The sequence below is a fragment of the Hyperolius riggenbachi genome, chromosome 10 (assembly GCF_040937935.1).
Source record: "Hyperolius riggenbachi isolate aHypRig1 chromosome 10, aHypRig1.pri, whole genome shotgun sequence".
Lineage (NCBI taxonomy): Eukaryota > Metazoa > Chordata > Amphibia > Anura > Hyperoliidae > Hyperolius > Hyperolius riggenbachi.
Genome location: NC_090655.1, coordinates 202,733,447 through 202,805,535, shown reverse-complemented (window position 1 = coordinate 202,805,535; position 72,089 = coordinate 202,733,447).

Sequence of the window (72,089 nt, the reverse complement as noted above, 5' to 3'; positions counted from 1 at the left end):
AATGTCCATTGATGATTATCCATTGTTGATTGTTCATTGACCATTGGCGATTGTCCATTGTCCTTTGATGATTGTCTATTGTCCATTGATGATTGTCCGCTGTCCATTTATGATTATCCATTATCCATTGATGATTATCCCTTGATGATTGTCCATTGATGATTGTTCATTGTCCATTGATGATTGTACATTGTCTATTGATTATTGTCCATTGATGATTGTCCATTGATCATTTCCCATTGTCCATTGATTATTGTCCATTGTCTATTGATGATTGATTGACCATTGTCCATAGCAAAGCCCCAAAACATTGAGGGAGCGATGTACAGGGGAGGGGCGTGGTTTTGAAAAATTGGGGCATGGTTAAATGTATGGCAGGAGCATGTCTTAGTGTCCCTTTTTCCTGGCTCCAAAAGTTGGGAGGTATGTCAGTCTATTAATGTATAACCATTGGGAAACTTTTAGGCCTCTTTTCCACGGACTGTTAATAGGCAGTGAAATGCCTCTCAAACTCCCACAACTGCTTGCTGTTGCCTGATAACTGCTCACTGCTGCCTGGTAACTGCTTGCTGAGCACACAGTTCAACTGTCCATGGAAAAGAGATCTCAGGCCTCAGGCCTCTTTGTTGAACTGTGCTCAGCAAGCAGTGACTAGGCAGCAGTGAGCAGTTACCAGGCAACAGCAAGCAGTTTCCAGGCAGCAGCAAGCAGTTGTGAGAGTTTTAGAGGCATTTTACTGCCTATCAACAGTCCATGGAAAAGAGGCCTTAGTGAGTTCTTCATTGTTCTCATTGTAGGTTCATGCACACAGCTGCAGTTTAATTGCTGATTTATTAATCTTTCAGGAACACTAAGGGCTGATTCACACTACAAGAGCTTTTTAAACACTAGAGATTTTAAAAGCGCTTGCTAATGCAATCCTATGGGAGATTTTACAAAATCACATCGCTCTAGTGTGAACACACATACGGTAACATTAGCCGGAGCTTTTGGCCTCTTTTCCACGAACTGTTTACAGGCAGTGAAATGCCTCTCAAACTCTCACAACTGCTTGCTGCTGCCTGGTAACTGCTTGCTGCTGCCTGGTAACTGCTCAGTGCGCTCACTGCTGCCTGGCAACTGCTTGCTGAGCATACAGCTCAACAGTTCGTGGAAAAGAGGCCTTTAAAATCACAAAACTCTTAGAAAAGCGCTTGTAGTGTGAATTAGCCCTTAGGCCTCTTTTCCACAAACTGTTGAGCTGTGTGCTCAGCAAGCAGTTACCATGCAGAAGTAAGCAGCTATCATGCAGCAACAAGCAGTTACCAGGCAGCAGTGAGCAGTTGAGAGAGTTTTAGAGGCATTTCACTGCCTATAAACAGTCCATGGAAAGGAGGCCTTAGGCTTCTTTTCCACGGGCAGTTGATAGGCAGTGAAATTACTCTCAAACTCTCACAACTGCTTGCTGCTGCCTGATAACTGCTCACTGCTGCCTGGTAACTGCTCACTGCTGCCTGGTAACTGCTTGCTGAGCACACAGTTAAACTGCCCGTGGAAAAGAGGCCTAACTTAGACCTATTGTGAAAATTTGGAAAATAATGTTACAGCTAACAAATATATGTATTTTTTAACTGTATATGTGCTGAGCACACAGTTAAACTGCCCGTGGAAAAGAGGCCTAACTTAGACCTATTGTGAAAATTTGGAAAATAATGTTACAGCTAACAAATATATGTATTTTTTAACAGTATATCAATGCTGGATCCTTGTCAATTTGTGGCCATAAAACTCCTAACATCTGTAAGGTGAGTTAATCCAGAAAATGGCTTTATGTTTGCAGGAAATTGATTGATCTTTAAAATGTATTGGACTGAGGCTGGGGCGATTGTGTTTTCTGCATAATTTTTTGTTTTTGAGTTTACAGTAAAATACATTGTTATTTGAAAAGTGTGCAATGTGCAAAATGTATCTCCTTACAAGATAGACAACTTTCTGAGCTTACCTACTGTATATACTCGCATATAAGCCTAAATTTTGGTTTATATATGAGTCATGTGGGGTGATAGTTAGCTCTCCTCGTTCCTTGCAGCATCTCCTGTGCAGCTCTCCTTGCTAGATGTCCAGGTTTCAGTTTCTTCTCGTCCCTGGGAGCCACTTCCTGTTTCCCTTCCTGTTCTGTACTCAGCCAATAGATGTCAATGGCAAGTACAAAGCTGCAAGGAAGATGAGAAGATGGCTGCCCAGAGACTAGAAGACACCGAAGCCTGGGTCTGTAGCAAGTACAGAGCTGCAAGGGAGACGGGAAGATGGCAGGTGAGAAGAGGTAGCTTTATGTACACTTCCGAGCACTCTACATCGCATACACTCTGCTGAACATACATACACATACATATCATCAGATGCATACACTGGGCATCACATACATAAATTGGTGGACACTATAATGACTGATGAACAGAGGTGCCAGCTGTAATAATGTGGTGTTTTGGTGTATACACTCAGAGTTTTCTGATTATTAGTGATCCGCAGTATCACCAGTAATACAGATATATTTGATTATATGGTGATCTGCGGCATCACCAATAATACAAATATTTATGCGTACTCTGGAAAACACAAGGTACAGATGAAATAACTTGTGGAAAACCCACCACACTGACGTTAACTCAGAGGGATGGTGACCTCTGGAAGGAAGGGCAGTGTGTGCGATTCTGCGACTAGGATAAGAACGCAGAATCGCGTTCCTCAACAGCAATGATATGGTGAGGAGTTACTGAGTTCCCCGCAAGGAGAACTCAGCTGAGTTAACCCTTTAGTGGACGAACCACTAAAGGGGGCGAAGTCAAACGGAAAACGGTTCGGTATGAGAACTGGCAAGGAAGTACCGAATCGACAGACAGAAATCAAGGTCAGAGGTCAAGCCAAGGTCAGCAACGGAAAATCAGATGGGCAGAGGTACAGAATCGAGAAACACAAGAGTAGTCAGAAGCCAAGCCAATAGTCGGTAACGGTACGGGCTGGCGAAGTACAAGATCAGGAGACAAGAGAATAAACAGGTAACAGGCAAAAGGTCATACACAATATATAATGCAATTAGTACTTTAGGCTATCAACAGAATCTGGCTAAGTGTGGATCCCCAGCTCCAGCTGGTTCTAGCACACTTTGGGATCTGACTAGGGTCTGAGTGCTAACACACAAGTATTCGCTGACTGCAGACAACTTGCAACTGACAGAATGCCTGCTTTTATACTGTGCTGGACTAAAACAGCCCGCCCAGCCATTCAACCAATCACAACATGGCTCAAGGACCTTGCAGCACAGCTCAAGGACCTTGCTGAGGTCAGCTGACTAGCTGGTCAGCTGACTCTTCTTCTAAGAGTATAAAAGGCTCTACTGCACACGCGCGCGGCCCCTACTGGGTCCAGACTGTCATGAGAAGTGCCTCGGCGAGCAGCATGCCGTGAGGCCTGTGAAGGTGTTCCAGGAGTGCAGCCTCGACGTGGAGTACGCCAAGAGGTCTGCGACTGGGCGTTGGATCGTGCTACCGCTGCGGACGTGGACGTTTCTCCGTGTTCCGCATGCGACCATGCGGGCTGTCACGCTGCTGATGCGGACGCGGACAATCCTCCGCGCTCAGCCTGCTGTTGCCTCATTACAGTACCCCCCCTTTCAGGCATGAAGTCCGGGCATGCCTCACCAAGTTTCCCAGGATACAACTCATGAAATCTCCTACTTTTCTCCTCAGCATGAAGATCTCGAAGGGGAACCCATGACCTCTCCTCTGGCCCGTACCCCTTCCAGTGCACCAGATACTGGAGCTTGTTGCGTGAAAAATTCCAATTCCCCATCCACTACCACAGGAGCAGGGGGAGTAGAATCTACCCTTACCGCAGGCTTCAATAAAGAAACATGATAAGCCCTGCCCAGTGCAGTTTCTAGGCTAAAATGCACCCAGGGCGAGTGTGCAAAAATTGCGCCCCCCCCCCCCAAGCAAGGTATGGGTGCCCGCAGTATAGGTTAGCCAGGTCTAGTTGCACTTAGTATAGGTCCCCCCAGTATAGGTAGCCAAGAATAGGTACCCCAGTATAAGTAGCCAGTATAGTTGCCCCCGCTATAGGTTAGCCAGGTAGGTGCCTCCAGTATAGGTAGCCTGTATAGTTGCCCCCAGTATAGGTTAGATAGGCAGGTGCCCCCGGTGTAAGTTAGATAGGTAGGTGCCCCAGTACAGGTTAGCTAGGTGGGTGCCTCTAATATAGGTAGCCAGAATAGTTGCCCCCAGCATAGGTTAGATAGGTAGGTGCCCCCCAGTATAGGTTAGATGGGTAGCTGCCCCCAGTATAGGTTAGATTAGGTAGGTGCCCCCCAGTATAGGTTAGATTAGGTAGGTGCCTCCCAGTATAGGTTAGATTAGGTAGCTGCCCCCCAGTATAGGTTAGATTAAGTAGGTGCCCCCAGTGTAGGTTAGATTAAGTAGGTGCCCCCCAGTGTAGGTTAGATTAGGTAGGTGCCCCCCAGTGTAGGTTAGATTAGGTAGGTGCCCCCCAGTGTAGGTTAGATTAGGTAGGTGCCCCCCAGTATAGGTTAGATTAGGTAGCTGCCCCCCAGCATAGGTTAGATTAGGTAGCTGCCCCCCAGTGTAGGGTAGATTAGGTAGCTGCCCCCCAGCGTAGGTTAGATTAAGTAGGTGCCCCCCAGTGTAGGCTAGATTAAGTAGGTGCCCCCCAGTGTAGGTTAGATTAAGTAGGTGCCCCCCAGTGTAGGTTAGATTAAGTAGGTGCCCCCCAGTGTAGGTTAGATTAGGTAGGTGCCCCCCAGTGTAGGTTAGATTAGGTAGGTGCCCCCCAGTGTAGGTTAGATAGGTAGGTGCCCCCCAGTATAGGTTAGATTAGGTAGCTGCCCCCCAGTATAGGTTAGATTAGGTTGGTGCCCCCCAGCGTAGGTTAGATTAGGTAGGTGCCCCCCAGTGTAGGTTAGATAGGTAGGTGCCCCCCAGTATAGGTTAGATTAGGTAGCTGCCCCCCAGTATAGGTTAGATTAGGTTGGTGCCCCCCAGCGTAGGTTAGATTAGGTAGGTGCCCCCCAGGGTAAGTTAGATTAGGTAGGTGCCCCCCAGTATAGGTTAGATAGGTAGGTGCCCCCCAGCGTAGGTTAGATTAGGTAGGTGCCCCCCAGTGTAGGTTAGATAGGTAGGTGCCCCCCAGTATAGGTTAGATTAGGTAGCTGCCCCCCAGTATAGGTTAGATTAGGTTGGTGCCCCCCAGCGTAGGTTAGATTAGGTAGGTGCCCCCCAGCGTAGGTTAGATTAGGTTGGTGCCCCCCAGTATAGGTTAGATTAGGTTGGTGCCCCCCAGGGTAGGTTAGATTAGGTAGGTGCCCCCCAGGGTAGGTTAGATTAGGTAGGTGCCCCCCAGTATAGGTTAGATAGGTAGGTGCCCCCCAGCGTAGGTTAGATTAGGTAGGTGCCCCCCAGTGTAGGTTAGATTAGGTAGGTGCCCCCAGAGTAGGTTAGATTAGGTAGGTGCCCCCCAGGGTAGGTTAGATAGGTAGCTGTCCCCCCTAATGGAGGGGGGAGCCGGAGGGAGGGCAGCCCGACCTCTCCCTCCCTCTCCTGGGCCGCCCTCCGTGCTCCCCCCTCAGATGCAGAGCGCAGCAGCCAGGGAGGAAGTGCTGTAAACAACATACCTCCCTGCGTTCCAAGCGCTGCTCTCTCGCCGCCGGTCTCCTCCTCTCTGCCGCCTATACGATGATGCACACGCTGGTTCCGGCTAACAGGAACCAGCGTGTGCATCATCTTATAGGCAGAGAGGAAGAGACCGGCGGCGAGAGAGCAGCGCTTGGAACGCAGGGAGGTATGTTGTATACAGCGCTCCCTCCCTGGCTGCTGCTGCTGCGCTCTGCATCTGAGGGGGGAGCACGGAGGGTGGCCCAGGAGAGGGAGGGAGAGGGAGGACTGCCCTCCCAGCGGCTCCGGCTCCCCCCTCCATTTCAGCGCCCACCTCCCAACAGCGCCCCGGGCGACGGCACTGGCCGCACGGCCCTAGAAACGGGCCTGGCCCTGCCACATCTCATATTAGTTGGTAATTTTACCTTATAAGTGATCTCATTGATCCTACTCTCTATAGGAAACTGCTCAATAAACCGTGGACCTAATTTTGCTGATGGTTGCCTGAGAGGAATGTGTCTAGTAGAGACCCAAACATAATCTCCTGGAATAAAGTTTCACTCAGTGGAACGTTTTCTATCAGCACATTTTTTTTTGAACAGAAAAGGCTTTGTCCAAATTATCTCTGACCTTCCCCCAGATCTCTCTGAAAGTCCCCTTCCATTCCTGGAGGGCTGGAAGAGGTGACTCCTTGACTGGGAGTGACGTAAATTTAGGACATTTCCCATTGACAAACAATCTGAAAGGGAGAATAACCAGAGGATGCGTTTTTCAGGTTATTGTGGGCAAATTCAGCAAATGGAAGGAATCTAGTCCAGAGATGTTGTGCATCAGCTACGTAACATCTAAGAAACTGCTCCATGGACTGATTGATCCTCTCCGTCTGCCCATTAGTCTGGGGATGGTAACCTGAAGAAAATGATAAAGAAACCCCCAGATCCTTACAGAAGGCCCTCCAGAACTTTGACACAAATTGTACCCCCCTATCAGATACAATATCCGCCGGAATTCCATGTAACTTAAAGATGTTATTAATAAACAAATCTGCCAATTTTTGGGCAGATGGAAACCCAGACAGAGCAACGAAATGTGCCATTTTACTAAATCTGTCCGTAACAACCCAGATGACAGTGTTACCTTCAGATTCAGGCAGCTCACCCACAAAATCCATGGAAATGTGGGACCATGGAACCTGTGGAGCAGGCAGGGGCTGAAGAGAGCCTGCTGGAGCTTTTCTGGAGGACTTACTCCTGGCACAGACAGAGCAGGACTTAACAAATTCCTCACAATCAGACATATAAGAAGGCCACCAGACTGTCCTACTCAAGAGTTCCTGGGTTCTGGCAATACCTGGATGTCCCACATTCTTATGTTCATGAAACATCTGGAGCACCTGTTCCCGAAAACGAATAGGGACGTACAGAAGTCCCTCAGGTTTACCATTGGGAACATTGGACTGACATGCAATAAGCGATTTTGACAAGTCTTCAAAGATCTCAGTGGCTGCCAAAAAATACCTCTCAGGTAGAATATTGACAGGAGTGGCTGGTGGGACAGATTCAGATTCAAAACACCTGGATAAGGCGTCAGCCTTAACATTCTTATCCCCGGGCTTATAAGTTATGATAAAATCAAATCGGGAAAAAAAAAGTGCCCATCTCGCCTGCCTGGGTGTTAACCTCTTGGCCTTCTCAATATACTCGAGGTTCTTATGGTCAGTATAAACAGTAAAGGGAAATTCTGCCCCCTCTAACCAATGACGCCACTCCTCTAGAGCTAACTTAACAGCCAACAATTCCCGGTTCCCCACATCATAATTCCTCTCTGCCGGTGCAAATTTTCTCGAAAAAAATGCACAAGGGTGAACCTTATTATCGGGTCCAAAAGCTTGCGAGAGGACTGCCCCAACCCCAGCCTCCGATGCATCTACCTCTACGATGAAGGGGCGGGTGACGTCAACATGACGCAATATGGGGGCGGAACAAAAAGATCTTTTTAATGATTGAAAGGCCTCAATGGCTTCTGGTGACCAGTTAGTCGCATCAGCGCCTTTCTTGGTCAACTGGGTCATGGGGGCAACAACTGAAGAGTACCCCCTAATAAACCGCCTATAATAATTAGCAAAGCCTAAAAATCTCTGCAGGGCTTTGAGGCCTGAAGGCTGCGGCCAATCCAAAACTGCTGAGACTTTGCTTGGATCCATAGCCAGTCCAGAAGTGGATATAATATACCCTAAAAATGCTACCTCTTTCACCTCGAAGAGACATTTCTCCAGCTTAGCATATAACTGGTTCTCCCTGAGCTTTTGTAACACAAATCTTACATGCTGCCTGTGTTCCTGTAAGTTTTTTGAAAAAATTAAAATATCATCAAGATAGACCACTGTGAACCTGCCAGACACATCTCTGAAAATATCATTTACAAACTCCTGAAAGACAGCTGGGGCATTGCACAATCCAAAGGGCATAACTAAATACCCATAGTGACCGTCAGGAGTGGTAAATGCGGTCTTCCACTCGTCGCCCTCTCTAATCCGAATAACATTGTATGCCCCCCTCATGTCTAACTTTGAAAAAACACAGGCCTCCGTAATCTGAGTAAACAGGTCATCAATGAGTGAAAGAGGGTATCGATTTTTGATGGTGATTTTGTTTAGCTGCCTGTAGTCTATGCAGGGGCGAAGACCACCATCCTTCTTTTTAACAAAAAAGAAACCTGCACCCGCAGGAGACTTGGAGGCACGGATAAATCCCTTCTCCAAGTTCTCCTTGATGTAATCTTTCATTGCCACCTTTTCAGGGCTGGAGAGGTTATACAAACGACCCCTAGGAGGCAGTGTACCCGGTCTCAATTCAATGGGGCAGTCATAGGGTCTATGTGGAGGCAACCTGTCAGCAGATCGAGGACAAAATACATCGGAAAAATCAGTGTACTGAGGTGGGACCCCCTGGACCTGGACCTCTGAAGTAGTGTTGGGCGAACAGTGTTCGCCACTGTTCGGGTTCTGCAGAACATCACCCTGTTCGGGTGATGTTCGAGTTCGGCCGAACACCTGGTGGTGTTCGGCCAAACTGTTCGGGGTTCGCCCGAACTGCGGAATGACTAGCCGAACAGGGCCCTGTTCGGCCGAATACTGCCCCCCTATGGGGTCGCAGGCATAAGGGGGGAGCATGCCCCGATCGCGGGGGGGGGGGGGGTCGGAAATTCCCCCCACCCCCTCCGCTAGCGCTCCCCCCTCTGCCCGCTTCCCCATACAAAAGTTTCAGGAAGTAAAACAGTACCGGTGGTACTAGTGGGTGGCTGGCAGTGGGCGGCACTGTGAAGTGAGTGACTGAGGAGGAGGAGTCCGGAGAGTGACGCGTTGAGGGAGGCCGGGCAGCAGGCGGTTCAGCAGTAGTACCGTACTACTGCTGAACCGCCCGCTGCCCGCCCTCCCTCAACGCGTCACTCTCCGGACTCCTCCTCCTCAGTCACTCACTTCACAGTGCCGCCCACTGCCAGCCACCCACTAGTACCACCGGTACTGTTTTACTTCCTGAAACTTTTGTATGGGGAAGCGGGCAGAGGGGGGAGCGCTAGCGGAGGGGGTGGGGGGAATTTCCGACCCCCCCCCCCGCGATCGGGGCATGCTACCCCCTTATGCCTGCGACCCCATAGGGCCCCCAAAAGCGGGATGTTCGGGGAGTTCGGGGTTCGGCCCGAACATGCCGAACATCGCGGCCATGTTCGGCGAACTTTCCCGAACCCGAACATCCAGGTGTTCGCCCAACACTACTCTGAAGCACACACAGAAATAGATTTAAGACAATTCTCCTGACAATAGGAGGACCAGGCAGATAATTGGCCCTCTTTCCAGTCTATTTGAGGGGAATGCTTCTTCAACCATGGTAGCCCCAATATGACAGATGAGGTGGCCATCTTTAAAACATAGAACTGGATGACCTCAGTGTGCAATACTCCAACCTGAAGTGTGAGCGGCGTAGTTTGACAAAGAGGTGTCTTGTTCTGTAAAGGAGAGTCATCGATTGCTGTAACATAGATGTGTCTTTGTATGGGAAGAATGGGAATGTTAAAGTTCAAAGCAAGGTCTCTGTCAATGAAGTTGGCAGCTGACCCAGAGTCAACAAATGCAGAGGTTAGGAAGTCACTGTTCTCCCAATGAAGAGAACAGGGCAGCAAGATTTTATTCTGACATGGAGGTAGAACTGGCTCGCTTAGGGTGGTACCTCCAACCATCCCTAAGCGGACAAGTTTTCCGCCTTCTTACTGCAGTTCTGCACTCGATGCCCCTTTTCCCCACAATATAGACACAGACCCTCCTTCCTTCTCCTAGCTTTCTCAGTGACTGAGAGTCGTCCGTGCCCCAACTGCATTGGCTCCTCCTCTGGAACCTCAGGGGAACCAACAGTAGCGGGCGCTCTAACTAGCACAGATGACCTGCCCTTTTTGTGATAACGAATGCGTCTATCGATTTTAACCGATAAGGCAATAGCCGCATCTACATCTTTAGGCTCAGGATGGCCTATCATGACATCAACAACGGACTCGGAGAGACCGGTCATGTATATGTCTAGAAGAGTGAACTGATCCCACCTCACTGAGACCGCCCACCTTCTAAACTCGGCAGCGTACTCCTCAACCATACGATTGCCTTGCTTTAGGCATCGGAGTTTACGCTCGGCAGTGCCGGCTAAATCAGGATCCTCATATATGATGGCCATGTTCTTGAAAAACTCGAACACTGAAGATAAGGCAGAGTGACCCTCAGGTAAGCTGAAAGCCCATGTCTGAGAATCCCCTTGTAACAAAGTTTTAATAAGAGTTACTCTCTGTACCTCAGAACCAGATGACATTGGCCTCATCTGAAAATAGGCTAAACAACGATTTTTGAAATTACTGAAGTCGGACCGAGAACCACAACATTTTTCAGGAAGAGCCATCTTAGGCTCGCTACTGGCTGGGGAGGGTAGAACATTAAGTGGTGCCGGCAGTTTCTGAAAGGCCTCAGTCAGCTGGTTGATCTGGACCTGCTGAGCAGCAACGGTGTTTCTAAGCTCATCGACTGCTATAGTTAAAGTCTGCAACTGCTCGGCAACCCCCTCCATGATACTTTTACTGGTCTGCAGTACTGTAATAATGTGGTGTTTTGGTGTATACACTCAGAGTTTTCTGATTATTGGTGATCCGCAGTATCACCAGTAATACAGATATATTTGATTATATGGTGATCTGCGGCATCACCAATAATACAAATATTTATGCGTACTCTGGAAAACACAAGGTACAGATGAAATAACTTGTGGAAAACCCACCACACTGACGTTAACTCAGAGGGATGGTGACCTCTGGAAGGAAGGGCAGTGTGTGCGATTCTGCGACTAGGATAAGAACGCAGAATCACGTTCCTCAACAGCAATGATATGGTGAGGAGTTACTGAGTTCCCCGCAAGGAGAACTCAGCAGAGTTAACCCTTTAGTGGACGAACCACTAAAGGGGGCGAAGTCAAACGAAAAACGGTTCGGTATGAGAACTGGCAAGGAAGTACCGAATCGACAGACAGAAATCAAGGTCAGAGGTCAAGCCAAGGTCAGCAACGGAAAATCAGATGGGCAGAGGTACAGAATCGAGAAACACAAGAGTAGTCAGAAGCCAAGCCAATAGTCGGTAACGGTACGGGCTGGCGAAGTACAAGATCAGGAGACAAGAGAATAAACAGGTAACAGGCAAAAGGTCATACACAATATATAATGCAATTAGTACTTTAGGCTATCAACAGAATCTGGCTAAGTGTGGATCCCCAGCTCCAGCTGGTTCTAGCACAGTTTGGGATCTGACTAGGGTCTGAGTGCTAACACACAAGTATTCGCTGACTGCAGACAACTTGCAACTGACAGAATGCCTGCTTTTATACTGTGCTGGACTCAAACAGCCCGCCCAGCCATTCAACCAATCACAACATGGCTCAAGGACCTTGAAGCACAGCTCCAGGACCTTGCTGAGGTCAGCTGACCAGCTGGTCAGCTGATTCTTCTTCTAAGAGTATAAAAGGCTCTACTGCACACGCGCGCGGCCCCTACGGGGTCCAGACTGTCATGAGAAGTGCCTCGGCGAGCAGCATGCCGTGAGGCCTGTGAAGGTGTTCCAGGAGTGCAGCCTCGACGTGGAGTACACCAAGAGGTCTGCGACTGAGCGGTGGATCGTGCTACCGCTGCGGACGTGGACGTTTCTCCGCGTTCCGCATGCGACCATGCGGGCGGTCGCGCTGCTGATGCGGACGCGGACAATCCTCCGCGCTCAGCCTGCTGTTGCCTCATTACACCAGCAGAATAAAAACAATAATTAAAAGTTTTAAAATATGCTGGGGAGGCAGTGGTGGACTTACCTCCGAAAGCAGACTAGACTACTTGTCTGACATAAATAAACACTTTATTAGTACCCCAATAGATGCAACGCGTTTCGCAGGACCATCAGGCAATAAAACGGGACAAACTGTGGACAAAGGAAAAAAGTACAGTACTGCAGTGAGTTACATAATATAAAAAGCATTCATACGGTACATACAAATATATAAATTGCTAAAAACATTACAAATAAAAAAAAAAACTTTTTTGTGCAGACTGTGGCATAAAAACTTGCATAAGGTTTGCATGCGGTTTTGTAAACAGGTGTTTGTAGTTAGTTGATGGGACTGCTCAAAGCAGCCAGACAGTGGGTACCCAGACTATGGATGCCCATGTATCACATACATACACTGGGCATCACATATATACACTGTCACTGGGTATCATATACACTCTTCAAGCATGCTTCATTCTGCATCACATGCGGCACTGGAAGGGCCGCATGTGCTGCGTGCCTGTGGCTCACTAATCAGCACACCGCGTTCCAGCACTGAGAAAAGAGTGACATCAGTGCTTGAACGTGGGGAGCAGATGAGTGAGCCCACTACAGAGTACTTTCTATACTGGGGCACCACCTATATCTGGCTACAGGCGACCTATACTGGGCCACCACCTATACCTGGCTACCTATACTGGGGTTGGAACCACCTATACCTAGCTACCTATACTGGGGCACCACCTATACCTGGCTACCTATACTGGGGCACAACCTATACTTGGCTACCTATACTGGGCCACCACCTATACCTGGGTACCTATACTGGGGCTGGAACCACCTATACCTAGCTACCTATACTGGGGTCCCACCTATACTTGGCTACCTTTACTGAGGGCACCACCTGTACCTGGCTACCTATACTGGGCCACCACCTATACTTGGCTACTTATACTGGGGCACCTATAGCTTGCTACCTATACTGGGGGAACCTGTACCTGACTAACCTATACTGGTGCACCACGCATACCAGGCTACCTATACTGGGGGCAACTATACCAGGCTACCTATACCCGGAGCACCACCTATAATTGAATACCTATACTGGGGCACCTGTATCTTGCTGGTCTATACTGGGGCACCACCTATACCAGGCTACTTACAGTTGTGTTCAAAATTATATAAACAGTCTGTAATAATGAAACTCAGATAAGCATTTAAGCTAATTTCCCTCAACACTGGCCAGTGTTAATCTACTGTATACTGGGGGCATCTATACCAGGCTACCTATACTGGAGCACCACCTGTAGCTGGCTACTTAAAATGGGGGGACCTATTCCTGGCTACCTATACTGGGGGCACTTATACCTGGCTAGGGCAGGGGGACGAGCTGAGACAGAAGGGGACAAGAGGTAACACAGGGGGATAAATGAGGCACAGGGGGAACAGAGGTGGACAAAAGAGGCACAGGGGGAAAAGAGATGAGAGGGAAACATGAGGTCACTCAGAGGGACAAAAAAGAAGAACAAACTGAGGTGAGACAGAGGGACACAAAAGAGGCACAGGAAGAAAAGAGGGTGACAAAAGAGAATGTATAAAGGATAAGAATGGACCTACAAGTCCCTATCGCATTTGTTAACCGGGGACTACCTGTATTTTGCTAGTATTTGGCTCCACCCACAACATGCCATGGTCACGCTGTGCATGCTGCTTTCTTCAGTGTCTGAGCCATGCACATTTTTCGCTGCAGTGCACTTTGCACATGGACACGGGTGGGTTGGCTAGTGAGCGGGCACAGCAACCAGTGGGTGGGCCTAGGCCTGATGATGTGTGAGGGGCCCCAAAATTTCTGATGGCAGCCCTGGTGGTAAATGTTGAATACTGCTCTCTAGCAATCTGCCTATCTGCAATTACTCCCATTATATGCTTTTTCCTTTCAGTCTTTCCCCATACTTCCCAGTTTTATAAATTATTGTATCTTTTATTGTATTATGCAGATGAAGGGATCACTTGCCTTAAACATCATATCGTCTATCTCCAGCATGATGGGAATAAGTTTGGGTATTATGGATTATACCCTAATACGGTGTAAACATAGTTACCAATGCTCAGATGAACATGGGGTAAGTAATTTAGTTGTTAGAAGTCTGTAGACAAGAAACACACTCAAGCAAAAATGTTTAAAGATGGCTCGAACCTCAGATTTTCGGTCCGCAGATCCAAACTTCCGCAAAAGTCCGCGGACCGGAGTACTCGGCGAACAGCAATAGACTTGAATGGGCAGGCGAACTTGAAAAACTACAAACACTGTTTCTAGCCACATAAATGATGGAAAAGAAGTTTCAGGGGGTTTAACACCTGAAGGGGGTCATGGCGGAGTGGGATACACACCAAAAGTCCCTGGGAAAATAACGGATTTGACGCACAGCAGGGTTATAAATCCTAAAAGGCATTCCTAAAATGAAGGCATAAAGTGTTTGAAAACATCTTGCGTGGGTAGACATGGTACAAAACACACAATTTGCTCACTCCCATCTAAAGCAATTTCCTACCTCTATCTGGTCAGCAGGCGCCAGTTAGCCAATCAGGTGTACTGTCATACACCCTTTGCCTGCCATACCAAATCTAGCAGGAATTGCATAAATTAGGTAGCCTTCAGGTGGGAGGCGTCGGTTGGATGCAATTTTGTATTACATCTGTTACAGGGATGCCCCATTTAGGCACATCTCCCACACGGTCCCCTCCCTAACCACTCACCTGTCAACCGCATCCTGGAAGCTGCAAAAAAAATTTAAAATCACAAACAATGGTTCGCACGACGGCCGGGGGCCCCAGTCTCTCTCACTGGCCGGAGCCCCCAAACCACCATGCGATACCTAGAGGGAAGCGTGGGTGGGCCCTAGACCTCTCACTCCCACAGAAATCACCCCCACTGCCTCTGAACTGAATGCTACAAAACACACAATTTGCTCACTTCCAGCTAAAGCAATTTCCTACCTTTATTTGGTCAGCAGGTGCCAGTCAGCCAATCAGGTGTACTGTCATATAACCTTTGCCTGCCATACCAACAGGGCCGGGCCGAGGCAGAGGCTGGAGAGGCTCCAGCCTCAGGGCGCAGTATAGGAGGGGGCGCACAACTCACTCAGCTATAATTTCCTATTGTGTTTGAAGCAGAAAGAAATAAGAAAAGGGGATACATGACAGTGGCTGCAAGCCAGATAACTAGAGATTAAGGTGTTGGGGAGGTTGGGGGCCCTGGGGTGCCTCTTACTCTAATAGCAATCAGAGTGACGGCTGGGGTGGGAGGGATGGAGGGGCGCACTTTGCTGTCTCAGCCTTGGGTGCTGAAGGACCTTGTCCCGGCTCTGCATACCAAATCTAGCAGGAATTGCATAAATTAGGTAGCATTCAGGTGGGAGGCTTTGGTTGGATGCAATTGTGTATTACATCTGTTACAGGTGTCGGCACATCTCCCACACAGTCCCCTCCCTAACCACTCACCTGTCAAACACATCCTGGAAGCTGGAAAAAAAATGTTAAATCATAAACAATAGTTCGAACGACAGTCGGGGGGCCCAGTCTCTCAGGTGAGTGGTTAGGGAGGGGACCATGTGGGAGATGTGCCTACACGGGGCGTCCCTGTAACAGATGTAATCCACGATTGCGTCCAACCGAAGCCTCCCACCTGAATGCTACCTAGGCAGTGGGGGTGATTTCCCTGGGAGTGAGAGGTCCAGGGCCCGCCCGCACTTCCCTCTGGGTATTGCATGGTGGTTTGGGGGCCCCAGCCAGTGAGAGAAACTGGGGCCCCTGGCTGTCGTGCGAACCATTGTTTGTGTGTGTAGACATGGATCAGCAGGTAGTGTAAGTAGTGTACTGCTTCACAATGACAGACCAAACTCACGGTTTAACGCACTGCCGCAAACAGCCGAAAAGGATTGTCATTAATTGACATTCCCAGGACTTAAAATGTCAGTCCTCTGTGCGGCAATGTTTGTGTAGTGATGGGCGTGCTCGTGCGCACCTTGGCGAGAGTGCAGGCCATGAAGATGAAAATTAAAAAATACGTGAGTTTGTTTTTTTTTTTGAATGTTTGAAAATTGAAGAGTTATTTATTGAATTCGACACTATTTTTTTTCCCCTGATATGTTACTTTGATAACTGTGGTAATTCCAGAGCTCAGCTAATACCTGCCGACGAGAGCTGACCTGTACGGTGCCTCTAGATAACCTTGGGCTGATCGCATGTCCCCATGACGGCGACGACGCATTTGGATGGTTGCCTTATCAACTTTCGATGGTACTTTCACTACCATGGTGACCATGGGTAACAGCCACAGGGAATCAGAGTTTGTTTCCAGAGAGGGAGCCTGAGAAACAGCTACCACCACATCCAAGGAAGGCAGCAGGCCCGCAAATTACCCACTCCCCACATGGTTTTTTGCGCGATGCGACGATAACGTCGTACCCGCTGTCCTTTAACCAGCGCGACGAAAACGGCGCATCGGGTGGCACCAAAGCCGTTTTCGTCGCACTAGGTGCGCCGGTTAAAGGGCAGCGGGTGCGACGTTATCGTCGCATCGCGCATTAAACATAGGCTGCCGCAATGCGCGCACTGTGTGGGGTCCTGTGCACAATGTAGCTTTGCGGGCTATTATATACACACACACATACACACACACACACACACACACACACACACACACACACACACACACACACACACACGCACACACACACACACACAGAGAATAGAATATGAACCCTCAAAAGGGTTTTTGTTTTGGGGTGGTTACAGCAATAAAGAACAGCCTAGCTAACTGTCCCTGTCTCTCTGTGGGCTGTATGCAGTGTCACCCACAAAAGGAGCTATGGTATAGTACATTCAATCACAGACACAGAGGAAAGGTATGCACTGGTATAATAGAGTGTTCTGTCACACAGGTACAGAGGAAAGGAATGCAGCAGTATAATAGAGTGTGCTTTAACACAGGTACAATGGCAAGGTATGCACTGGTATAATTGAGTGAGCTGCCAGTGGTGGGACTACAAATCCAAGCAGGCCTGGCAACTGTCTGTGGACTGTATCTATATGCAGTGTCACCCACAAAGACAGCTATGCTTTATTAAGTTAAATTACAAATGCAGTGAAAAGATAAACAATGGTAATACAGTGTGGGACTACAAATCCCAGCTAGCCTGGTTGGCAATCGTCTGTGGGCTCTAGGTATATGCAGTGTCACACACAAAGACAGCTATGCTTTAGTAAGTTAAATGACAAATGCAGTGAAAAGATATGCAATGGCAGTGGCGTACCTAGGGCATTTGACACCCAGTGCTGGTGGTTATTATAAGACACCCCCCCCCCTAAAAAAAAGGAGCGAGTGTGGCATACTAAGCGCGCCACAGTGGGTAATGCCAGGTATAGGTGCTCCCTGTATAGTAAAGTGGGCAGCATTTCACCATAAAATAATCGTAAAGAGAGCAGCATTTCACCAGAAATCGTAAAGTGGGCAGCATTTCACCAGAAAATAATCGTAAAGAGAGCAGCATTTCACCAGAAATCATAAAGTGGTCAGCATTTCACCAGAAATTAATCGTAAAGTGGTCAGCATTTCACCATACAATAATCGTAAAGAAAGCAGCATTTAAACATAAAATAATCATAAAGAGAGCAGCATTTCACCAGAAATCGTAATGTGGGCAGCATTCACCAGAAAATAATCGTTATGTGCGCAGCAGCATTCACCAGAAAATAATTGCTATGTGCGCAGCATTCACCAGAAAATAATTGCTATGTGCGCAGCATTCACCAGAAAATAATCGTTATGTGCGCAGCAGCATTCACCAGAAAATAATCGCTATGTGCGCAGCATTCACCAGAAAATAATTGCTATGTGCGCAGCATTCACCAGAAAATAATCATTATGTGCGCAGCATTCACCAGAAAATAATCGCTATGTTGCGCAGCAATCACCAGAAAATAATCATTATGTGCGCAGCATTCACCAGAAAATAATCCCTATGTGCACAGCATTCACCAAAAAATGATCGCTATGTGTGCAGCATTCACCAGAAAATAATCGCTATGTGCGCAGCATTCACCAGAAAATAATCGCTATGTCCGCAGCATTCACCACAAAATAATCGCTATGTCCGCAGCATTCACCAGAAAATAATTGTTATGTTAGTGGTGGGTAGAGATGTCGCGAACGGTTCCAGGCGAACTTTGGGGGTTCGCGTTTGCCTGCATCAGGCGAACTTTTGCGGAAGTTCGATTCGCCCCATAATGCTCTATTGAACAAAATTTTGACCTTCCATATCACTGTCAGCAGACATGTAATTGCCAAACACACTGCTCTCAGTGCTGGAGGACCCTCCCAGCTAGGTCCTTTATACCATTTGACTCAGTTGTCTGCCTACACTAATTAATTATGGGACAGCTGGTACACACTCTGCTATGGAGATTTTAATTGGCCTCCTCCCTTTTACCCTCCCTCCCTGCCTCCTACCAGAGGGAGGAGGGTCTCTTCTGCCAGGGAATTATACTATTTTAAAAACCAGTATACATCATACCATAGCTGGGAATCAAACCCAGATCTCACTGTGTGGTGGGCATGTCACCCTAAGCACTGTACCACTACAGTAGTAAGTGAAGCTGGCCTAAAATTTACCATTTATGCTCAATGCAATAGAACCATTAGGTTGCTTAAAGGAGAACTGTAGTGAGAGGTATATGGAGGCTGCCATATTGATTTCCTTTTAAGCTATACCAGTTGCCTGGCAGCCCTGCTGATCTATTTGGCTGCAGTAGTGTGAATCACACCAGAAACAAGCATGCAGCTAATCTTGTCAGATCTTACAAAAATGTCAAACACCAGATCTGCTGCATGCTTGTTCAGGGTCTAGGGCTAAAATTATTGGAGGCAGAGGATCTGCAGGATAGCCAGGTAACTGGTATTGCTTAAAAGGAAATCAATATGGTAGCCTCCATATACCTTTCACTACAGTTCTCCTTTAAAGGGAACCTTAACTGAGAGTGATATGGATGTTTCCTGTAAACAATACCAGTTGCCTGGCAGTCCAGCTGATCTTTGTGACTGCAATAGTGGCTGAATCACACCCTGAAACAAGCATGCAGCTAATCCAATCTGACTTCAGTCAGAGCACCTGATCTGCATGCTTGTTCAGGGGCTGTGGCTAAAAGTATTAGAGACACAGGATCAGCAGGCGATTCAGGCAACTGGTTTTATTTTAAATGGAAAAAGCCATATCCTTCTCCGTTTAGGTTCCCTTTAAGGATTTGTAGCATAAAAGCCAACTCACATTGGCTGGGATTTGAACCTGGGTCTCACTGTGTGATGGGCAAGCACACTAACCACTGTATCAACTGAAGCTGGCCTAAAATTTACCATTTATGCTCAATACAAGAGAAATAGTAGACAAGACAAATAACATTTATATCACACTTTTCTCCTGGCGGACTCAAAGCACCAGAGCCGCAGCCACTAGGGCATGCTCTATCAGTGATGCTCGGATACCCCTTTTTATTATTCGAGTTTGGTCGAATCCGAATAGTAAATTATTTGAATTCGGTCGAATATTCGAGTCGAATATTTTTAGCTATTCAATTCGACCTCGGACTTCGAGCTCACTATTCGAGTCGGTATTCGAGCTCATTATTCGAGCTGACTATTCGAATTGGCCTTAAATAGCTTCCAACACTTGTTTTGAGGGTGAATGATGCAAGAAACATCTTTTTTCCCAAGTAACAACAGCAAGTGATTATGTGGGGATGTTCCTTTAAAAAAAAAAGGTGGAAAGAGAAGAGAAGTTGTGTCCAAAATTCTGTTCAGTAGTGTATATACTTCTTCTTCTTCTTCTTCTTTATCTTCTATATCTTCTTCTTCTATATCTTCTTCTTCTTCTTCTTCTATATCTTCTTCTTCTTCTTCTTCTTCTTCATTTTCTTCTTCTTCTTCTATATCTTCTTCTTCTTCTTCATTTTCTTCTTCTTCTTCTTCTATATCTTCTTCTTCTATATCTTCTTCTTCTTCTTCATCTTCTTCTTCATCTTCTTCTTCATCGTCTTCTTCTTCTTCTTCTTCTTCATCGTCTTCTTCTTCTTCTTCATCTTCATCTTCTTCATCTTCTTCTTCATCTTCTTCATCTTCATCTTCATCTTCTTCATCTTCTTCATCTTCATCTTCTTCTTCATCTTCTTCATCTTCTTCATCTTCTTCATCTTCTTCTTCTTCTTCTTCTTCATCTTCTTTTTCTATATCTTCTTTTTCTATATCCTCTTCTTCTTATTATTTTTCTATTTCGTCTTCTTCTTTTTCTATATCTTCTTCTTCTTCTATATCGTCTTCTTCTTCTTCACTTATTTCTCTTTTATATATTTTTTTTTAAAGAAATGCAGCTATTTTTGAGCGTAATAAATAGCTGGTGGCGCACGCATGTTGGAAGCGCCATTGTATGTGCTCCCTGGCAGTGGAAACACACAGACAGCATGAGGTAAATTCAGCAGCAGCAGCAGGAGGAGGAGGATGATTGTGTGGCAGCAGGCAGTCAATGAGGCAGGCAGCGAGACATAATAGGCTGTGTGGTACCTAGCGGTGGTACCAGGCCGTAAATACACAGCATGAGGTTCCAGACAGCGGTATCATGTCCAATACACAACTGGGACAACACAGTTTTCAACCCGGGCACCTCTAAAAATAATATCACAAAGTATTAATAAAAAGAATATATATATTTTTTTGTTTTTTTAAAGAAATGCAGCTATTTTTGAGCGTAATAAATAGCTGGTGGCGCACGCATGTTGGAAGCGCCATTGTATGTGCTTCCTGGCAGTGGAAACACACAGACAGCAGGAGGTAAATTCAGCAGCAGGAGGAGGATGAGTGTGTGGCAGCAGGCAGTCAGGTAGGTAGGCAGCGTGACATAATAGCCCTGGTACCTAGCGTTGATACCAGGGCTGTAAATAAACACAACAGGAGGTCCCAGACAGCGGTAGTGCAGCCCACATCGTGTCCAATACACAACTGGGACAACACAGTTTTCAACCCGGGCACCTCAGAAAAATTAAACCTTTTTTTTTTTTTTTTTTTAAATGGTTTACTTTTTTTTTTTTTTTTTACAGCAAATTACACAGATATAGCTATTGTTGGACATAATAGCTGGTGGCAGAGTGGCAGCAGCAGAAGGTAAAATCTGTGTACCCTTGGCAGTGGGAAACACAGACAGGCAGCAGCAGCAGCAGCAGGAGGAATGGAGGAGAGTAGTGTGAGTGTGGCAGCAGGTAGGTAGGCAGCGTGACATAATAGCCCTGGTACATAGCGTTGATACCAGGGCTGTAAATAAACACAACAGAAGGTCCCAGACAGCGGTCGTGCAGCCCACATCGTGTCCAATACACAACTGGGACAACACAGTTTTCAACCCGGGCACCTCAGAAAAATTAAACCTTTTTTTTTTTTTTTTTAATGGTTTACTTTTTTTTTTTTTTTTTTTTTTACAGCAAATTACACAGATATAGCTATTGTTGGACGTAATAGCTGGTGGCAGAGTGGCAGCAGAAGGTAATTCTGTGTACCCTGGCAGTGGGAAACACAGACAGACAGCAGCAGCAGCAGGAGGAATGGAGGAGTAATGAGAGTAGCTATTGTTGGACGTAATAGCTGGTGGCAGAGTGGCAGCAGCAGAAGGAAAAATCTGTGTACCCTTGGCAGTGGGAAACACAGACAGGCAGCAGCAGCAGCAGGAGGAATGGAGGAGAGTAGTGTGAGTGTGGCAGCAGGTAGGCAGGCAGCGTGACATAATAGCCCTGGTACCTAGCTGTGATACCAGGGCTGTAAATAAACACAACAGGAGGTCCCAGACAGCGGTCGTGCAGCCCACATCGTATCCAATACACAACTGGGACAACACAGTTTTCAACCCGGGCACCTCAGAAAAATTAAACCTTTTTTTTTTTTTTTAATGGTTTACTTTTTTTTTTTTTTTACAGCAAATTACACAGATATAGCTATTGTTTGACGTAATAGCTGGTGGCAGAGTGGCAGCAGAAGGTAAATCTGTGTACCCTGGCAGTGGGAAACACAGACAGACAGATAGCAGAAGGGCAGTACACAGCAGCCCACTGTAGATGTAAAATGTGTGGCTGCAGGCGACGTAATAGTCAAAGTGAACCAGGCTGGCTTAGTGAACAGGAGCCAGGAGGTGGTAAAGGGTGGTAAGGCACATTAACGATGCTTCTTCCGGCAGCCAGTTCATGTCCCCCTCTCGCCGACAACAGGGGCCAGGAACTCGCCTTCCACCCACGCCTGGTTCATCTTGAGAAACGTCAGTCTGTCCACAGACTTGTGAGACAGACGTGAGCGTTTCTCGGTGACCACGCCACCAGCTGCACTGAAGCAGCGCTCAGACAGCACGCTGGAAGGGGGGCAGGACAGCACTTCCAGGGTGTACTGCGCCAGCTCGCTCCAGATCTCCAGGCGCTTGACCCAATACTCCATGGGATCAACAGGGGAATCGCTGTCAAGCCCGCTGTAGGACCCCATGTAGTCAGCCACCATTCGGGTCAGGCGCTGGCTGTGACCGGAGGAGGATGCTGCCGCATGCACCTCCTCTCTAGTCACTGCTGCCGGAGCCTCTACAGTCCTGTAGAGCTCGTTGCTGAGAGACAGCAGGTCTGTGGGGCGCTTGCTGCTGGATGCAGGCACCTGCTGCTGCCTCTGTGCTGGCTGGACAGTGGGGGTGGAAGGCTGGGGGAAGGCTTCCTCCAAGCGCTCAACAAGGGCCTGCTGCAAGCTCCTTATTTGTTGCGCTGGGTCTCCTCCTGCAGGCGGCAGGAACTGGCTCAACTTCCCCTTGAGGCGTGGGTCCAACATCATGCTGATCCAGATGTCCTCCCTCTGCTTCATCTGGATCACCCTGGGGTCCTTGCGCAGGCACGTCAGCATGTGCGCTGCCATTGGGAAGAGGCGGGCCACGTGTGCTGGCACATCGACGGCAGTGCTGTCCTCATCCTCCTCCTCTGCCGCCTCATCCTCTCTCCACCCCCGCACCAACTCAGCTGTGCTGTGCTGATCCCCCTCATCAGCAGCAAGGTCAGGGACCTCCACCAAGTCCCCCTCAGAGGTGGACTGTGCAGCTGCTTGCCGCTCCTGCTGGTCCAAGGCTGCCGCTCCCTGTTCCAGCAAAGCATCGAGGGCCCTGTTCAGCAGACAAACCAGGGGCACCCACTCGCAGACCATAGCATGGTCCCTGCTCACCATGTTAGTGGCCTGCAGAAAGGGAGCCAGCACTAAGCACACCTGCTTCATGTGCTTCCAGTCATCATCGGGGACGATGGATGGGATGTTGCTGGACTTGTCCCTTCTCTGAGCGGCGGAAACAGTGGCCTGGGCAAGGTACTGGTTGACAGCGTGCTTCTGTTCAACCAGACGCTCCAACATCGCCAGGGTGGAGTTCCAGCGAGTTGGAACGTCAAGGATCAGCCGATGGCGTGGCAGCTCCAGCTCCTTTTGCACGTCTTCCAGGCTTGCACAGGCTGCAGCCGAGCGCCGGAAGTGACGCACAACGTTCCTTGCCGTTTCCAGCAGTTCGCCCATCCCCTGGTAGGTGCGCAAGAACTTCTGCACCACCAGGTTCAGCACGTGGGCAAGACAGGGGATGTGGGTCAGGTTTCCCCTGTCAATTGCGGCAACCAGATTGGCCCCATTGTCGGCCACCACCTCTCCGACTCTGAGGCCTCTGGGGGTCAGACAAATCCTCTCCTGCTCCTGGAGTTTGGCCAACACATGGGTTGCCGTCAGTTTGGTCTTCCCAAGGCTGACCAACTGCAGCAGCGCTTGGCAGTGGCGGGCCTTCACGCTGCTGCTGAGGCGGGGGGTTTGGCCAGGTGTGCCGGAGGATGGCAGAGGATCGGAGGAACCTGCTGCAGTTCCCCTGACCCTGCGGGGTGGCACCACCCACTGTGTTGCTGCTGCTGCTGTGCCCGCTGCTGCTCTCCCATCCTCACCCCCTTCCACCAAGCTGACCCAGTGGACAGTGAAGGACAGGTAGCGGCCTGTCCCGAAGCGGCTGCTCCAGGAGTCCATGGTGACGTGGACCCTTTCACCAACCGCGTGCTCCAGCCCTCGCTCCACATTGGCCATCACAAAGCGGTGCAGTGCAGGAATGGCCTTGCGGGCGAAAAAGTGTCTGCTGGGGAGCTGCCAGTCTGGGGCTGCACAAGCAAGCAGCGCACGAATGTCGCTCCCCTCCTGCACAAGCGCGTACGGCAGGAGTTGGGAGCACATGGCCCGTGCCAGCAAGCCGTTCAGCTGCCGCACGCGACGGCTGCTGGGAGGCAGAGCCCTAACCACCCCCTGGAAGGACTCGCTCAAAAGGCTCTGGCGTGGCCTTTTGCTGGCACGGGAATCAGCGGACACAGCAGAGGAGGCCACTGAGGACTGGCTGCCAGAACAGGCCTCAGTGTCGGCGGCAGGAGTTGCAGAGGGGGGAGGAGCAGTGCGTTTCCGCACTCCTGCTGGTGCTGCTGGAGGAGCAGGAGGGCGGGTGGCTGCTGTTGCTGCTGCTGCTGCTGCTGAAGGCTGTGCAGTGATGGGTGTGGTGCCACTGCCAGCACCAGATGCCTTCAGCCTCTGGAACTCCTCATGCTGGTGGAAATGTTTCGCAGCAAGGTGGTTGATGAGCGAGCTGGTGCTGAACTTTAAGGGGTCTGCACCTCTGCTCAACTTCCGCTGACAGAGGTTGCAAGTGGTGTACTTGCTGTACACTGTGGGCATGGTGAAAAATCGCCAGATTGGTGACAAAAACAACCCCCTACGGCCTGGAGCCACTGCTGCCTGTCTCCCTGTGGTGGTTGGGGCGGGGGCTTGGGTGCGGCTGGTGGTGGTACTGGCAGATGCTGCTGCTGCTGCTGCTGAGCCTGAGACACCAGCAGGCTGTGGGACCTGCCTACTGCTGCCAATGCTTGCAATGATGCGCCTCCTTGCAAGGCCCACAAGCGCATCCTCCTCCTCCTCAGAGCTGCTGATGACGACATCCCCAGGTGCTGGTGGTGGCGGCACCCAGTCTTTGTCTGTCACCACGTCATCATCATCATCCTCCCCCTCCTGAAACATGTCCTGCTGGGATGATGACCCCCCAAACTCCTCTCCTGATGCATGGATGGGCTGCTTGACTGTCGCCACAGTCTTGCTGTCCAATCCCTCCTCCCACAAAGTGCCCATCAGCATCTCCTCCTCAAGATCGCCAACAACAGCAGACAATTTACTCATGATGCCTGGGGTCAAAAGACTGCTGAATGACAGGTCGGCGACTGACGGTGAACTGGCCTCCTCCCCAGGCCCTGCTGGGCGGCTGCTGCGAACAGGGGTGGTGGTGGTGGTGGTGAGGGTGGAGGCCTCGGATGCAGAGCTGATGGCGGGCTGCTCATCCTCCGTCATCAGTTGCACCACAGTGTCTGCATCCTTTTCCTCAATGGGACGTTTCCGACCCGGCTGGAGGAAAATAGGAGCAGGTACTACACGCTGCTGCTGCTGCTGCTGTGTCTTTGCAGCGTGAGTTGCTCCTGCTGGGCGGCGCCCAAGGCGTCCACGGCCAGTGGCTATGGGAGGAATGTTAGCCACTGACGCAGCTGCTGCTGCTTCGGAACTGTGCATGGTGGCGCGGCCGCGGCTTGCCACAATGCTGCTCCCTCTCCTCTTGATTCCCTTGCTGCCCTTCCCCTTGCCCAAACCGCGCAGGCTGCCACTTCCAGACATCTTTGATGTTTTGGGCGTAAACAAAAAAGTTTTTTAAAAGGGCGGGTGAAAAAGTGGGGTACATTAATGGAGTGGGTTGGTGGGTGAGGTGACCGTGACACTAATCACTAAGTGATTAGATCGCTAAGTGATTACTAGTACAGTACTAATACAAAATACAATAATTCAGTAATCAGTATAAGTGTGAACAGTGAACAGTGAGTGTGTCCCCTAGTACACTAACTAGATAATACAATAATCAGTAGTAATCAGATTAAGTAGAAGGAAATAGAGTGTGTGTGTGTACTGAGTGCACGCACACACACAGGCAGGAGCTAGCCTATGAACAGTGACTGAGTGTCCCTAGTAGTAAGTAGTAAGTAAGTGTACAACTAGAAATTACAATAATCAGTAGTAATCAGAAGGAAATAGAGTGTGTGTACTGAGTGCACGCACACACACACGCAGGAGCTAGCCTATGAACAGTGACTGAGTGTCCCTAGTAGTAAGTAGTAAGTAAGTGTACAACTAGAAATTACAATAATCAGTAGTAATCAGTAGAGTTGGGCCGAACGGTTCGCCTGCGAACGGTTCCATGCGAACTTCCGTGGTTCGTGTTCGCGTCCCACAGGCGAACCTTTGCGGAAGTTCGGTTCGCCCCATAATGCACATGGAGGGTCAACTTTGACCCTCTACATCACAGTCAGCAGGCCCAGTGTAGCCAATTAGGCTACACTAGCCCCTGGAGCCCCACCCCCCTTATATAAGGCAGGCAGCGGCGGCCATTATGGTCACTCGTGTGCCTGCATTAGTGAGAGTAGGGCGAGCTGCTGCAGACTGTCTCTCATAGGGAAAGATTAGTTAGGCTTAGCTTGTTCCTGGCTGCATACCTGTTCTGTGAACCCACCACTGCATACCTGTACTGTGAACCCACCACTGCATACCTGTTCAGTGCACCCAACACTGCATACCTGTTCTGTGAACCAACCACTGCATACCTGTACTGTGAACCCACCACTGCATACCTGTTCAGTGAACCCACTACTGCATACCTGTACTGTGAACCCACCACTGCATACCTGTTCTGTGAACCCACTACTGCATACCTGTACTGTGAACCCACCACTGCATACCTGTTCAGTGAACCCACCACTGCATACCTGTTCAGTGAACCCACCACTGCATACCTGTTCAGTGAACCTCCCACTGCATACCTGTTCTGTGAACCCACCACTGCATACCTGTTCAGTGAACCCACCACTGCATACCTGTTCTGTGAACCCACCACTGCATACCTGTTGTGTTCAGTGAACCTGCCACTGCATACCTGTTCTGTTCAGTGGACCCGCCACTGTATACCTGTTCAGTGAACCCACCACTGCATACCTGTTGTGTTCAGTGAACCTGCCACTGCATACCTGTTCTGTGAACCCGCCACTGCATACCTGTTCTGTTCAGTGAACCTGCCACTGCATACCTGTTCTGTGAACCCGCCACTGCATAGCTGTTGTGTTCAGTGAACCCGCCACTGCATACCTGTTGTGTTCAGTGAACCCGCCACTGTATACCTGTACTGTTCAGTGAACCCGCCACTGCATACCTGTACTGTTCAGTGAACCCGCCACTGCATACCTGTTCTGTTCAGTGAAGCCGCCACTGCATACCTGTTGTGTTCAGTGAACCCGCCACTGTATACCTGTACTGTTCAGTGAACCCGCCACTGCATACCTGTACTGTTCAGTGAACCCGCCACTGCATACCTGTTGTATTCAGTGAACCCGCCACTGCATACCTGTTGTGTTCAGTGAACCTGCCACTGTATACCTGTTCTGTTCAGTGGACCCGCCACTGTATACCTGTTCAGTGAACCCGCCACTGCATACCTGTTGTGTTCAGTGAACCTGCCACTGCATACCTGTTCTGTGAACCCGCCACTGCATACCTGTTCTGTTTAGTGAACCCGCCACTGCATACCTGTTCTGTTCAGTGAACCCGCCACTGCATACCTGTTCTGTTCAGTGAACCCGCCACTGCATACCTGTACTGTTCAGTGAACCCGCCACTGCATACCTGTTCTGTTCAGTGAACCCGCCACTGTATACCTGTACTGTTCAGTGAACCCACCACTGCATACCTGTTCTGTTCAGTGGAGCCACTACTGTATACCGGTTCTGTTCAGTGAACCCGCCACTGCATACCTGTTGTGTTCAGTGAACCCGCCACTGCATACCTGTTCTGTTCAGTGAACCTGCCACTGCATACCTGTTCTGTGAACCCGCCACTGTATACCTGTACTGTTCAGTGAACCCGCCACTGCATACCTGTTCTGTTCAGTGAACCTGCCACTGCATACCTGTTCTGTGAACCCGCCACTGTATACCTGTTCTGTTAAGTGGACCCACCGCATCAGTGCGCATACCTGTGCAGTTAAGTGAACCCACCTACCTACGTGAGTGCACGCAGTGTGATATACCACTCCGTGCATACCCGATATGGACAAAACAGGTAGAGGAAGAGGTAGTGCCAGAGCCAGAGGAAGGCCATCCGGCAGGTCTGCGCGAGGTCGTGTAAATGTAATTTCGTGTGGACCTGGCCCACAGTACAGTGCTCGGAAGAAGGCACGTCCCATCACCTCCCAAGATTGTCAGGACGTGGTTGAGTATTTAGCGACACAGAACACCTCATCTTGCTCAGCCACCAGCGCTACTACTAGCACCACTTCCGCTGCATTTGACACTTCGCAAGAATTATTTAGTGGTGAAATCACTGATGCACAGCCATTGTTGTTACAGCCAGATGAATTTTCACCAGCTCATATGTCTGAGTTACGCGGCAACACTATGGATGTAACGTGTAAGGAGGATGAAGGACCTACTGATGGTGCATGTTTGGATTTGTCTGAGGCAAGCGAAGCTGGGCAGGATGATTACAATGATAGGGATCCTCTGTATGTTCCCAATAGAGGAGATGAAGAGGGGGACAGTTCAGAGGGGGAGTCAGAGAGTAGGAGGAGGAGAGAAGTTGCTGAAAGAAGCTGGGGCAGCTCTTCGTCAGAAACAGCTGGTGGCAGTGTCCGGCACCATGTATCGCCACCTATGTACAGCCAGCCAACTTGCCCTTCAGCATCAGCTGCTGAGGTCCCCATAGTGCCCACATCCCAGGGTGGATCAGCGGTGTGGAAATTTTTTAATGTGTGTGCCTCAGATCGGAGCAAAGCCATCTGTTCGCTCTGCCAACAAAAATTGAGCCGTGGAAAGGCCAACACTCACGTAGGGACAAGTGCCTTACGAAGGCACCTGGAGAAAAGGCACAAACAGCAATGGGATGGCCACCTGAGCAAAAGCAGCAGCAGCACACAAAAGAAAAGTCACCCTCCTTCTCCTCTTCCTCCTTCAGGTGCATCATCTGCTTCTGCCGCTTTCTCCCTTCCACCTTCACAGGCACCCTCCTCCACTCCGCCTCTGCCCTTGAGCGGTTCCTGCTCCTCTGCCCACAGCAGCAGTCAGGTGTCCGTGAAGGAAATGTTTTAGCGGAAGAAGCCAATTTCGGCCAGTCACCCCCTTGCCCGGCGTCTGACAGCTGGCGTGGCGGAACTGTTAGCTCGCCAGCTGTTACCATACCGGCTGGTGGACTCTGAGGCCTTCCGTAAATTTGTGGCCATCGGAACACCGCAGTGGAAGATGCCAGGCCGCACTTATTTTTCGAGAAAGGCCATACCCCAACTGCACCGTGAAGTTGAGAGGCAAGTGGTGTCATCTCTTGCGAAGAGCGTTGGGTCAAGGGTACACCTGACCACGGATGCCTGGTCTGCCAAGCACGGGCAGGGCCGCTACATTACGTACACAGCCCATTGGGTCAACCTGGTGGTGAACGATGGCAAGCAGGGCGCAGCGGACCAAATTGTGACACCTCCACGGCTTGCAGGCAGGCCTCCTGCCACCTCCTCTTCTCCTGCTACATGCTCTTTGCTGTCCTCCTCCTCCTTGGCTGAGTGGCAGTTCTCCTCTCCAGCTACACAGCCACCCCAGCTTCGCAGGGCCTATGCTGCATGCCAGGTACGACGGTGTCACGCCATCTTAGACATGTCTTGTCTCAAAGCGGAGAGTCAAACTGGAGCAGCTCTCCTGGCTGCTCTTAAGAAACAGGTGGATGAGTGGCTGACCCCGCACCACCTGGAGATAGGCAACGTGGTGTGCGACAACGGCAGCAATCTGCTTGCCGCTTTGCATATGGGGAAGCAGACACACATACCCTGCATGGCACATGTCATGAATCTAGTTGTTCAAAGATTTGTGGCAAAGTACCCTGGCTTAGCGGATGTCCTGAAGCAGGCCAGGAAGGTCTGTGGGCATTTGAGGCGGTCTTACACAGCCATGGCACGCTTTGCGGAAATTCAGCGGAAAAACAACATGCCGGTGAGACGCCTCATTTGCGATAGCCCGACTCGCTGGAATTCGACCCTGCTCATGTTCTCCCGCCTGCTAGAACAGAAGAAAGCCGTCACCCACTACCTCTACAACTACAGTAGAATGAAACAGTCTGGGAAGATGGGGATGTTCTGGCCCGACAACTGGACACTGATGAAAAATGCATGCAGGCTCATGCGGCCGTTTGAGGAGGTGACCAACCTGGTGAGCCGCAGTGAGGGCACCATCAGCGACTTAATTCCCTACGCTTACTTCTTGGAGCGTGCTGTGCGTAGAGTGGCGGATGAAGCTGCGAATGAGCTTGACCAGGAACCGTTACGGCAGGAACAGGCATGGGACCAATTTTCATCAGACCCAGCTGTTTCCTCAACACCTGCGGCAGCACAGAGGAGGGAGGAGGAGGAAGAAGAGAAGTCGTGTGCAGAAGATGAGTCAGACTCAGAGGATGATGAGCAAGGTGTTTCTTTGGGGGAGGAGGAGGAGGAGGGGACGGCGGCAGGAGAACACCCGCAGCAGGCGTCGCGGGGGGCTTGTGCTGCTCAACCCTCCCGTGGTATTGTTCGCGGCTGGGGGGAGGAGGTTGACTTACGTGACGTCACTGAGGAAGAGCAAGAGGAGATGGAGGGTACTGGATCCGACTTTGTGCAGATGTCGTCTTTTATGCTGTCCTGCCTGTTGAGGGACCCCCGTATAAAAAACCTCAAGGGGAATGAGCTGTACTGGGTGGCAACACTACTAGACCCTCGGTACAGGCACAAAGTGGCGGACCTGTTACCAACTCACCTGAAGGTGGAAAGGATGCAGCACATGCAGAACCAGCTGTCAACTATGCTTTACAATGCCTTTAAGGGTGATGTGACAGCACAACGCCAGCAAGGTACCACTGCCACTAATCCTCCTCCCATGTCCACGCAGTCAAAGACAGGACGCTCCAGCGATCTCATGGTGATGTCGGACATGCGGACGTTCTTTAGTCCAACGCCTCGCCGTAGCCCTTCCGGATCCACCCTCCACCAACGCCTGGAACGGCAGGTAGCCGACTACCTGGCCTTAAGTGTGGATGTAGACACTGCTGTGAACAGCGATGAGGAACCCTTGAACTACTGGGTGCGCAGGCTTGACCTGTGGCCAGAGCTGTCCCAATTTGCCATCCAACTTCTCCCCTGCCCTGCCGCAAGCGTCCTGTCAGAAAGGACCTTCAGCGCAGCTGGAGGCATTGTCACTGAGAAGAGAAGTCGCCTAAGTCACAAAAGTGTTAAGTACCTCACCTTTATCAAAATGTATGAGGCATGGATCCCGGAGGGCTGCTGCTCGCCCCAAGACTAAGTCAGTCCCCGCACACAAAGCATCTCTGCCTGCACGCCGTGTGACTGGCTGCCTGGCCTGCCCCAAGAAGACTAAGTCGCTCCCAGTCCCTCCACACAGCATGTCTGCCTGCAGGCCGCTTGACTACCTTCTCCGCCACCACCAACAGGGTCCGGGACTCCAGGCGGATTGCTGAATTTTTTAGGCCGTTGCTAGCAGCGGCCGCTGTAATAATTTTTCTGGTGCGTGTACATGACTGCCTAATTTTTCTGGCTGCACTGCGGGCAGCTGCAACAACAAAAGAAAAGACATGTACATGCGCCCATTCCCCTTCGTGATCATTACCTTGCCGTGGTGAAGGGGCTTGCGTATCACAATGAAGCAATGACCGGCGCCTAGATGAGTGTCTCGGGGGGCACACAAAAGATAATAAGGTCGTTGCTTCATTGTGGTCAGACCAAATTTGATCAGCTGGACAGTCACTGTTCTGTCATTCAGCTACATCAGCCAGGCGACCATATGGGCTGTAAAGCCACCAAAACCTGCACTCTCGCCATGGTGCGCACCAGTCCAGCACGGCCGTCACTACACAAACAGCTGTTTGCGGTGCGTTACACGGTGAGTTTGGTGTGTCAGTGTGAAGCAGTACCTTAATTACACTACCTGATTGATGTATACACATGCAAGATGTTTTAAAGCACTTTAGGCCTGTCATTTAGCATTCAATGTGATTTCTGCCCTTAAAACGCTGCTTTGCGTCAAATCCAGATTTTTTCCGGGGACTTTTGGCGTGTATCCCACTCCGCCATGCCCTCCTCCAGGTGTTAGACCCCTTGAAACATCTTTTCCATCACTTTTGTGGCCAGCATAATTTTTTTTTTGTTCAAAGTTTGCATCCCCATTGAAGTCTATTGCGGTTCGCGAACTTTAACGCGAACCGAACCTTCCGCGGAAGTTCGCGAACCCGGTTCGCGAACCTAAAATCGGAGGTTCGGCCCAACTCTAGTAATCAGAAGGAAATAGAGTGTGTGTACTGACAGTGCACGCACACACACACGCAGCGCAGGAGCTAGCCTATGAACAGTGACTGAGTGTCCCTAGTAGTAAGTAGTTAGTAAGTACAACTAGAAATTACAATAATCAATAGTAATCAGAAGGAAATAGAGTGTGTGTACTGTGCACGCACACACGCAGGAGCTATGAACAAACAGTAACAGTGAGTGTCCTAGTACAGTTACTACAAAATACAATCACTCAGTAGTAAAGGTAGGACAGCAGAAACACTGGTATAATAAACTAACAGAGGACAGTCACAGGAGGACAGCTGCCCACACAGGCAAGGCCCTGAGGCCTAAAGCAGTGTAAGCTTGCCTGCAGCAGCTGGGTCTGTCTCTATGTAACACACAAGCTACTAACTAAAATACAATGTCTATCTAACTAACAACAATATAGGTGTGTATAGGAGGTGTATGTGAGCAAAAACGCTAGGTAGTTGACCACAATAAAGCTCTTGCTAAGCCAAAGCACAAAGGAGCAGATCTCTCTCTGTACAAAGTTAGGCAAGGACGGAAAAACGGAACATGGCGGCCGCTATTTATAGGGTAGGGGCTGGCCAGGGTCCCCCTCTGTGATTGGCTGCCGTCAGAGGGCCTGGGAGCCCTCTGATTGGCTCTAAGGACATCAATCTGGGCTATGACGCTATTCGAGCTCGGTATTCGAGCTCGAATAGCGCTGTTAGCTCGAATAGCTCGAATAGTGAATGGGCTATTCGAGTTCACTCGAATAGCCCATTCGAGTAGCTGCAGCTATTCGAGCTCGGTATTCGAGCTCAAATAGCTGAAAAAAGAGCTCGAATATTCGAGCTACTCGAATATTCGAGCTCTGCTGGGCACCACTGTGCTCTTTAGGCAGTAGCAGTGTTAGGAAGAGAGAGAGATATGAATCTACCTGGCTATCTGGGGTTCTCTTTGGACAACTGTTGAACACAAAAGAGAAGGCCATGTCTGGCTAAATATCTGTAAGCAGTGGCTGCAAGGTGTAATGTATAAGGGCGCTGCCTCTGACAAAGGAGACCAGAGTTCATATCTCAGCTCTGTCTGTTCAGTAAGCCAGCACCTATTCAGTAGGAGACCTTAGGCAAGTCTTCCTAACACTGCTATCTTGTCTACTTTTTCTCTTGACAACTGTTGAACACAAAAGACAAGGCCATGTCTGGCTAAATATCTGTAAGCAGTGGCTGCATGGTGTAATGGATAAGGGCGCTGCCGCTGACAAAGGAGACCAGAGTTCAAATCTCAGCTCTGTCTGTTCAGTAAGCCAGCACCTATTCAGTAGGAGACCTTAGGCAAGTCTTCCTAACACTGCTATCTTGTCTACTTTTTCTCTTGACAACTGTTGAACACAAAAGACAAGGCCATGTCTGGCTAAATATCTGTAAGCAGTGGCTGCATGGTGTAATGGATAAGGGTGCTGCTTCTGACAAAGGAGACCAGAGTTCAAATCTCAGCTCTGTCTGTTCAGTAAGCCAGCACCTATTCAGTAGGAGACCTTAGGCAAGTCTTCCTAACGCTGCTATCTTGTCTAATTTTTCTCTTGACAACTGTTAAACACAAAAGACAAGGCCATGTCTGGCTATACATCTGTAAGCAGTGGCTGCATGGTGTAATGGTCAAGGGCTCTGCCTCTGACACAGGAGAGCAGAGTTCAAATCTCAGCTCTGTCTGTTCAATAAGCCAGCACCTATTCAGTAGGAGACCTTAGGCAAGTCTTCCTAACACTGCTACTGCCTATAGAGCATGCCCTAGTGGCTGCAGCTCTGGTGCTTTGAGTCTGCCAGGAGAAAAGTGTGGTATAAATGTTATTTGTCTTGTCTACTTTTTCTCTTGTATTGAGCATAAATGGTAAATTTTAGGCCAGCTTCAGTTGGTACAGTGGTTAGTGTGCTTGTCCATCACAGAGTGAGACCCAGGTTCAAATCCCAGCCAATGTGAGTTGGCTTTTATGCTACAAATCCTGAAAGGGAACCTAAACAGAGAAGGATATGGATTTTTCCTTTTAAAATAATACCAGTTGCCTGAATCGCCTGCTGATCCTGTGTCTCTAATACTTTTAGCCACAGCCCCTGAACAAGCATGCAGATCAGGTGCTCTGACTGAAGTCAAACTGGATTAGCTGCATGCTTGTTTCAGGGTGTGATTCAGCCACTATTGCAGTCACAAAGATCAGCTGGACTGCCAGGCAACTGATATTGTTTACAGGAAACATCCATATCACTCTCAGTTAAGGTTCCCTTTAAAGGAGAACTGTAGTGAAAGGTATATGGAGGCTACCATATTGATTTCCTTTTAAGCAATACCAGTTACCTGGCTATCCTGCAGATCCTCTGCCTCCAATAATTTTAGCCCTAGACCCTGAACAAGCATGCAGCAGATCTGGTGTTTCACATTTTTGTAAGATCTGACAAGATTAGCTGCATGCTTGTTTCTGGTGTGATTCACACTACTGCAGCCAAATAGATCAGCAGGGCTGCCAGGCAACTGGTATAGCTTAAAAGGAAATCAATATGGCAGCCTCCATATACCTCTCACTACAGTTCTCCTTTAAGCAACCTAATGGTTCTATTGCATTGAGCATAAATGGTAAATTTTAGGCCAACTTCACTTACTACTGTAGTGGTACAGTGCTTAGGGTGACTTGCCCACCACACAGTGAGATCTGGGTTTGATTCCCAGTTATGGTATGATGTATACTGGTTTTTAAAATAGTATAATTCCCTGGCAGAAGAGACCCTCCTCCCTCTGGTAGGAGGCAGGGAGGGAGGGTAAAAGGGAGGAGGCCAATTAAAATCTCCATAGCAGAGTGTGTAGCAGCTGTCCCATAACTAATTAGTGTAGGCAGACAACTGAGTCAAATGGTATAAAGGACCTAGCTTGGAGGTGGGTGTGTCCTCCTGCAGTGATGTGTATTTCACTCAATCAGGTGTGCCTCCAGGTATTAGAGCTCTTGAAACATTTTTTCTAGCTGTTAAAATTTTTTCAAATTTTTAAAGTTCGCCTCCCCATTGAAGTCTATTGCGGTTCGCAAACTTTTTCGCGAACCAAACCTTTCGCGGAAGTTCGCGAACAGGGTTCGCAAACCGAAAATCGGAGGTTCGCGACATCTCTAGTGGTGGGACTTACAAATCCAAGCGGGCCTGGCAACTGTCTGTGGACTGTATCTATATGCAGTGTTACCCACAAAGACAGCTATGCTTTATTAACTTAAATTACAAATGCAGTGATAAGATAAACAATGGTAATACATTGTGGGACTACAAATCCCAGCTAGCTTGGTTGGCAACTGTCTGTGGGCTCTAGGTATATGCAGTGTCACACACAAAGACAGCTATGCTTTAGTAAGTTAAATGACAAATGCAGTGAAAATATATGCAATGGCAGTGGAGTACCTAGGGCATTTGACACCCGGTGCTGGTTATAAGACACCCCCCCCCCCTAAAAAAAAAAAAGGAGCGAGTGTGGCATACTAAGCGCGCCACGGTGGGTAATGCTAGGTATAGGTGCTCCCTGTATAGTAAAGTGGGCAGCATTTCACCAGAAATCATAAAGTGGGCAGCATTTCACCAGAAATTAATCCTAAAGTGGGCAGCATTTCACCATAAAATAATCGTAAAGAGAGCAGCATTTCACCAGAAATCGTAAAGTGGGCAGCATTTCCCAAGAAAATAATCGTAAAGTGGGCAGCATTTCACCAGAAATTAATCGTAAAGTGGGCAGCTGTCAGTAATGTCGCAATTACCTCTGCTGCGAGAAGCGGGACCGCCGCTTCCGCGTCTGACATCACATCGCTGGCAGCCGCAGCTCCGCAGGCTCCCTCCCGCAGGCCGGGCCTCTCTCCCATTCACCAGCAGAGATTGTCACATGCGTGCAATAGGCGGCGTGACCTTTATGCATTGTGGAGGCGAGTCAGCTGACATGCTTGTCAGCTGACCATGGCCGCCACCTCCGCTGTGTTGATTGGTCGCCTTGCTCTGGGCAAACCAAATTGGATACTGACTTGTATTTAAGCTCTGAGCTGTCAGTAGCTCGTTGTCTGTTGTTGCTGAAACTTTGCAGTGAAAGCTCTCAGACCTTAGTCAGATCCGTGTGTGTTTGATCCGGCAGGACCCCGGGGATTCACACTTAGATAGGATTATTATTATCAGTAATATTATATATATATATATATATATTGTAATATTGTGTATGATCTCTTGCCTGAAGTTCTGATTACTCTCTGCTTGCTGATTCTGTACTTCTGCCTATCTGATCTGTTGCCGACCTCGGCCTGAGCTCTGACTCTGATTAAGCCTTCTGATTCTGTACCTTTGCCCATCTGATCTGTTGCCAACCTCGGCCTGTTTCTCGATTACGATTTTGCCTGACGATTCTGTACTGCCACTGACCGACCTGTTACCGACCCATTTTGCACGACCACTCTCTGTCTAAAGTGATAGCCCCAGCCACCAAGGGCTATCACTAAAGGAGTACTCCTGACAATACGGTGCACCAATACACGTGTGATCACACTCTGATTAAAGTACTGACTAATTGTCTGATTGAGCACGTTCTGATCATCCAATACGTCACTGATCATTACAGCAGCATTTCACCATAAAATAATCGTAAAGAGAGCAGCATTTAACCATACTCTCAGGTGAGAGCACTACTGCAGGGCCCTTAAGGCTAAAGTCTGGCCACTTATGCACCCTTGCCTTACACATCTGCATCATATACAGCCGCTGTCTCTTTGCCTGAGCATCTGCCTGCTTGTGGCTCATCTGCCTGCCTGCTACCTTGCTTCCTGCTCCGGCCTGCATCATAACTGTAAGAATACTTATTTCTGGCCATTTGTACTGTGCAGTTGTCTATGCCCTCTGCATGTTCTCTGGTATGGACTGTTTTTGCGCTGCTCACGTGGCAGGCTGTATTGCACTGCCCATGGGTATTGCACTGCTCATGTGGAGGAACTGTATCGCACTGTTCACGAGGTGGACCGTACTGCACTGCTCATTTGCTGGACTGTATGGCGCTCTCTTGGGGGACTATATTGCACTCGCCTCTACATCTGTGGCACACTGCTGATGGATAGTTACCGCACATGCCCCTTACATCTGTGTCACACTGCTGATGGACTGTTTATTGCACTCGCCTCTTACATCTGGGTCACACTGCTGATAGACTGTTATTGCACATGACCCTTACATCAGTAAACTGTGTCTAAATTGCACATGACCCTTACATCTGTGTCACACTGCTGATGGACTGTTATTGCACATGCACCTGACATCTGTGTCACACTGCGGATGGACTGTTATTGCACATGCACCTGACATCTGTGTCACACTGCGGATAGACTGTTTATTGCACTCGCCCCTTACATCTGTGTCACACTGCTGATGGACTGTTATTGCACATGCCCCTTACATCTGTGTCGCACTGCGGATGGACTGTTATTGCACATGCCCCTTACATCTGTGTCACACTGCTGATGGACTGTTATTGCACATGCCCCTTACATCTGTGTCACACTGCTGCTGATGGACTGTTATTGCACATGCCCCTTACATCCGTTTCGCACTGCGGATGATCTGTTTATTGCACAGGCCCTTTACATCTGTGTCGCACTTAGTGGTGCTCAAATACCCCTTTTTAAAATTCGAGTTTGGTCGAATTCGAATAGTAAATTATTCGAGGTCAGTCGAATATTCAAGTCGAATAATTTTTACTATTCGATTCGACCTTGGACTTCGAGCTCACTATTCGAGTCGGTATTCGAGCTCATTATTCGAGCTGACTATTCGAATTGGCCTTAAATAGCTTCCAACACTTGTTTTGAGGGTGAATGATGCAAGAAACATCTTTTTTTTCCAAGTAACAACAGCAAGTGATTATGTGGGGATGTTCCTTTAAAAAAAAAAAGTGAAAAGAGAAGTTGTGTCCAGAATTTTGTTCAGTACTGTATATACTTCTTCTTCTTCTTCTTCTTCTTCTTCTTCTTCTTCTTCTTCTTCTTCTTCTTCTTCTTCTTCTTCTTCTTCTTCTTCTTCTTCTTCTTCTTCTTCTTTATCTTCTATCTTCTTCTTCTTCTATATCTTCTTCTTCTATATCTTCTTCTTCTATATCTTCTTCTATATCTTCTTCTTCTTCTATATTGTCTTCTTCTTCTTCTTCTTCATCTTCTTCTTCTTCATCTTCTTCATCATCATCTTCTTCATCATCATCTTCTTCTTCTTCATCTTCTTCTTCTTCATCTTCTTCATCTTCTTCTTCTTCTTCATCTTCTTCTTCATCTTCTTCATCTTCTTCTTCTTCATCTTCTTCATCTTCTTCTTCTTCTTCTTCTTCTTCTTCTTCTTCTTCTTCTTCTTCTTCTTCTTCTTCTTCTTCTTCTTCTTCTTCTTCTTCTTCTTCTTCTTCTTCTTCATCTTCTTCTTCTTCTTCTTCTTCTTCTTCTTCATCTTCTTCTTCTTCATCTTCTTCTTCATTTTCTTCTTCTTCATCTTCTTCATCTTCTTCTTCATTTTCTTCTTCTTCATCTTCTTCTTCTTCTCCTCCTTCTTCTTCTTCTTCTTCTTCTTCATCATCTTCTTCTTCTTCATTGTAATGATCGCTGCTGCAGCAGCTATTACTGGAAGTAGTAGTGCTGCAGCTCAGGCAGTTCTGATCTATTTCCATGCAAGCTGCATAGCTTTGTCTGTCTTTCCCTGCTGTCAGCTTGTGACTGATTATCATTCACCTGTGTGGGAATCTGCATGTCTGCTCCCATTGGATGACCTCAGTATAAAGATCTGCTTCCTGCAGGGTTTCCTTGGGTTTTCATAGCTTCAGCTTAAGCCTGTCTTGCTGTCGCTTTAGCCCCCGATCGTGTTTCTTGTTATAAAGATACTTTGCTGGTCTTTGCATCATATATTGGTTCATTGCCAATATATATGCATACCAGCACGTTTATTATTTTCCTTGTATTTGTGTTACGTTAATACATCAGTGTCGCTGATGTATACGTACACGAACTGTTTACAGTGGAGGAAATAATTATTTGACCCCTCACTGATTTTGTAAGTTTGTCCAATGACACAGAAATGAAAAGTCTCAGAACAGTATCATTTCAATAGTAGGTTTATGTTAACAGTGGCAGATAGCACATCAAAAGGAAAATCGAAAAAATAACCTTAAATAAAAGATAGCAACTGATTTGCATTTCATTGAGTGAAATAAGTTTTTGAACCCTCTAACAATAAAAGACTTAATACTTAGTGGAAAAACCCTTGTTTGCAAGCACAGAGGTCAAACATTTCTTGTAATTGATGACCAAGTTTGCACACATTTTAGGAGGAATGTTGGTCCACTCCTCTTTGCAGATCATCTCTAAATCCCTAATGTTTCGAGGCTGTCTCTGTGCAACTCTGAGCTTGAGCTCCCTCCATAGGTTTTCTATTGGATTAAGGTCCGGAGACTGACTAGGCCACTCCATGACCTTAATGTGCTTCTTCTTGAGCCACTCCTTTGTTGCCTTTGCTGTATGTTTTGGGTCGTTGTCGTGCTGGAACACCCATCCACGACCCATTTTCAGTTTCCTGGCAGAGGGAAGGAGGTTGTCGTTCAGGATTTCACGATATATGGCTCCGTCCATTTTCCCGTTAATGCTATTAAGTTGTCCTGTGCCCTTAGCAGAAAAACACCCCCAAAGCAAAATGTTTCCACCCCCATGCTTGACAGTGGGGACGGTGTTTTGGGGGTCATAGGCAGCATTTTTCTTCCTCCAAACACAGCGAGTTGAGTTAATGCCAAAGAGCTCTATTTTGGTCTCTTCAGACCACAGCACCTTCTCCCAGTCACTCACAGAATCATTCAGGTGTTTATTGGCAAACTTCAGATGGGCCTGCACATGTGCCTTCTTGAGCAGGGGGACCTTGCGAGCCCTGCAGGATTTTAATTCATTGCGGTGTAATGTGTTTCCAATGGTTTTCTTGGTGACTGTGGTCCCTGCTAATTTGAGGTCATTCACTAACTCCTCCCGTGTAGTTCTAGGATGCTTTTTCACCTTTCTCAGAACCATTGACACCCCACAAGGTGAGATCTTGCGTGGAGCCCCAGAGCGAGGTCGATTGATGGTCATTTTGTGCTCCTTCCATTTTCGAACAATCGCACCAACAGTTGTCACCTTCTCTCCCAGCCTCTTGCTAATGGTTTTGTAGCCCAGTCCAGCCTTGTGCAGGTCTACAATTTTGTCTCTGACATCCTTGGACAGCTCTTTGGTCTTTCCCATTTTGGAGAGTTTGGAGTCTGCTTGATTGATTGATTGATTGATTCTGTGGACAGGTGTCTTTTATACAGGTGACTAGTTAAGACAGGTGTCCTTAATGAGGGTGACTAATTGAGTAGAATTGTCTAACCACTCTGTGGGAACCAGAACTCTTAATGGTTGGTAGGGGTTCAAAAACTTATTTCACTCAATGAAATGCAAATCAGTTGCTATCTTTTATTTAAGGTTATGTTTTCGATTTTCCTTTTGATGTGCTATCTGCCACTGTTAAAATAAACCTACCATTGAAATGATACTGTTCTGAGATTTTTCATTTCTTTGTCATTGGACAAACTTACAAAATCAGTGAGGGGGTCAAATAATTATTTCCTCCACTGTATATCCTGTGTGCAGTTAGTCAGCCTTCCAGCACGTTTTGGTAGGTTGCGCGTACCGTGACCACCCGTGCTGAGGTAGTTACCCTGCTTCTGGTTCTGTTTGTGGATTGCGTTCATCTCTGCGAAGAGATAACGAATCCTTCTGAATCCTGTTCTGTTACTGTTTGTGGATTGCGTTCATCTCTGCGAAGAGATAACGAATCCTTCTGAATCCTGTTCTGTTACTGTTTGTGGATTGCGTTCATCTCTGCGAAGAGATAGCGAATCCTTCTGAGTCCTGTTCCCTGTATTACTCCAGTCCTAGTCAGCGTTCCTGCTTATGTCATATATCGGTTCATTGCCGATATATACATATGTTAGTCAGACGTTACAAATAGTTTCATTGATAGCTGTAATTGTAATACGCTAGGAAAACATACTTATTGTATATTTATCTGTGTTACGTTCATCTATCTTAATCCTGCTATTTTCTGACTATCCTGTCCTGTCTTTGTGAGGCACGCCATCGCCGCATCGCATTGGCTGCCTCATTCCAGTCTGTCTGGTTTTGGACGCTTGCGGTCGCTAAGTAGCCGCTAGCTAGCAAGCGTTCATTCTGTCTACCTGTCCTGATCTCCTCAGTTCTGGTTTGTGCGCTCAGCGCTACTTTGCGCTGAGACGTTATAACGAAAGCATTGTTTGTGGCTGTCAGATCTGCACCGGCTCTGTGCGCCACAATCTCCTATTGGAGTCAGTCCTCCCCTCCACTATACTAGGGATAGCCTGTTTCCTGGTGCTAGTGTGTGTACCTCCTCCACGCCAGCTCATGCGTTGCATGCTGACTGTGGAGAATACACCACCAAGTCTTACATTATGAAAACCCCATTACCAATCCCCATTGTGGGGGGGATTCCCAGAAAGTATGACACTGTTAATTATGGTTCCTGTTCCTTTAAGAAATTTGAAGAACTTAGCTCTGAAACAGAAAATGAGTTTTTCTCTGAATGTGCCAGGTTCCTGACCAATCCTGATCTCCAAGCGACTCCTGTTTCAACCTGGGCACTCCAACTAAGTTATATTTTGTTTAAAGGGGAATTATTCCAGTGGGCATTTGATGTTCTCAATCATTCCGATTTGAAAGATAGACCGCTGGAATTTCTAGCGTTTGTGATCCATAACTGGTTGCGCATAGATCCATTGCCTTTTCCTCTTAATGAACTCCTGGCAGCAGGCCAATCAGCTACTCCTTCAATTGCTTGCAAAAATGTTCAGCAAGCAGAAAGTGTTACTGATAATTTTCCTGCAGCTTTGAATAAATCACCAAAAACCGCAAGGTCAAAGGCAAAACGCAAACGTTCTAAGAAACGTGTCCAATCTGCAGAATCATTATCCTTAGCGACTGAGACCTATAATGAGATTCTGCCATTAACAGATAATGAAATGCAATTGTCTTTCAGGGGAGTTAAATGGACTTATGAAACTACTAATGAACTTTCCTCCCTGGCTAGGGAAAATAAAGATTTTTGTTTAAAAGAATTATCTGAGTATGATTATGATGAGATATTACAGAGTATTGAACAAATCAACTTATTTGTGAACCAAGGGAAGTTTGCATACACTACAGTTCAACACTTGCTACAGGTATTGGAGATTCTTAAGAATAAGGAATCTGCCAATCACCTGCTAATTAACCCTATACATGCGCCTGCCACAATCATATCTGCAGACTGTGATCAGCCTAAATGTTTCGCTGTTAAGTATGCATGGGATCCTCCATTCGAGAGGGGAGAGATGGAAGCCCTGGTCTGTGAATGGAAGAATGATTCAAGTTCATTTTGTCAATTTTACAGTGCAAAAAGTGAAATGGTATTGAACGCATGCATTAAGTCAGCCTATAACCTAATAGAGGCTGGTGTGTGTAGGTATGACTGTGTGGCTCCCTTGATTGATGTGTGGGAACTGATTTTGGATGATTTTTATGTGACTCCGAATTCGCAAATTTGGCGTTCTGACCCGCCTGCTTCAGCACCTTTGGCTGATTCAGCAGGTGATTCGGAGCTCTTTTTGTGTGAAATTGAAGTTCCTGCAATTCCACCCTGTACCATGGATAACTCAGTGTTACTTCCCAGTAAAACAGAAGCCACTGATACATTCTTAACCTTGCCCTGCGCAAATTTCTCAGCAGAGAATCCAGAGGTCCTGCTGACTTCCGAGTCCAGCCTAGCCAGTACTCATGACTCTTTGTTTAGTGAAACAGACACCAGAAAAATCTTGCCTGTCTCTGCAAACACTTCAGCAGAAATTACCTGTGTTAATAAAGTTCAACTCCTGTCTGATCCAGCAGATGCCAATAGATGCACTACATCAGTTTCCGAGTCCCAGCAATCCTGTCTAGTAAACTCAGAACCCCAGCATCTGAATTTTCCAATTTTACAAATGAATGGTGATTCAGATGCGCAAACATTGTGTCTTGATCTTCCTGTTTCTACACCTCGCTCTAGTTTCGTGAATAGCTCAGAGCATCTGCTATGTGAACCTGAAATCGCAGAATTATTACCTTGTTCAGAAAATTTTCCAATAAATTTGCCCTGTACCATGAATTGTGCAGTAGATCTCTCCAATGAAACTCAGGTCACAGAATCATTATGCTGTCCAGCAGGTGCTTCCATGGTTTTGCCCTGCAATATGGACTGTTCAGTGATCCTGTCCAGTGAAGCTGTGGTCGCAGAGTCTTATGCTTCACCCAGTACTTTGGATACTTTAAACCCTCTAGCAGAGGAGGCTGAAGCACTGCTTACCTCAGTTGGTGTTGCAGTAATATTCACTTGTCTAGCAGCTGTTTTGGAATTACAGTCTGCTTTAATAAAACTTGATGAATTTCTGCCCAGCAAAGCAGAAGCCATTGAAATATTGTCCTCGTCAGCAAGTGTGTCAGATACCTTGTCCTGTACACAGTCTGATTTAACCAATGTTGTTGAGTCCCTCTCCAGTGTTGTAACAGCCGAGGAACTCCAGCCCTGTCCTCTGCATGTTTCAGAAGTCTTGCCCTGTAACATGGATAATTCTGATTCTCTGGTCAAAATAACAGAAGTCTCAGTAATTTCAGTCTGATTTAGTAAGCATTCCTGAAACCCTGCCTTGTATCCTGAAAGATTCTGGTTCTCTGGCCGCTGTGGCAGAGGTTCCAGAGTCCCCTTCCTGTCCAGGGAATTCCTCAGTTTTGCCTAGTCCAGTGGGGGCTGCTGCAATACTGACTTGTTCTGCAGCGCCTCATGAGCTCCAATCCAGTATATTAAATGAGTCTCTGTCCAGTCCAGAGGTAGTTGTGGAGTCCCTATCTGGTTCAGTGCATACATCAGAAGATTTGTCCTGTCTTGTTAGTGCCCCTGAATCTGATTTGTTACTGACTTTGCTGGAATCAGCGACATCTAAGTCTGATCCAGCATTCTCGTGTAAAAGTCCAGTAGTTGCGAAGTTTAGTCATGATGATTTTTTTTTGGCCAGTCCTGGTTTTGGTCCTGTCTTGGCTGACCCTGAGGCTCACAGTTCCTTGACATGCCCAGAGGTTTCTCTTGTGCCGGTGTGCCCAGATGTTCTTTGTGTGCCAGAATGCCCAAGTGTGTCTAAGGTGTTGGCGTGCTCTGATGCTTCCTTAGTGGGAACACGTTCTGATATTGCCAGTCTGCCTGCATGCCCAGAGATGGTTCTGGTCCCTGAAAGCCCTGATATTGATGTTTGTCCTTGTGGCCCTGACTCGGGAATTGCCCTAGGTTCCATAGGGGTTCTTGATGGTTCTCCATGTGAGCCTAAGGGGCATTCTGACCTATGGGGATCTCTTTGGAGCTTCAAGGTGTTCTGGGAGGTCTCTGAGAAAACTTGTCCTGGTGCCTTGGACTGGTTCAACAGTGGGTTTTGTGTTGGTAAAGACAGTACCGGTGGGCATTGCAAAGGCTTTGGCGTTTCTGAACGGTTCCTGGAAGGCGGTGGGTATCGCTCAGGGAGTTTCGGAGGGCTTTCTTCTGGAAATCATGGTTCTGATGGGTGTCACACTGGGGCTTGTAGTACTGATGGGCATGGTTCTGTAGGTTCTGGTTCTGATGGGTCCAGTCTTGTGGGGACTGATTCTGGAATTCGGTCTTGCCGGGCTGTCCCGGTCATCATGAATTATCAGTCAGACTGTTTTGTTGGGAATTTCAGTTTTGAAAAGCGTCTGGAATCCGCTTTTAAAGGCGGGGGTACTGTAATGATCGCTGCTGCAGCAGCTATTACTGGAAGTAGTAGTGCTGCAGCTCAGGCAGTTCTGATCTATTTCCATGCAAGCTGCATAGCTTTGTCTGTCTTTCCCTGCTGTCAGCTTGTGACTGATTATCATTCACCTGTGTGGGAATCTGCATGTCTGCTCCCATTGGATGACCTCAGTATAAAGATCTGCTTCCTGCAGGGTTTCCTTGGGTTTTCATAGCTTCAGCTTAAGCCTGTCTTGCTGTCGCTTTAGCCCCCGATCGTGTTTCTTGTTATAAAGATACTTTGCTGGTCTTTGCATCATATATTGGTTCATTGCCAATATATATGCATACCAGCACGTTTATTATTTTCCTTGTATTTGTGTTACGTTAATACATCAGTGTCGCTGATGTATACGTACACGAACTGTTTATATCCTGTGTGCAGTTAGTCAGCCTTCCAGCACGTTTTGGTAGGTTGCGCGTACCGTGACCACCCGTGCTGAGGTAGTTACCCTGCTTCTGGTTCTGTTTGTGGATTGCGTTCATCTCTGCGAAGAGATAACGAATCCTTCTGAATCCTGTTCTGTTACTGTTTGTGGATTGCGTTCATCTCTGCGAAGAGATAACGAATCCTTCTGAATCCTGTTCTGTTACTGTTTGTGGATTGCGTTCATCTCTGCGAAGAGATAGCGAATCCTTCTGAGTCCTGTTCCCTGTATTACTCCAGTCCTAGTCAGCGTTCCTGCTTATGTCATATATCGGTTCATTGCCGATATATACATATGTTAGTCAGACGTTACAAATAGTTTCATTGATAGCTGTAATTGTAATACGCTAGGAAAACATACTTATTGTATATTTATCTGTGTTACGTTCATCTATCTTAATCCTGCTATTTTCTGACTATCCTGTCCTGTCTTTGTGAGGCACGCCATCGCCGCATCGCATTGGCTGCCTCATTCCAGTCTGTCTGGTTTTGGACGCTTGCGGTCGCTATGTAGCCGCTAGCTAGCAAGCGTTCATTCTGTCTACCTGTCCTGATCTCCTCAGTTCTGGTTTGTGCGCTCAGCGCTACTTTGCGCTGAGACGTTATAACGAAAGCATTGTTTGTGGCTGTCAGATCTGCACCGGCTCTGTGCGCCACAATCTCCTATTGGAGTCAGTCCTCCCCTCCACTATACTAGGGATAGCCTGTTTCCTGGTGCTAGTGTGTGTACCTCCTCCACGCCAGCTCATGCGTTGCATGCTGACTGTGGAGAATACACCACCAAGTCTTACATTCATCTTCTTCTTCACTTATTTCTCTTTTCAATTTTTTTTTTAAAGAAATGCAGCTATTTTTGAGCGTAACAAATAGCTGGTGGCGCACACATGTTGGAAGCGCCATTGTATGTGCTCCCTGGCAGTGGAAACACACAGACAGCAGGAGGTAAATTCAGCAGCAGGAGGAGGAGGATGAGTGTGTGGCAGTAGGCAGTCAATGAGGCAGGCAGCGTGACATAATAGCCCTGGTACCTAGCGGTGATACCAGGGCTGTAAATAAACACAGCAGGCAGGAGGTCCCAGACAGCGGTCGTGCAGCCCACATCGTGTCCAATACACAACTGGGACAACACAGTTTTCAACCCGGGCACCTCAGAAAAATTAAACCTTTTTTTTTTTAATGGTTTTTTGGTTTTGTTTGTACAACCAATTACACAGATATATAGCTATTGTTTGACGTAATAGCTGGTGGCAGAGTGGCAGCAGAATGTAATTCTGTGTACCCTGGCAGTGGGAAACACAGACCGACAGCAGCAGTAGCAGGAGGAATGGAGGAGTAATGTGAGCAGCTATTTTTGACGTAATAGCTGGTGGCAGTGTGGCAGCAGAAGGTAATTCTGTGTACCCTGGCAGTGGGAAACACAGACAGACAGCAGCAGCAGGAGGAATGGAGGAGTAGTGTGAGTGTGGCAGCAGGCAGGCAGCGTGACATAATAGCCCTGGTACCTAGCTGTGATACCAGGGCTGTAAATAAACACAACAGGAGGTCCCAGACAGCGGTCGTGCAGCCCACATCGTGTCCAATACACAACTGGGACAACACAGTTTTCAACCCGGGCACCTCAGAAAAATTAAACCTTTTTTTTTTTTTTTTTTTTAATGGTTTGTTGGTTTTGTTTGTACAACCAATTACACAGATATATAGCTATTGTTTGACGTAATAGCTGGTGGCAGAGTGGCAGCAGAATGTAATTCTGTGTACCCTGGCAGTGGGAAACACAGACCGACAGCAGCAGCAGCAGGAGGAATGGAGGAGTAATGTGAGCAGCTATTGTTTGACGTAATAGCTGGTGGCAGTGTGGCAGCAGAAGGTAATTCTGTGTACCCTGGCAGTGGGAAACACAGACAGACAGCAGCAGCAGCAGGAGGAATGGAGGAGTAGTGTGAGTGTGGCAGCAGGCAGGCAGCGTGACATAATAGCCCTGGTACCTAGCGGTGATAACAGGGCTGTAAATAAACACAACAGGAGGTCCCAGACAGCGGTCGTGCAGCCCACATCGTGTCCAATACACAACTGGGACAACACAGTTTTCAACCCGGGCACCTCAGAAAAATTAAACCTTTTTTTTTTTTAATGGTTTTTTGGTTTTGTTTGTACAACCAATTACACAGATATATAGCTATTGTTTGACGTAATAGCTGGTGGCAGAGTGGCAGCAGAATGTAATTCTGTGTACCCTGGCAGTGGGAAACACAGACCGACAGCAGCAGTAGCAGGAGGAATGGAGGAGAAATGTGAGCAGCTATTGTTTGACGTAATAGCTGGTGGCAGTGTGGCAGCAGAAGGTAATTCTGTGTACCCTGGCAGTGGGAAACACAGACAGACAGCAGCAGCAGCAGGAGGAATGGAGGAGGAGTGTGAGTGTGGCAGCAGGCAGGCAGCGTGACCAGGGCCGGATTACCGACCAGGCAACAAAAGCATTCGCTTGGGGCCCCATTCAGAGTCAAAGGGGCCCCATCAGCACATAAACCAGCCCTTGCCATCCTGTCAGCGGTGGCTGGATGATATAATGGTAAAAGGGACTCTGAGCAGTGCAGTAACTATGGAAAGATGCATATCATTTTAAAGCTCTCTTTCTCCTCTTTCCAATGATATATAAACAGCTGCTCTATTCCTTTTAGTTTTCGATATTTTCGCGATCGAAATCACGACCACAGGACGACTTTTCTCCAAAGTTGGCAGCTCGATTCAGCACAATGCAATGAAATATAAGGAACCCAGGGGGATATAATTACAAACATCATGCTGGTAGGTGTGAGGATGTAATGAATTAGTTGTGGGTATGCTTAAAGGCATATCCACAGGCACTGCTTGGAGTCCCTTTAAGGGCTCTGCCGCTGACACAGGAGACCAGGGTTCGAATCTCAGGTCTGCCTGTTCAGTAAGCCAGCACCTATTCAGTAGGAGACCGTAGGCAAGTCTCTCTAACACTGCTACTGCCTATAGGGTGCGTCCTAGTTGCTGCAGCTCTGGCGCTTTGAGTCCACCAGGAGAAAAGCGCGATATAAATGTTATTTGTCTTGTCTTGTCAAATGATGCCGTGCGCTGCTGATTGTCTTCAGAGCCAGGCTCTCCTCCTAGGTCCCCCTCCTGCTACTGTGCGCTCTGCCGCTGCCCACTCCACCCTCCCTTCCCACAGAGAACCACAGCTGCAGCAAGAATGATAGCAGCAGATGGCAAATGCTCACTCACCTATCCATGATCCAAGCGATAGAGATCCCGTCATCTAAAACCCATCTTTCTCTTCTACAGTGTAGCCGCTCGCTCTGAACTTCCTGATTCTCAGATCAGACAGGAAGTAGGAAGTAGTAATAGTAGTAGTAACAGAACGGCAGCACTCTAGAGGAGACAGATGGGCTCCGGATGACGGGACCTCTATTGCTTGGATCGCAATAGGTGAATGTGATTCATCTGGTGCTGTCATTCTCCCCCACTGCGGCTGCCTTCTCTGCTGGACTATCGTATTCACTGGGATATAGGCTGCATGGTGTCTGTCTAGTTTGGGAGGAAATTGGTTGTTCGGTGGTGGGAGTGGTTATGTAATTCTGTCTGGGGAACGGCTTCCGGTTTGGCGGTGTCCAGAGCTTTCTGCTATTGCCAGGCTGGAGATGCAGGGGGAAAGTGCTGCTGCTGTGATATCTGGCGCCCTCTTCACAGGGGTGCCCCAGCCCCTGAGTGCAAATGTCCCAGCCATTCATCTCTCACTCTGCATTTTGCCGCTGCTATTCCCTGCATTGTGCACCCACAGAGGAAAGCATGCTGTTGCCCATAGCAACCAGTAGCTCGGCTGCCCGGTGTGTGCGGCATATTGCTGTTCAGCTGCATCTTCTGATTCTATTACGACATGATGGGGGGGCCCAAATCAGTTACTTTGCTTAGGGCCCCATTTAGCCTTAATCCGGCTCTGAGCGTGACATAATAGCCCTGGTACCTAGCTGTGATACCAGGGCTGTAAATAAACACAACAGGAGGTCCCAGACAGCGGTCGTGCAGCCCACATCGTGTCCAATACACAACTGGGACAACACAGTTTTCAACCCGGGCACCTCAGAAAAATTAAACCTTTTTTTTTTTTTAATGGTTTGTTGGTTTTGTTTGTACAACCAATTACACAGATATATAGCTATTGTTTGATGTAATAGCTGGTGGCAGAGTGGCAGCAGAATGTAATTCTGTGTACCCTGGCAGTGGGAAACACAGACAGACAGCAGAAGGGCAGTACACAGCAGCCCACTGTAGGTGTAAAATGTGTGGCTGCAGGCGACGTAATAGTCAAACTGAACCAGGCTGGCTTAGTGAGCAGGAGCCAGGAGGTGGTAAAGGGTGGTAAGGCACATTAACAATGGTTCTTAGCCAGTTCATGTCCCCCTCTCGCCGACAACAGGGGCCAGGAACTCGCCTTCCACCCACGCCTGGTTCATCTTGAGAAACGTCAGTCTGTCCACAGACTTGTGAGACAGACGTGAGCGTTTCTCGGTGACCACGCCACCAGCTGCACTGAAGCAGCGCTCGGACAGCACGCTGGAAGGGGGGCAGGACAGCACTTCCAGGGCGTACTGCGCCAGCTCGCTCCAGATCTCCAGGCGCTTGACCCAATACTCCATGGGATCAACAGGGGCATCGCTGTCAAGCCCGCTGTAGGACCCCATGTAGTCAGCCACCATGCGGGTCAGGCGCTGGCTGTGACCGGAGGAGGATGCTGCTGCATCATGCACCTCCTCTCTAGTCACTGCTGCCGGAGCCTCTACAGTCCTGTAGAGCTCGTGGCTGAGAGACAGCAGGTCTGTGGGGCGCTTGCTGCTGGATGCAGGCACCTGCTGCTGCCTCTGTGCTGGCTGCTGGACAGTGGGGGTGGAAGGCTGGGGGAAGGCTTCCTCCAAGCGCTCAACAAGGGCCTGCTGCAAGCTCCTTATTTGTTGCGCTGGGTCTCCTCCTGCAGGCGGCAGGAACTGGCTCAACTTCCCCTTGAGGCGTGGGTCCAACATCATGCTGATCCAGATGTCCTCCCTCTGCTTCATCTGGATCACCCTGGGGTCCTTGCGCAGGCACGCCAGCATGTGCGCTGCCATTGGGAAGAGGCGGGCCACGTGTGCTGGCACATCGACGGCAGTGCTGTCCTCCTCATCCTCCTCCTCTGCCGCCTCATCCTCTCTCCACCCCCGCACCAACTCAGCTGCGCTGTGCTGATCCCCCTCATCAGCAGCAAGGTCAGGGACCTCCACCAAGTCCTCCTCCTCCTCCCCCTCAGAGGTGGACTGTGCAGCTGCTTGCCGCTCCTGCTGGTCCAAGGCTGCCGCTCCCTGTTCCAGCAAAGCATCGAGGGCCCTGTTCAGCAGACAAACCAGGGGCACCCACTCGCAGACCATAGCATGGTCCCTGCTCACCATGTTAGTGGCCTGCAGAAAGGGAGCCAGCACTAAGCACACCTGCTGCATGTGCCTCCAGTCATCATCGGGGACGATGGACGGGATGTTGCTGGTCTTGTCCCTTCTCCGAGCGGCGGAAACAGTGGCCAGGGCAAGGTACTGGTTGACAGAGTGCTTCTGTTCAACCAGACGCTCCAACATCGCCAGGGTGGAGTTCCAGCGAGTCGGAACGTCAAGGATCAGCCGATGGCGTGGCAGCTCCAGCTCCTTTTGCATGTCTTCCAGGCTCGCACAGGCTGCAGCCGAGCGCCGGAAGTGACGCACAACGTTCCTTGCCGTTTCCAGCAGTTCGCCCATCCCCTGGTAGGTGCGCAAGAACTTCTGCACCACCAGTTTCAGCACGTGGGCAAGACAGGGGATGTGGGTCAGGTTTCCCCTGTCTATTGCGGCAACCAGATTGGCCCCATTGTCGGCCACCACCTCTCCGACTCTGAGGCCTCTGGGGGTCAGCCAAATCCTCTCCTGCTCCTGGAGTTTGGCCAACACATGGGTTGCCGTCAGCTTGGTCTTCCCAAGGCTGACCAAGTGCAGCAGCGCTTGGCAGTGGCGGGCCTTCACGCTGCTGCTGATGCGGGGGTTTGGCCAGGTGTGCCGGAGGATGGCAGAGGATCGGAGGAACCTGCTGCAGTTCCCCTGACCCTGCGGGGGGCACCACCCACTGTGTTGCTGCTGCTGTGCCCGCTGCTGCTCTCCCATCCTCACCCCCTTCCACCAAGCTGACCCAGTGGACAGTGAAAGACAGGTAGCGGCCTGTCCCGAAGCGGCTGCTCCAGGAGTCCATGGTGACGTGGACCCTTTCACCAACCGCGTGCTCCAGCCCTCGCTCCACATTGGCCATCACAAAGCGGTGCAGTGCAGGAATGGCCTTGCGGGCGAAGAAGTGTCTGCTGAGGAGCTGCCAGTCTGGGGCTGCGCAAGCAAGCAGCGCACGCATGTCGCTCCCCTCCTGCACAAGCGTGTACGGCAGGAGTTGGGAGCACATGGCCCGTGCCAGCAAGCCGTTCAGCTGCCGCACGCGACGGCTGCTGGGAGGCAGAGCCCTAACCACCCCCTGGAAGGACTCGCTCAAAAGGCTCTGGCGTGGCCTTTTGCTGGCACGGGAATCAGCAGACACAGCAGAGGAGGCCACTGAGGACTGGCTGCCAGAACAGGCCTCAGTGTCGGCGGTAGGAGTTGCAGAGGGGGGAGGAGCAGTGCGTTTCTGCACTCCTGCTGGTGCTGCTGGAGGAGCAGGAGGGCGGGTGGCTGCTGTTGCTGCTGCTGCTGCTGCTGAAGGCTGTGCAGTGATGGGTGTGGTGCCACTGCCAGCACCAGATGCCTTCAGCCTCTGGAACTCCTCATGCTGGTGGAAATGTTTCGCAGCAAGGTGGTTGATGAGCGAGCTGGTGCTGAACTTTAAGGGGTCTGCACTAGTGATGGGCGAACACCTGGATGTTCGGGTTCGGGAAAGTTCGCCGAACATGGCCGAGATGTTCGGCATGTTCGGGCCGAACCCTGAACTTCCCGAACATCCCGCTTTTGGGGGCCCTATGGGGTCGCAGGCATAAGGGGGAAGCATGCCCCGATCGCGGGGGGGGGGTCGGAAATTCCCCCCACCCCCTCCGCTAGCGCTCCCCCCTCTGCCCGCTTCCCCATACAAAAGTTTCAGGAAAGTACCTGTGGTAGTGGATGGCCTGGCAGTGGCACTGTGGAGTGAGGAGGAGGAGTCCGGAGAGTGACGTGTTGAGGGAGGCCGGGCAGCGGGCGGTTCAGCGGTAGTACCCTTGTGGTACTTCCGCCCTTTCTATGACCTCACGCCCGCTGCCCGGCCTCCCTCAACGCGTCACTCTCCGGACTCCTCCTCCTCACTCCACAGTGCCACTGCCAGGCCATCCACTACCGCAGGTACTTTCCTTAAACTTTTGTATGGGGAAGCGGGCAGAGGGGGGAGCGCTAGCGGAGGGGGTGGGGGGAATTTCCGACCCCCCCCCGCGATCGGGGCATGCTCCCCCCTTATGCCTGCGACCCCATAGGGGGGCCGTATTGCGGCATGTTCGGGCGAACAGGGCCCTGTTCGGCCGAACAGGGGCCCTGTTCGGCCCTGTCGGCGGCCATTCAATAGTTTGGGCCGAACCCGAACTTAAAAGGCCGAACACCATCAGGTGTTCGGCCGAACTCGAACATCACCCGAACAGGGTGATGTTCTGCAGAACCCGAACAGTGGCGAACACTGTTCGCCCAACACTAGTCTGCACCTCTGCTTAACTTCCGCTGACAGTGGTTGCAAGTGGCGTACTTGCTGTACACTGTGGGCATGGTGAAAAAATGCCAGATTGGTGACAAAAACGACCCCCTACGGCATGGAACCGCTGCTGCCTGTCTCCCTGTGGTGGTTGGGGGGGGGGGGCTTGGGTGCGGCTGGTGGTGGCACTGGCAGATGCTGCTGCTGCTGAGCCTGAGACACCAGCAGGCTGTGGGACCTGCCTACCGCTGCCAATGCTTGCAATGATGCGCCTCCTTGCAAGGCCCACAAGCGCATCCTCCTCCTCCTCCTCAGAGCTGCTGAGGACGACATCCCCTGGAGGTGGTGGCACCCAGTCTCTGTCTGTCACCGTGTCATCATCAGCCTCCCCCTCCTGAAACATGTCCTGCTGGGATGATGACCCCCCAAACTCCTCTCCTGATGCATGGATGGGCTGCTTGACTGTCGCAACAGTCTTGCTGTCCAATCCCTCATCCCCCAAAGTGCCCATCAGCATCTCCTCCTCCAAATCGCCAACAACAGCAGACAATTGACGCATCATGCCTGGGGTCAAAAGAGTGCTGAGTGACAGGTCGGCGACTGACGGTGAACTGGCCTCCTCCCCAGGCCCTGCTGGGCGGCTGCTGCGAACAGGGGTGGTGGTGGTGGTGGTGAGGGTGGAGGCCTCGGATGCAGAGCTGATGGCGGGCTGCTCATCCTCCGTCATCAGTTGCACCACAGTGTCTGCATCCTTTTCCTCAATGGGACGTTTCCGACCCGGCTGGAGGAAAATCGGAACAGGTGCTACACGCTGCTGCTGCTGCTGTGTCTCTGCAGCGTGAGTTGCAGATGCTCCTGCTGGGCGGCGCCCAAGGCGTCCACGGCCAGTGGCTATGGGAGGAATGTTAGCCACTGACGCTGCTGCTGCTGCTGCGGAACTGTGCATGGTGGCGCGGCCGCGCCCGCGGCTTGCCACAATGCTGCTCCCTCTCCTCCTGATTCCCTTGCTGCCCTTCCCCTTGCCCAAACCGCGCTGGCTGCCACTTCCAGACATCTTCGATGTTTTGGGCGTAAACACAAAAGTTTTTGAAAAGGGCGGGTGAAAAGTGGGGTACTTTAATGGAGTGGGTTGGTGGGTGAGGTGATTGAGTGAGTGTCCCGACTCCCTAGTACAGTAAGTAAGTAGTAACAGTCAGGAAGTACATCTAGCAGTTACAATAATCAGTAGTAATCACAAGGAAATAGAGTGTGTGTACACTACAGACAGTGAGTGCACGCACGCGCAAACACGCGCAGGAGCTAGCCTATGAACAGTGACTGAGTGAGTGTCCCTACTACAGTAAGTAAGTAGTAACTGTCAGGAAGTAGAATTTACAATAATCAATCAGTAATCAGAAGGAAATAGAGTGTGTGTACAGTACACAGACAGTGAGTGCACACACACACGCAGGAGCTAGTAGCCTATGAACAGTGACAGTAAGTGTCCTAGTACAGTTACAGTATATAACTATTCAGAAGGAAATAGAGTGTGTGTACACAGACAGTGAGTGCAAGCACACGCAGGAGCTAGCCTATGAACAGTGACAGTCAGTGAGTGTCCTAGTACAGTTACAGTATATAACTATTCAGAAGGAAATAGAGTGTGTGTACAGTACACAGACAGTGAGTGCACACACACACGCAGGAGCTAGTAGCCTATGAACAGTGACAGTGAGTGTCCTAGTACAGTTACAGTATATAACTATTCAGAAGGAAATAGAGTGTGTGTACACAGACAGTGAGTGCAAACACACGCAGGAGCTAGCCTATGAACAGTGACAGTCAGTGAGTGTCCTAGTACAGTTACAGTATATAACTATTCAGAAGGAAATAGAGTGTGTGTACAGTACACAGACAGTGAGTGCACACACACACGCAGGAGCTAGTAGCCTATGAACAGTGACAGTGAGTGTCCTAGTACAGTTACAGTATATAACTATTCAGAAGGAAATAGAGTGTGTGTACACAGACAGTGAGTGCAAGCACACGCAGGAGCTAGCCTATGAACAGTGACAGTCAGTGAGTGTCCTAGTACAGTTACAGTATATAACTACAATACAAAATACAATCACTAAGTAGTAAAGGACAGCAGAAATACTGTCTAATACTATCTAATACTGTCTAATACTGTCTAATACTAATGAGAAATAAACTAACAGAGGACAGGAGGACAGCTGCCCACACAGGCAGGCCCTGAGGCCTAAAGCTGTAAGCCTGCAGCAGCAGCTGGCCTGTCTCTATGTAACACAAAAGCTACTAACTAAAATACAATGTCTATCTAACTAACAACAATATAGGTGTGTATAGGAGCAGAGCCGGATTAAGGCTAAATGGGGCCCTAAGCAAAGTAACTGATTTGGGCCCCCCCATCATGTCGTAATAGAATCAGAAGATGCAGCTGAACAGCAATATGCCGCACACACCGGGCAGCCGAGCTACTGGTTGCTATGGGCAACAGCACGCTTTCCTCTGTGGGTGCACAATGCAGGGAATAGCAGCGGCAAAATGCAGAGTGAGAGATGAATGGCTGGGACATTTGCACTCAGGAGCTGGGGCACCCCTGTGAAGAGGGCACCAGATATCACAGCAGCAGCACTTTCCCCCTGCATCTCCAGCCTGGCAATAGCAGAAAGCTCTGGACACCGCCAAACCGGAAGCCGTTCCCCAGACAGAATTACATAACCACTCCCACCACCGAACAACCAATTTCCTCCCAAACTAGACAGACACCATGCAGCCTATATCCCAGTGAATACGATAGTCCAGCAGAGAAGGCAGCCGCAGTGGGGGAGAATGACAGCACCAGATGAATCACATTCACCTATTGCGATCCAAGCAATAGAGGTCCCGTCATCCGGAGCCCATCTGTCTCCTCTAGAGTGCTGCCGTTCTGTTACTACTACTATTACTACTTCCTACTTCCTGTCTGATCTGAGAATCAGGAAGTTCAGAGCGAGCGGCTACACTGTAGAAGAGAAAGATGGGTTTCAGATGACGGGATCTCTATCGCTTGGATCATGGATAGGTGAGTGAGCATTTGCCATCTGCTGCTATCATTCTTGCTGCAGCTGTGGTTCTCTGTGGAACTATGCATCTTTCCATAGTTACTGCTCAGAGTCCCTTTAACCATTATACCATCCAGCCACCGCTGACAGGATGGCAAGGGCTGGTTTATGTGCTGATGGGGCCCCTTTGACTCTGAATGGGGCCCCAAGCGACTGCTTTTGTTGCCTGGTCGGTAATCCGGCCCTGCTCGTGGGGGTGTATATCCCTCCTGATGCAGAGGTAAATGCTGCCCTGCGTGATCTCAGTGATACCATCATGCAGTGGGAGACAGCCCTCCCGGACTCGATGTTCATTATCTTGGGGGATTTCAACAAGGCCAACCTCCGAAATGAGCTGCCCCGCTTCCACCAGCACATCACCTGCCCCACCAGGAATGCAAACACCCTCGACCATTGCTACACGGTCCTGAAAGATGCATACAAGGCGACACCGTGGGCAGCACTAGGCTCATATGACCACTGCATCATCCACCTGATACCTACTTACAAAAGGCGCCTGGAAACCTCAACACCTGTCACCAAATCCTTCAAGGTGTGGTCAAGTGAGGCTAAACTACAACTTCAGGCCTGTTTTGACTGCACAGACTGGAAGGCTCTGGAATCGCCTAACCTGGACGAGTGGGCGGACAACGTATCCTCGTACATTGGCTTCTGCGAGAACTCCTGCATCCCTACAAAATCCATCAAACTATATCCAAATGATAAACCGTGGTTCTCGAAAAGACTACGACAACTGCGACGCAGCAAAGAAGCTGCACACAAGTCCGGCAACCAGGAGGACTACAGGAGGGCAAGAAACGACTTAAACAGGGAACTGAGGTCCGCAAAGAAGTGCTACGCGGAAAAGCTGGAACAGAACCTCTCCTCAAACGACTCACGAGCTGTATGGAAAGGGCTTAAGGCTGTCACCAACTACAGGCCTCCCCCTCAGCATGCTACACCCAGCTATGAGCTTGCAGAGAGTCTCAGCGACTTCTACTGCAGATTTGAGAACCAGCCAGCACCTGCAGGACTCCCACAGCAGCCTGCACAACCCTCTGACATTGACACCCTGGGCCCAAACTCGCCCTCACCGTCAGTGGGTGAGGCGGATGTGCTGAAACACTTGCTAAGACTAAATGCTAGGAAAGCCTCTGGCCCGGACGGAGTGTCACCAGCCTGCCTGAAAACTTGCGCTCATCAGCTTGCCCCTACCCTCTCTTCCATCTTCACGAGGTCCCTCCGGGGAGGCAAAGTACCCGCATGCTTCAAGAGGTCCACCATTATCCCTGTCCCCAAAAAGCAGGGAATCCTCGACCTTAACAACTTCAGGCCCGTGGCACTTACATCCGTGATCATGAAAGCTTTTGAAAGCATGGTGCTCCCCCTCCTTAAGCACTCCACGGAGGGTCTGCTAGACCCACACCAGTTCACGTACAGAGCGAACAGGTCCACTGACGATGCCATTAACATCTGCTTGGAGCCCGTCTATGATCATCTGGACAGACCAGACTCCTACGCCAGGATCCTCCTACTGGACTTCAGCTCAGCATTCAATACCATCAGCCCCAGAATACTGCAAGACAATCTGGCAGCGATAGGAGTCCACCCCACCTTACGACTGTGGATCACGGACTTTCTCTCCAACAGGTCCCAGGTTGTTAGGCTGGGCACTATCTCCTCACAACCTAGGATCACCAACACAGGAGCCCCACAAGGCTGGGTCCTGTCGCCGTTTCTGTTCTCTCTATATACGAACAACTGCAAATCCACGACAGACTCTGTAAAAGTAATCAAATTCGCTGACGACACGACTACTGGCGGTCTCATCACCAATAACGATGAGATGGAGTACCGCCACCAGGTCGAAGATGTCTGTCGCTGGTGCAGAGAGAACGGATTGGTCCTAAACACAGCGAAAACTGTGGAGATGATTGTTGATTTCAGGAGATGCGCCTCCACCCCGCCTCCAATCTGCATCGATGGCAAGGAGGTGGAAAGAGTCCCCAGCGTCCGCCTTCTGGGCACAACCATCTCCAATGACCTGAGGTGGAAGGCCAACACTGCCTCCACACAGAGGAAAGCCCAACAGCGATGTAAGAAAACGCTAAAGAGCCGCCGCCATGAGCCAGCGGCAGGCGGCTCTTTCCGCGCACGGTGGCGCCACACACGGAGAGGCAGCCGCCTCCTCTCAGCATGAGGCGGCTGTCTCCGTGCAGGAACCCATGGAGCGCGGAGAAACTGCCGCGTTGGACGAAGACATAGTATCCGATCGGGGAGTCCAGTTTGTTTCAAAATTTTGGAGGGCCTTCTGTCACCAAATGGGCATGAAACTGTCATTTTCCTCGGGCTACCACCCACAGACAAATGGCCAGACTGAGAGGGTCAACCAATCGTTAGAGCAATTTTTGAGATGTTATGTTGCCGAGGCGCAGAGTGATTGGGTTAAATTTTTACCTTATGCAGAATTTGCCCACAACAACTTAAAGAGTTCTTCCTCAGGGTTTTGTCCATTTCAGATAGTAACCGGCAAACTACCTAAATTATCTCCGTTGCCGATTGCGTCCACTCTATTTCCAGCCTTGGAGGCTTGGCAAAGGTCATTTAAGGACATGTGGTGGACCATTAAGAATAATCTGGTAAAAGCATTTCAGAGTCAGAAAGGTCAAGCTGACAAAAGACGCTCGTTAGAGTGGAGATTTAAACCAGGAGACTTGGTTTGGGTATCAACCCGCCACTTGACCTTGAGACAGCTTTCTGCCAAGTTAGGGCCCAGATTCGTGGGTCCATTCCGGGTAGCAAGAAAAGTCAACAATGTCACATATGTCGTTGATCTTCCTGCTAGCATGCGTGATGTGAGGTCCTTCCATGTATCCCTACTTAAACCTGCAGTTCATGTGGGTCTCACTCCTCCTCCTCCGGTAATAATTGATGATCAACCGGAATATGAAGTCGAGAAGATTTTAGATTCTCGGGTGGTTCAAAATTCTACACAGTATCTGGTCCATTGGAAAGGGTATGGCATTGAAGAGAGGCAATGGGTACCTGGGAACCGCATGCATGCGGACGAGTTAGTGAGGGAGTTTCATGCTTTACATCCAGAAAAACCAGGAAGGAGCTGTCCGGAGTCCACTCCTCAGGGGGGGGTACTGTAAGAAAATGCGGAAGAGCCGCCGCCATGAGCCAGCGGCAGGCGGCTCTTTCCGCGCACGGTGGCGCCACACACAGAGAGGCAGCCGACTCCTCTCAGCATGAGGCGGCTGTCTCCGTGCAGGAACCCATGGAGCGCGGAGAAACCGCCGCGTTGGACGCGGCGGTTAGCGCGCATACCCCCGCTGCGGAGACACCGCAGAGCGGGGTTGCTGTGGCTGGGACTCGTAGTCCCCCTGGTTTCAGAGTGACTCGCGCGCGCGCACTCAGACAGAAGATTTATGATAGCCAGAAAGGAGTCAGCTGACCAGGCTGGTCAGCTGACTCTGGCTCCACTCGTGATTGGTCCAGCACTTAGGGAGGTGCTGGGGGGTCATCTGTGTATATATACTGCTACCTGGTCATTCCTCTGGTGTCTGGCGTGCGATCACATACGTGGGAGCACCCAGATCCGTACTCAGATCCGCAAGTGTGCCGGGACCAGCTGGAGCTGTAATCCTACACTTAGCTAGATTCTGTTGATAGCTAAAGTACTAGTTTGATTGTGATTATCTGTTATGACCTATTTGCCTGCCTGACTATCCTTCTGAACTTTTATCTTGTACCTCGATATTTCTGATACTACACTACTCAGGTGAGCAGAGGTTAGCAAGTATATCGGATTATCGGTGATACTGCAGATCACTTATAATCTGGTATACATCTGCATTCCCCGTGATACTGCAGATCACCGGTAATCAGATCCTCTCTGTGCTTCACCGATCGTTACAAGCGACTTTTCTTTCTCCGCCAACTAAAAAAGTTTGGTATGGCTCAAAAACTTCTGACAAACTTCTACTCCGCTACAATAGAATCTGTCCTATGCTCTTCCATCCTGGTTTGGTACGCCAGCTCCTCTGCCAGCGACAGACTCAAACTGCAGAGGGTCATCAGATCAGCGGAGAGAATCATCGGGAGAGCCCTTCCCTCACTGGACCTCCTTTACCACTCCAGGCTGTACTCCAGAGCATTAAAGATCACCAGCGATTCCTCACACCCAGGCCATCGCTTCTTTAGTCAGCTACCCTCGAGCCGGAGGCTCCGGTTCCGGTCCATCTTCACCAAGACCTCAAGGCATAAAAACAGTTTTCTTTCCCTCGGCTGTCAACCTCCTGAACTCTCTCCACCAGTGGTGCTCACCGCCAGGTCGTGATCACGTTTACGCGTAGATTCACGACCATTTTGACGCATTCCGCCTCGGACACGCTAAGCCGTGAATAGATTTTCAACCACGAAAATCTACTTCGGCTTCGCGTGAATGCGGACAGAAATCCGCATTCACGCTCGTGAAACCCGGTGCTGAAGTCGTGGTTGCGGAAATGCGTCAAACTATGCGGAAGTGACACATTGCAGGCCAATCAGAGTGCCCCAGCCAGGCCCTAGCAACCAATCACAGGAGGGGAGCTATGCCCTCCCCTCCTGAATATAAAGCGGCGGCCATGATGGAAAAGCTCTGTCCTTGCTAGACTGTGGTGCTGAGAGGATTATCTCCAGGCCATTGTTGTTTGAGCAAGTGCATTTATTGTGTTAAAAACAAAGCGTTTTTTTTTTGCTAACACTGCTCTTATACTGTACACAGTTAGCTAGTCAGTGAGTGATTGCTGTAGTTAGTTGTAGTCAGTGTAGTGTAGTGGGAGTGTGGGAGTCTAGTGATTATTTAACTGTGTGTAGTGCAGGCAGGTTCAGTGCTGCAGTGTAGTCAGTGTAGTGGGAGTGGGGATTATCTGTGTGTAGTGCAGGCAGGCAGGTTAGTGCAGCTGCAGTGTTCACTTGCATATTCCAGTGACAGTTATACACTTGTACTATTTGCAGGCAGCCAGTCACACCGCCGGCGCCGCCACTCTCTGCCAGCGCTGTTCATTCATTCTGTCTGACCTTGTGCCATGCCCAGTGCCCACTGCTCGTTTGCTGGCATATGAGCATCTCATTACACAGTGTGACATCCTTGTGTGCCCACTGCATCCTTCAGTGACCTAGTTGTATATCCAGTGCCCACTGCTGTGCCCACTGCATCCTTCAGTGACCTTGTACTGTGCCCACTGCATCCTTCAGTGACCTAGTTGTATATCCAGTGCCCACTGCTGTGCCCACTGCATCCTTCAGTGACCTTGTACTGTGCCCACTGCATCCTTCAGTGACCTAGTTGTATATCCAGTGCCCACTGCTGTGCCCACTGCATCCTTCAGTGACCTTGTACTGTGACCACTGCATCCTTCAGTGACCTTGTACTGTGCCCACTGCATCCTTCAGTGACCTAGCTGTATATTCAGTGCCCACTGCTGTGCCCACTGCATCCTTCAGTGACCTTGTACTGTGACCACTGCATCCTTCAGTGACCTTGTACTGTGCCCACTGCATCCTTCAGTGACCTAGTTGTATATCCAGTGCCCACTGCTGTGCCCACTGCATCCTTCAGTGACCTTGTACTGTGCCCACTGCATCCTTCAGTGACCTAGTTGTATATCCAGTGCCCACTGCTGTGCCCACTGCATCCTTCAGTGACCTTGTACTGTGCCCACTGCATCCTTCAGTGACCTTGTACTGTGCCCACTGCATCCTTCAGTGACCTAGTTGTATATCCAGTGCCCACTGCTGTGCCCACTGCATCCTTCAGTGACCTTGTACTGTGCCCACTGCATCCTTCAGTGACCTAGTTGTATATCCAGTGCCCACTGCTGTGCCCACTGCATCCTTCAGTGACCTTGTACTGTGCCCACTGCATCCTTCAGTGACCTAGTTGTATATCCAGTGCCCACTGCTGTGCCCACTGCATCCTTCAGTGACCTTGTACTGTGCCCACTGCATCCTTCAGTGACCTAGTTGTATATCCAGTGCCCACTGCTGTGCCCACTGCATCCTTCAGTGACCTTGTACTGTACCCACTGCATCCTTCAGTGACCTAGTTGTATATCCAGTGCCCACTGCTGTGCCCACTGCATCCTTCAGTGACCTTGTACTGTGACCACTGCATCCTTCAGTGACCTTGTACTGTGCCCACTGCATCCTTCAGTGACCTAGCTGTATATTCAGTGCCCACTGCTGTGCCCACTGCATCCTTCAGTGACCTTGTACTGTGACCACTGCATCCTTCAGTGACCTTGTACTGTGCCCACTGCATCCTTCAGTGACCTAGTTGTATATCCAGTGCCCACTGCTGTGCCCACTGCATCCTTCAGTGACCTTGTACTGTGCCCACTGCATCCTTCAGTGACCTAGTTGTATATCCAGTGCCCACTGCTGTGCCCACTGCATCCTTCAGTGACCTTGTACTGTGCCCACTGCATCCTTCAGTGACCTTGTACTGTGCCCACTGCATCCTTCAGTGACCTAGTTGTATATCCAGTGCCCACTGCTGTGCCCACTGCATCCTTCAGTGACCTTGTACTGTGCCCACTGCATCCTTCAGTGACCTAGTTGTATATCCAGTGCCCACTGCTGTGCCCAATGCATCCTTCAGTGACCTTGTACTGTGCCCACTGCATCCTTCAGTGACCTAGTTGTATATCCAGTGCCCACTGCTGTGCCCACTGCATCCTTCAGTGACCTTGTACTGTGCCCACTGCATCCTTCAGTGACCTAGTTGTATATCCAGTGCCCACTGCTGTGCCCACTGCATCCTTCAGTGACCTTGTACTGTGCCCACTGCATCCTTCAGTGACCTAGTTGTATATCCAGTGCCCACTGCTGTGCCCACTGCATCCTTCAGTGACCTTGTACTGTGCCCACTGCATCCTTCAGTGACCTTGTACTGTGCCCACTGCATCCTTCAGTGACCTAGTTGTATATCCAGTGCCCACTGCTGTGCCCACTGCATCCTTCAGTGACCTTGTACTGTGACCACTGCATCCTTCAGTGACCTTGCACTGTGCCCACTGCATCCTTCAGTGACCTAGTTGTATATTCAGTGCCCACTGCTGTGCCCACTGCATCCTTCAGTGACCTTGTACTGTGACCACTGCATCCTTCAGTGACCTTGTACTGTGCCCACTGCATCCTTCAGTGACCTAGTTGTATATCCAGTGCCCACTGCTGTGCCCACTGCATCCTTCAGTGACCTTGTACTGTGCCCACTGCATCCTTCAGTGACCTAGTTGTATATCCAGTGCCCACTGCTGTGCCCACTGCATCCTTCAGTGACCTTGTACTGTGCCCACTGCATCCTTCAGTGACCTTGTACTGTTCCCACTGCATCCTTCAGTTACCTAGTTGTATATCCAGTGCCCACTGCTGTGCCCACTGCATCCTTCAGTGACCTTGTACTGTGCCCACTGCATCCTTCAGTGACCTAGTTGTATATCCAGTGCCGACTGCTGTGCCCACTGCATCCTTCAGTGACCTTGTACTGTGCCCACTGCATCCTTCAGTGACCTAGTTGTATATCCAGTGCCCACTGCTGTGCCCACTGCATCCTTCAGTGACCTTGTACTGTGCCCACTGCATCCTTCAGTGCCGTTGTACTGTGCCTGGTGCATCCTTCAGTGACCTTGTACTGTGCCCACTGCATCCAGTGATTCATTACTAGCAACATGTCTGGCAGGGTTTCGCGGGGTGAGAGGAAAGGGAGTTCAATTGCCTCAGCCACTTCTGGGACTGCTCCACGTCCAGGGAGAGGACGCCCAGCTGTACGTGGTCGTGATGCAGCAGAAAGGGGGGCAGCAAAGCCTGGGCCGAGTCAGCGGACGCCATTGTCCAAATATTTTAAAGTTTCTGGTCCCCGTGTGGTGGTTGAGCAAATGGAACCTGATGTACTCATGGACATCATGACTTCCTCCCAGACCTCTACTGTGAGCACCACTCCAAGCAGCAGCAGCAGCAGCAGCCAACGTCCCACGCTTGTTGTGACATCCACCCCAGCACCCACTGGTCAGCAGCCCTCCCAGGATGACAGCGTTCTGTCCCTCAGTCCGGCTTCTGGGAACCTGCTGATGCAAGAAGCTCAGGACTTACTGGGGACCGATGTGGCAGAGATTGAGATCGGGCCACAATCACAAGCGTTGTTGAGTTCTGGTGATGAAGAAGAGGGGTCTGTGTCTGGGGATGTAGGGACAGAAGAGGAGGCGGGGGAGTCAGAGGAAGAGCTGGATTATGATGATGCTGCTGATGATGACGACGTTGTGGACCCTAACTATGTGCAGCCTGCTGAGTCCGTGGAAGAATGGTCAGAGGCAGAGCAGGATGACGAGTCACCTCGGCCTAGGCAAGGATATCGCCATATGTCAGGCAGGGGCAGGGGCATCGGCAGCAGTGGGCGTGGAGGAAGTAGACAGGACACTGCTTCAGCCGACACCACCACCATGCAACCCCCGGCAACTACTACCACACATTGTTCCGCTGCACCCTCTGCTAGTGGGGGCCGCAGTAAATTAAAGTCACCAGTGTGGGATTGCTTTGAGGAATGTACTGATGACAAAAGGTATGCGGTGTGCAGGTTATGCAGCAAAAGATTGAGCCGTGGGAAAAGTCTGAGCAAGATGGGTACCTCATCCCTCCAGGGCCACCTGAGAAGCCGCCACTGCCGCGAGTATGCGGACTTTAAGAGGAAGCAGGCACTGCTGGCAGGGGTTCCTGAGAGCAGAAGGCCCACCAGCGCAGCAGCATCATCCCTCCCTCAGGGTCGTGAATCCCCCACAGCAGCAGCAGTAGTAGCACGCAAGCGCTCTTCCACCTCGGCTACTCAGGACACAGACATTGAGCCTGGCAGCCAGTGTTCGTCTCTCTCCTCTGTCTCCCCTGCATCCCAGCGTCGTCAGACCCTGCTGAGCGACACCTTTCAGGGTCTGACCAAGCCTCTGCCTCCAAGCCACAGGCGGATCCGCAAACTAAATGGCTTGCTGGCCCGGGCCATGGCATCACAGCTGCTTCCCTACTCCCTGGAGCAGGAGGGGAGCGCCATGCGGACGCTGCTCCAATTTGGCATCCCCGAGTGGCAAGTCCCCAGTCGCCACTATTTCAGCAGGAGCGCGATCCCAGCACTCCACAAGTTTGCGGTGGAAAACGTGGCCCGTTCCCTGGACTACTCTGTGGGCAAGCGGGTCCACGTGACCATGGACTCGTGGAGTAGCAGATTTGGGACAGGTCGCTACCTGTCCTTTACGGCCCACTGGGTGACACTGATGGAAGGGAGGGAGGACAAGAGCGCATCAGCCCAGCTAGTGGTGCCACCACGCGGGATCAGGGGGGATGCAGAAGGGTCCTGTCACGACACTCCCTCTGCACCCGGAAAGCAAGCCCGCCTCGGCAGCAGCAGCTCCAAGCCTCGGCACTGCCAAGCCCTTTTAAAATTGGTGACCTTGGGGAAGGATAGGCTTACGGCCACCAACATCCTGGCCGCCCTCAGGAAGCAGGAGCGGAGGTGGCTGACCCCCAGAGGCCTGGAAGTGGGGTATGTGGCAGCCGATAACGGGGCCAACCTGGTGGCAGCAGTGCAGCAGGGAAACCTCCAGCACATCCCCTGCTTGGCCCACGTGCTCAATCTTGTGGTGCAGCGCTTCTTGCGCACCTACCAGGGGATGAACGAGCTGCTGCAGGATGCCCGGGCGGTGGTACGCTTTTTCCGCCTGTCAGCCACTGCCTCTGCACTCTTGTCCACCTTACAGCAGCAGTATGGAAGGCCACAACACCGGATGATCATCGACATGCCAGTTCACTGGAATTCGACTCGGGCCATGTTGGAGCGGCTGTGTCAGCACAGGCTGGCTCTTAGGGCCTACATGCTAGACCCAAGTGTCCCCAGCAACCAGCAAGTCCCCATGATTACTGCCACTCAGTGGACACTGATGCAGCAAGTATGCCTGGTGCTGAGTCCCTTCCTGGAGGCAACCAAGATGGTCAGTGAGGAGCGGGCCTCTGTGTGCCAGTGGGTGCCCTTGGTTTGTCTACTGGAGCAGGCAATGGACAATTTAATTGAGCGTGGGGATGAAGCCCTGAGGCAGTTGGAAGAACAGGAGCAGATGGCAGCACAGTCCAGCTCAGAGGAGGGCTCACAGCAGGTAGTGGAAGAGTTGGAGGTCCCTAACCTGAATGAGGAGGAGGAGGAGCAGAGTGCAGCAGGCGTTGTACGTGGATGGCGGTTTGAGGAGGATAACAACATGGCAGAGGAAGAGGACAGGCATGCGTTATTGGACAATGGCGAGGACGAGGAAGATCTTGCTGGCAGGGCCCACTTGTTTCCCATGGCTGTGCACATGTTGCGCTGCCTTCGCAGGGACCCCCGGGTGATCCAGATGCGTTCAAGGGAGGACATCTGGATTACCTTGATGCTTGATCCCCGTCTGAAGGGGAAGCTGGGAGACTTAATGACGCCATCCACCACCGAGCAACGCACAAGGGAGTTGAAGGAGGCCCTTGTGCGCAGACTACTGGAAGCATTCCCCCAGCCTTCCACCCCCACTGTAACTGCTCTGCCAAGCCAGCAAGAGGTGCCTGCCATTGCCACTAGCAGCACAACAACAACCACCAGCAGCAGCAGCAGCAACTGGCGCCCCGGAGACCTGAAGAGCCTAAGCAAGAGCCTGTATGCAGTGCAGCAGCCCAGAACAGAGGTGCCCGCCACAGCATCCACCACCAACCAGCACAAGCAACGACTGACCACCATGGTGTCTGACTATATGGGGTCATCCAGTGGGCTCAATGACACCGACAGCCCCGTGGACCCCTTGGAGTACTGGGTCAAGAGACTGGACATCTGGAGCGAGCTTTCCCAGTACGCCCTGGAACTCCTATCCTGCCCTCCTTCCAGTGTCCTCTCAGAGAGATGCTTTAGTGCGGCCGGTGGCGTGGTCACAGAGAAGCACTCTCGGCTCTCCCACGCCTCTATGGACAAACTCACCTTCCTGAAAATCAACCAGGCTTGGGTGGAAGGTGAGTTCCTGGCCCCTATTGTCGGACACAGGGGGACATGAAGTGGCTGCTGCATGTGCTGTTGTTAACTATGCCTGCCTTTATAAAGACAGTTACTACCTGCCTAGTGCCTACCTTGGTTAATTTTTTGGTGTTATGGTACTACTACCAGTAAGTTGCCATGGTCCTCCTTCTGAGCTGCTGAACTGACCGCCCGCTTTGTCCTCCTGACTCAGTCGCTACTACACTCTGCGTTCACACTGCCCGGGTCACTGGGTGCATTTAATTTTTTGGCCAGCACTATGACGCTGTGCTACTACTACTACCACCAGTATGTTGCAATGGTCCTTCTGTGCTGCTGAACTGACCGCCCGCATTGTCCTCCTCCTCCTGACTCAGTCGCTTCCACCAATGTACTCTGTCTGCGTTATCACTGCCCGGGTCACCGGGTGCATTTAATTTTTTGGCCAGCACTATGACGCTGTGCTGCTACTACTAGCACCAGTATGTTGCCATGGTCCTTCTGTGCTGCTGCTGCTGCTGCTGAACTGAACGCCCGCTTTGTCCTCCTCCTCCTCCTGACTCAGTCGCTACCACGGTACCACCAATGTACTCTGTCTGCGTTATCACTGCCCAGGTCACCGGGTGCATTTAATTTTTTGGCCAGCACTATGACGCTGTGCTGCTACTACTACCACCAGTATGTTGGCATGGTCCTTCTGTGCTGCTGCTGCTGAACTGACCGCCCGCATTGTCCTCCTCCTCCTGACTCAGTCGCTTCCCGCTGCTGCACTCTGCGTTCACACTGCCCGGGTCACCGGGTGCATTTAATTTTTTGGCCAGCACTATGACGCTGTGCTGCTACTACTACCACCAGTATGTTGCCATGGTCCTTCTGTGCTGCTGCTGCTGCTGAACTGAACGCCCGCTTTGTCCTCCTCCTCCTCCTGACTCAGTCGCTACCACGGTACCACCAATGCACTCTGTCTGCGATATCACGGCCCGGGTCACCGGGTGCATTTAATTTTCTGGCCAGCACTATGACGCTGTGCTGCTACTACTACAAACCAGTATGTTGCCATGGTCCTTCTGTGCTGCTGCTGCTGCTGAACTGAACGCCCGCTTTGTCCTCCTCCTCCTGACTCAGTCGCTTCCCGCTGCTGCACTCTGCGTTCACACTGCCCGGGTCACCGGGTGCATTTAATTTTTTGGCCAGCACTATGACGCTGTGCTGCTACTACTAGCACCAGTATGTTGCCATGGTCCTTCTGTGCTGCTGCTGCTGCTGAACTGAACGCCCGCTTTGTCCTCCTCCTCCTCCTGACTCAGTCGCTACCACGGTACCACCAATGCACTCTGTCTGCGTTATCACGGCCCGGGTCACCGGGTGCATTTAATTTTTTGGCCAGCACTATGACGCTGTGCTGCTACTACTACCACCAGTATGTTGCCATGGTCCTTCTGTGCTGCTGAATTGACCGCCGGCATTGTCCTCCTCCTCCTGACTCACTTGCTTCCACCAATGTATTCTGTCTGCGTTCACACTGCCCAGGTCACCGGGTGCATTTAATTTTTTGGCCAGCACTATGACGCTGTGCTGCTACTACTACTACCAGTATGTTGCCGTGGTCCTTCTGTGCTGCTGAACTGACCGCCCGTATAGTCCTTCTCCTGACTCAGTCGCTACCACCACTGCACTCTGCGTTCACACTGCCCGTGTCCACTGACAACTCTGTCATTGCTAATTGCTGCAAAAAAAAAACAAAAAAAAAATTACAAAACCTCTCTGGGGCCTTTTTGGCGTCAGCCACTCATCCTCCTCCAGCGGTACCTTCGCCGCCAAATGCCATTGGAACTCGCCTTCACCTCTTTGACTGCTTAACGCGTATATCCCTTTTTAAAACCACTTATTACCAATTAATAGCCCCATTTAAAGTGTTGATTTCACTTTAAAATCCATTTTCTCTAGAAAAAAAAAATTTTTTGGAATTTTTTATGTTGAAGTTATGTTGCCCCTTATCACCTCGATAATCCATGCAATTTGGGGGATTGTAGCATGTATGGGGGCTTTGTTATTAACGTTAAAAGAAAATCCGCCTCCGGGCGGGAATCCACACGTGATTACGCCATTCACGGCAGAAAATCCGCGTGGTTGCGTGGACGCGGACGAAAATCCGCATGCGGCGGGGCCGAATGCGGATTTTTTTTTGTAACCACGCGGATTGCCGAATTCGTGGATGAGGCACATCCGAGCATCCCTGCTCTCCACGTAACTGCCCATCCCCACACCACAACACCATGTCTGCACTGAGGCACTCTGCATGTGGATAGACGGCGCCCTAGCCCAAGCTGAATTTTTGTGTTTTTTGTGTTGTAACTTTTTGTGTTTTGTGTTTTTGTAACTATGTTCTGACTGCTTGACTTGTCCTGTATCTGTATCTATATCCTGTATCAGTACCCTGTACGTGCCAAGACCAATTCCAGGCACGATCCAGTTGTGCTTGGCGATTAATAAAGATTCTGATTCTGATTCTGATTCTAAAATAATCATAAAGAGATCAGCATTTCACCAGAAATCGTAATGTGGGCAGCATTCACCAGAAAATAATCGGAAAAGAGAGCAGCATTTCACCAGAAATCATAAAGTTGTCTGCATTTCACCAGAAATTAATCGTAAAGTGGGCAGAATTTCACCATACAATAATCATAAAGAGAGCAGCATTTAAACATAAAATAATCATAAAGAGTGCAGAAATCGTAATGTGGGCAGCATTCACCAGAAAATAATCGTTATGTGCGCAGCATTCACCAGAAAATAATCGCTATGTGCGCAGCGTTCATCAGAAAATAATTGCTATGTGCGCAGCATTCACTAGAAAATAATCGCTATGTGCGCAGCATTCACCAGAAAATAATTGCTATGTGCGCAGCAGCATTCACCAGAAAATAATCGTTATGTGCGCAGCATTCACCAGAAAAGAATCGCTATGTGCGCAGCATTCACCAGAAAATAATCATTATGTGCGCAGCATTCACCAGAAAATAATCGCTTTGTGCGCAGCATTCACCAGAAAATGATCGCTATGTGCGCAGCATTCACAAGAAAATAATCGCTATGTGCGCAGCATTCACCAGAAAATAATCGTTATGTGCGCAACATTCACCAGAAAATATTCGTTATGTGCGCAGCATTCACCAGAAAAGAATCGCTATGTGCGCAGCATTCACCAGAAAATAATCGCTATGTGCGCAGCATTCACCAGAAAATAATCGCTATGTCTGCAGCATTCACCAGAAAATAATCGCTATGTCCGCAGCATTCACCAGAAAATAAACCTGTAAAAAAAAAAATTCACTCACCTGGCCGGCTGACGTGCAGCTTCCCGACGATCCTCCAGCGATTATCCTCCTGCATCACATCTCCCGCACTGACAGGCAGAGCAGGGCTGCGGGAATATGGCTCCCGAAGCCCTGTACTGGAGACACAAATAGTCTCCAGTGCAGGGCTTCGGCAGCCATCTTCCCGTAGCGCTGCTCTGCCTCCGCAGTTCCGCAGTGGGCTGCGGAGAGTTCGATGTTGGGGGGTCCCGGGCGGTCATGTCGACACCCCTCTGGCTGTCAGTCACCCAGGGCGCCATGCCCCCCTACACCCAGTGGTAGGGATGCCTCTGTGCAATGGTAATACAGAGTGTGAACCTGACACAGTACAGCAACTAGGCCCAGCTGTGACAGGGTTGTATGGATGCTGTCTGTGGTCACACAAAAAAACAAAAAAACACAAAAAAAAAGATCAGAAGAATATTAGCGCTCAAAAGAGCTTTTTTTTGGGGTGCTTTCAGCAACAAAATTGAGCAAGGAGCAAGCTAACAACAGCCTAACGCTTTCCCTAGCTCCAAATGTTTCTCCCTTCCTCTCACTATATATTGACGCCTATTCTGCGAGATGCATACGAAGCGAATGTTTGATTTCGAAGCCGTAGTTCGGCATAGCATAATTGCGTAAAACTGCGCGTGGTTCCAGCGTGGCGAACTTGACTGACTACGACCATCCCTGACGTGAACGCGACGCATGCGGACTATAAAGACGCATGTGAAGCGGACGTACACATACCTCCTTGTAATCTTCCTCCTTCTTAACTTTGTTTACATTATAAATTTAAAATGGCCACTGTTGCCATAGTGACAACATGCACACATAACGTGCGGTTGTCATGACTACGGAACACTGTAATGTTCAGAGCGGAAGTTTCCGTGCACGCACGACCTGCGGTCAGGCGTATGGTACGCCGCATGAAAATATATGTACGCCAGTGATGCGTACACGGTGTCGCATACTAATTTGATCTCCTATAGTACGCATGACAGGAGGTGATGCGTACTTTGTGTTGCATGCAAATTTGGGTTATCTACAGTACGCATGACAGGATGTGATGCGTGCT